Genomic DNA, 72,089 nt, shown 5'->3' on the forward strand with positions numbered 1-72,089 from the left:
CCTTTAAGTAATAAATAAATGGTCTTGTATTTCTACCTATCGGCACTCAACAATGACACATCTACCCCTACCCATTTGTTCACACAAGCCCTCACACGTTCGCACAACTTGGGGTTCAGCATGTGGTCTATGTACCTGCAACTGAAATGCAATTGAGATAAAATATAACGTAAAACAAAAAATGCTAGAGGCCGAAAAAACACTGTTGGATACAGATACAACAAACTTAGACATTTAAAAAAAAACATACGATAAAGATTATACAAATACAAACTCAATGGAACCAAATTAAATGGCACAATTAGCCAACAGTATTGAAGCTGAACGTCTATCCACGCATCATCTGCATAAATTTCAACCCCGTGCTAATGCTAAGCTATCACTTACCCATTTTTGCTGTGCCGCCTGGTGAAAATGTGTCACCGATCAAACGCCAGTGATGGCAACAGGGTGGAAACCAAATGTAAACGAAACGGTTGCCTTGGCAACACCGTTCAAAGAACAACACTGGAAACATTCCATGTCAACCAAAGCAAAAAGAGAAATAAAAAGGAACTCAGAGAGGCAACTGCAATAATTATATCGTATTTGTTCCTGATGAATTACAGTTAGAAAGGTTTTTGTGTCGCTGGGACCATTTTACAGGAACGTACATTCATTCATTCATCTTCTGTAACCGCTTGTCCTGTGAAGGGACAATTTAGAATCACCAATGAACCTAACCAGCATGTCTTTGGACAGGGGGAGGAAGCTGGAGTACCTGGAGAGAACCCACGCAGACACAGGGAGAACATGAAAACTCCACACAGAAAGAAAGGCCCCAGTCGGCCGATGGATTCAGACCCAGAACCTTCTTGCTGTGAGGCATCAGTGCTAACCACCGCGCCACTGTGCCGCCCCAGGAATATAAAAACCAAATGAAATTAGAAGCGGCTACAAAATGGTTACAACCAATGGTTTAAACAAAATCTCTATTAATTATAAAAATACAATAAATAAAACGTTATTACATTTAACCTCATCATATCATCATGTGAAAGCATTCAAGCCATGTGTGTCTGGCAAATAAAGTAATCTTCAAGTAGCAACACAATAATGTTTTAATATACTTTTTTCCAAAACTAGCCGAATGTTCTGAATGTTTAACTACTAAAGCCAGGTTATGACATGTGATCTTAGAGAATATCACCACACAAAACTCATCATATCACCACAGAGAATCACCATCTACACCTCCACGGGCTTTAGTGTTCCTACATGACTCATTATTTATCAGTTAAAATGCTGAGCTAAGCATCGGCTGCCCAAGATCCCCTGGCGTTAACTCTTGAAGGGACACACATTGTTAACTTTACTCAGTAAGAAATGAACCTTCTATGTTCATGCAAGAGGCAAAACTAACATATAGAGGTTGGCTGTATGTTATAATTCAGTAGCCTTCGTTTAATTGATTTGTTCACTCAGTGGTTTGTTATCGGAGACATGAAAAAGTGCTGCCGTCCAGGAGACTGGATTTATAAATAGAAAATTCACTCAGTTCACCACTTTGGTCCATAAATATATTCCTGGACATCCATCAACGTCCACCGCAGAGCCACACTAATGACTTCTGTGGTCTTCTGACTTTTGTGGATTCACATAAAATTTGGTGGAGCCATTTATGGAACCCCAACAATGCAGCCTGTAACAACTTTTCCAGTAGTGTTGCCATAAAGTTCACATTCATGGTCTTTATTTTCTTTGAGATTCAAGGTTTGATCTGTTGACTTTTCATCTAATTCAGTTATCTTCAACAAAATACCTGCCTAATGTAGTGCTAATCACCAAACATTTGCACGCTAACACGCCAAACTCTCCCGTGAGCGCGGCAAACATTATACCTGCTAGACATTGATATATTTCCAGAACCTGTAAATGTCACAGACATGACTGTTGAGTCTCGAGTATTGTGTTTCATCAACGGTTCAAGACGACTCTGCATCTTGGTTGACAGACTCTAAAAAAGTTAACGTAATCACTGACACGGTGAATATATATCAAGCATTATAATATATAAAACAAAATGCAATAAAAATGGCATTTAGATAATAAAATGACAGAGCTATACTTCAGCCCTGTTTGTCGCACGTCTCGTTACTGTTACTGGCACTGCTCCTCTCTTTCTCCATTTGCTCCGGACATATGGTCTTCTATATTTAAAAGCCGCGGACTAGAAGACTGTAGGGTATGACTTCCCTGGCAAACCGCCAGCTACAACAGCCATCTATCCTGTGTGTCAGTCAGGGTGTGCTCTTACTCAATTTGCACAACCTTGGCCAGGGTTTTCATCTAAGCTGCCGGCCCCGCACAACGCTGCCTCTCCCCAGAGCAATGATAACAACTCCAAATTCCACCTAAAGTTATATTTCATGCTAATGAATTAATGTACCCATTCCCATTTTCAGCCTGAAAATGTGCTCCTCTCCCACGCCAGAATGAAAAATCAAATCAGTCTTGTCATTTGCAGCTGATTTGTTAGGGTCCCAGCTCGCTTTCCTTCTTCTCCCCCGGCATGGCTGATGAGACAGCACAGCTGTGTTCCTGTTATTGACTCTGATAACGCCAAATTAAATGTCGTCTGAGAGAGTTGTGCCATTAACATGGAATCACAAACATCAAGCTGACTCAGATCAATGAATTAAACACTGTATAAATTTACCGTCCACCTACATCTCACTGCCACGTTACAAATGAAGAGCCTTGATCGCCTTTTATAAAGGAATTCACTCACAGAAATGTGTCTCTTTGGCCTCTCTTTGTTGCAGAGATGTTCAAAAAACTATATAAAGTTATTGCATTCAACCCCTTATCAACAGTGTCAGCACTTGTGGCTGTGGCACAAAGCTCACGGGGGCAATTAAGATGGTTTTAAAGCTCTTAGTCACCCGCTGCCAACTTTTGCTTCACATTTCCTTGCATCACATCTGAACTGTCACAGCCCACCTCAAGGCTGAACGAAGGAGGGCAGACCACACATGAGTAGTTAAGGGAGAGAGCGACTGGCTGACTGCCACTACTTTGTATAGTGTACTGGAGCAAGACAAGGTGAGGCGCATTAGCCGATAACCCTCCCATGGTCCCAGCCAATTGCCCCTGTCGGAGCTCCTTAGCAGCTGCCACAACCAATCGGTTTTATTGGGGAGGCTGGAAGCTTAACTAGTTTGATTCATGCTTGTGCCTCAGATCTGCGTTGTACACTGCAGCGCACGTCCCCAAAAATATAATCGGACATTGCAGCAAAAGCAGACCGCAGCAACTGTGATTGGTGAAATGCATTTCCTTGCTAACGTCTCTCAGTGGCCACACAAGCACAGACAATTCCTCAGGGGCCGCACACACCATCTACTGTGATGGGACTTTTGTTTAAGATGTATTAGCTCCAACATGATCCGCCCATTCTTGGCCACAGTTTGAAGCACACAAAAGAACCGTGGCGCAGAAATCACAACTAGAAACTTAATTAGAGAACGACACAGAGACAACAGTGCAGAGGTTATGCTCACAAAGGACTGCACTGACTGAAGGAGAGTTGTTTCAGGTATTGATGAAATAATCAACTGACTTTTTAAGGCTTGTTGAAACACTGCAAAGTGGTTTAAAATGCTATGAAGAGGTAATTTCAAATCATTAAAAACGAAGGAGGACTAAATGTGCTTTAATTCATCTTACAAGTGCTACAACCACTGAGTCAGGCAGGAGAAATACACCACTTACACTTTTATGGAGTATTAATATAAATCATCACGGCTGAATAATAAACGTTTCTTCAGCTTTTCATTCTTTTGCATGACAACAGGTTTGCAGATGATTTTTTTATTTTTTAACCTGAGCTACAAATACCAGTGCAGCTGTTTCGTTGCCTCGGTTTCGGTGTCTGCAATCACGTATCCCAGCTGCATTCTTGCAAGCGTGTCTGTATTTCTGACAATGTGCCATAGCAACGCAAATGTGTTCCTGTCTGTATGTGGAGTTGCCTTTTGCAAATCCGTCAGCATGATCTTCTTTTTTTCCTCCCCAGCCAGAGCCAATCGATTCTCCACCGGCTGGTGGGCCGGGAACCGCTGCTTTCTGTCAGAGCCTTGAATGAGCTGGTGGGCGGATGGATTACTCCATTGTGGCGAGGGGCACGCAGCTAGAGATTTTCTATTATATTAAATTAAAACCTGTAATTACGAAAACAATGGCCTGAAAATTGTGCAACCCTGTTTTATTTTAATGATTTGATTTTCGTTCGTAAGTCAGAAAACGGAGCCATGAAATTCTGGCACGGCACCTGTTTGTCGTGTTGCCACGGTGAACCTCAGACAGGGATTTTTGGTGCTGAGTGTATCCCACATTAGCTTTCTTATGATAATAATTTAAGGTCTGATGTCAATTGATGACTCCCAGCAGTTATTTTTCCAAGGATGGAAACATCACAACGCCACTGTCCTCCAGACAGTTGCAGCTACAATTGACTAGTTTTGTCTGCATGGAGGTGGAAACCATAGACTGTATATAAATATGGACAATGCGTCTCCACTTCCTTGCATTGGCCCAACTGACGGCAGTTTCCCGGGGATACGGGCGGCGCCATTTTGCGACTTTGGAGCTAGAGTCTGATCAGCCACACGGAGCCACATTATCGATGACCCAACCACACTTCCTCTAGACTCTATAGCGTCAAATAACTAAAATGAAACTTATCCAAAGAACTGAAACTTGAACATGCATCAAAATTATACTAACTACCTAAAATGGCAGAAACCATCCTTAAAAAATGACCTATACTGCAGCCAGCCACCAGGGGGAGCTCTACTTGCTTTGGCTTCACTTTTGAGTAGCTGTACCACCATCCATCTTTTTAATACAGTCTATGGAAACTGATTGAGCTCACTTAAAAGAGGTCCTAGAAGACACAGGCGATTGAAAATAAAATTGAGACGAGCACTAACTCGTGAGGAACCCCACACAGCAGCTCTGAATTACTGGACCAGTCAGACCGGTTGGCTTTTTGGAGAGGGGAGGGACGCCCAATCTAGCTGTGTTTTTACAAGAAACATGTAAGTATGCAAAAGCAACACTCCCCAAGTTGTTATAAAATATACAAATCAAGACAAGTGTTTTGGATGCCTGGACAGAAGCAGGGTTTGGTGATGGTGATGAGAACTTGTCTGTCTGATATGATCCTTATGGTTCCTACAACTTGAAACTTGGGTCATCTCTACAAACGTCCATCCTTCTGAACACTAGTCTATCCTGTCACTCACGTGTGACTGACAGTCTGCTGCCACAAAAGTGAGACTGAGTCACTTGTAGCCCAGCTGTGTGTTTGCTAAGTGTGAACATCGTGCAGAGAGAGATGGGGGCTTTAAGACACGGGTGTGTGGGAACGCCAGATGGAGAAGTGAGCATGGAGCCGTCCCATTATCCGATTAGACATCAGAAGAGAGAGAGAGAGAGAGAGGGGGGGGGGGAGGGAGGGAAGGAGAGGCAAACATCAGCAGATGACTCATCCATTTCCTTTTTTTTGTGACGCTGCATTCACATCCCGCCGTGCAAAAGCAACGTACACTTGTTCGGATGCCAGATGTAACGGCTACCCCCCTCCAACACCAACACTACATACTTACTGCTATTGTTAAGAATTTTAGCAGAGGGTGAATGCAGCAAGATTCTTTGTAGATAAAGACTCAAGTTCAAATGAGAGAGAATACGTTAAGCTAAAGCCTGGAGTTTGCCTCCCATCCACTTCCTTTTTGGCAGGACAGCCTGGCAGGGCACTGAGAGAAAGTGGCAAATTTATGAGCAGGGCAGCTGATTAAGTGATTGGGAGCAGGTGTGCAGGTGGGAGTCAAGCGATGGTTGATGGCAGGAAACACATTCTGCTTTTCAGCGTGTTACCTTGAGAACCAGCATGCATTTCCACCAATTTCCAAGAGCGGAACGAAGGCTTTTGTAAAACACTTTAGTTTTAAATGTAAATGTTGGCCCGAGAAAATCAAGCTTTGCATTGTTTAGCCATAAGATACAATTCTGTATAATACCCTGATTTAAACAATGAAATCTGTGCATAGAAATTCATACAGAGACCTTTTCCAATAACACACACTAAGAACTAGCTTTCTGAGTGCATTTAGTTTTGCGTTTACTTACTTATTCGGGAACAATCATGGTTCCTTCACACAGACCCAGACTGTCAAGGGGTCAAAGGGTAGAAATGACCCCAGGCTAAGGCCCAAGGGCGTCCATTAAAAGGTCTATACCCATAATTTGTGGACTTATATCACTGCCAATACAGTTTACAGGTCTTGACATTTCAGAGCTGTCTGATGATGCACCACGGGAAACAGATGCAGTGCAGGTACACAGCGACTAACATGACGTTGTGGTTAGGTTTAACTTTTCACACCAATTTAGTGACCACTGTTCCTGATCGATTTCCTTCATCTCTTCCGCTTCCCACGCCGTGCAACTAATGTAAATCTCAGCATCACCACTCTCCTCTCACACCAATCATCTATTTGCCAGCATCCCCTGAGCCTTCATCTGCGCCTATTCCCCGCGCTTTAAATTCATTGTGAATCTGTCAAGCCGTCTCTTCCTGGTTGTCCTGGGTGTCTTCATCAGAGGTCTCCATGCACCACCACCACCACCTGTCTCTATCTTGCTTCAAAGTCTTGAAATCAGCTCCATGGTACAGTCGCTCTTCGGATTTCTCCTTAAACGGTTAAAAAAAAATACAACACATCTTGTGCCGTCCCATCCCCTCCTTCCCCTCGACCCCTTTTCATCCCTCAGCTTCCCTTCCCTTGAATAACTTCCATCACTAAACTTCATTGCACCTACCAAGGAATGGACCTGTCAGAATCTGACAAATGAGGAGCACATTCATTTGGTTTAAATCCTTGAAGTCACGCTTTCAAGAGCTCCACTCTACAAAGCTTATTTACAGACTTATCCTCAGAACCAAAGGATAAAACCGAGAACTACAGGAGAAATACATGTGCTTTATTCCAGTCATGGATCTCATATCCGACTCCAATATCCCCTTGATCTTTAGGTCATTTAGTGCCAATCCACTTGTTTACGTGTCTATTAGTGAATTCTAGAAGAAAGAAGTGTATTCTCACAGCATGTCAAAGCCTCCAGTCGGATAAAATATAAGGGTTTGAATTTGGCTCTCTGTTTGCAGAAGGGGATTTCTGAAAAATGCTTTTGGAAGAGCTCTCCTGGGTACTTTCATACTCGGACATTTATTCAGAAACTAGTGGCAGCAAGAAAAACAGGTGAAGGGAGAAACTGTCAAAATCTGGAGTAAAACGGCTGCACCTGCAGATCTGTGTGCTGGATACGCTTTCAGCTGCTGTCACTTCTAGACACCTTTGTCATGTGGAGGTGGACAGACAAACCGTTCAAAAGGTGAACAAACTAAGAGAGCTGTCTGTGAATGAACACCAATCTTAAAAAAAAAAACAGTCAATTTCACTGACGCAGACGCGGTGGAAATTCGTTGAAAGATCAAGGAGGCCCTTCACATCTGATGCCTGGTGGATTGAGATGTATAGTAATCTGCCATCAATCTACAAGACAGTCTCAACATCCGTCCCCAAGAAGTTTTCCCCTTTCACACGGAGGCTCTGACTGACAGCGGGTCATTAAGAGTATGATTCATTAGAGAACGAGGTAAGGGTCAAACGGTCTCCTCCAACGGTCGTTAACAGACTCTAGCCATGTCGGTTTCTGGTGGGTAACACCCACAGATGATCTATTTAAACCCCAACCCACCTGTCTTTTAGAAGTGAAGACGCTCCTTGGATGAATGGCGAAATATCTACAAGAAAGGTCATATTCTGTTTTTATAGCGTTTGTTGTCATTTCTTTCAGCACAACCTCACACGTGTGACTATACAGTTATTTTTTTTTCATTTTGACATACTGTATTAACACACTGGACCTAAAACCATGCTAAAAACATAAAATCTGAGCAGGAAAAACTTTTTTCACTGTGAAAACCACAAACGTGAACAATGAACCATTTTCATAGCTTAGAATGCAAATTTAAGCAGTAAACTTCAAACGCTTATGTAAAAAATTAGCAAACAACAAAGCTGATCAAGCATTTTTTCGTAAAACTATTTACAACCATTTACAAAACTATCAGGCGTCACAATAAGTAATGTCTAAAGGTCACAAATCTCTCAAATCTCAAAACTCACCTTTCTCTTTCGCTGTCATCACTGCATAGATTGTATATAGGGTCACTCCCACAACTTTTCCCATCTTCCTTGGCAACCATTGCCATATAATTTTCTGATTGGATGATGTGATGCATTTTCCACCAATAGGAAAGAGGATGTCATGTTTTTTTTTGTTGTTGTTGTTGTTGTTTTTGTTTGCTTTCGAGCACTTGAAGCTGGCTAGAGCTCTCCACTTGCTAGCGTTTTCCTTTTCACCGTTTCTTCTTGTACTAAATGCGCAAGTAAAACTAGACTAATAAGTCTAGCTTTTTTGGTTTATCAACAAAATTTAAAAACTGGTACACAGTTTGAAGTTAGCACTTTCTACACAAGTTGAAACAGAGACTACATCTTGCTGCTACATCACCTTAAACTGGCCATGTGATTTGGACGTGCCGGTACGTTCATCGACTCCATAGGGTTAACTACCTAATATGACAGAAACCATCCTTGGAAACATGGCGTCCACTTTAGCATTTTACTTTGGCTTGAATCCCATCCACTAGCATAGCAGAGGTGGAGCTTATACTGCAGCCAGCCACCAGGGGGAGCTAGCTGCAATATAGAATTCACTTCACTCTTGAGGAGCTGCCATGGCGTCCAGTTCTTCCACAGATTGTCTGGAGGTTGTCAAACCACAGATGACAATTGCTGTGTACAAGACCTTTTCAGTTTTTTTAAACCCACATTCTACATCTTTTGCTTCAGGCTATTTTCACGTCAATATCTTGTAGTCTGAACCGGGCATTAGAGCATCTAATCTATATGCTTCCAAGCTTGCAGGACTGCAGTTCATCCATCATATGATGCAGCAGTTCAATCCTCCTACCATCGGCACAGACCCTAAGTTCAAGTAATTGTCTAAGGAATTCAAAAATAACCCTGCACTATCAGCAGTGACATGCGATTTAATTACAGGACATCGCAAACCCTGTTTTTAGATGAACGCGACATGATTGCGTGGTCACCGCAGAGATATGAATTCATAACAACCGTTGTCCCCTCTCGCCAGTTGCTCTCGCTCCTCTTTATCTGCTCTCCCTTTGTCCTTCATCCTTCATATTTCTTCACCTGTTCTCCATCTCTCTCTCTCTGTAACCTTGCGAGTTTCCTTTAATATTCATGGTGATTGAACCTGCGGGGAATTCAGCATGTCTCTCTAATTTATGTGAGACGGGCTTCATTATTCAGCCGTCGATTTAATATGCATCAGATTGGCGAGTGAACATATGAGAGAGGAAATCTGAGGAAGCTCAGGATCGCTGGGCTGGATGATGTTAAACTTCTGAAGGGCTGACTGATGGTCTTAGCCCGAGGCAGATAATTCTCTTCTGTCAGTTCTTCGTCTTTTGTCGCTCTAGCCTCCATTTCTTACGGTATGACTCCATAAATGGCAATGACGCTGGTACAGATTGGTGCATTCGTTTATGCTCCCCGCAGGATATACTACAAATTTGAATTGTCCTGTACTTAATTTATTGTGAAATGTACAGATCAGACTATTTATTTGCTTGTAGGAGCTGCTAGGCACACCTATGCGCCCAAGAGAATAAATAGATAGGTACCCACTTTAAAGACTCTAAATACAATTTCTACGCTTCAGTTTTAATTACAGTATTTAAATTACAACATTTTAATTTGTCACCTTTAACGGCGGTTTTAGCTGCTGCACAGAGAAAGATTAGAGGTTTTCCTGAATTTTTATGCTAAGCTAACAAAGTATGCGGCTTTTTTTCCAGTTTTTGGTTTTCACAATTTGAATTGTCCTGTACTTAATCTGTACAGAAACCAATAGGTCACAATATTGCTTAGCTTTAAGGAGTTGTTTCCAAATTTTGAATTGTAATTGGAAGTTGGAAGTTTGTTTTAGGAGCTTTTAGTAGTTGCCTGGCACGCCTACATTACCAAGAGGAGAAATAATCAAGCACAAAACCTTTTGTAAAGCGTCTAAATATCCAGTTTTGAGATGCAACGTGTTCTTTAGCGAGCATTAACAGTGATCGTAGCTGCCGTGCAGAGTCACATAAGCTGTTTCCCGCAGTTTTTATGCTATTATTTTATGAAAATGTGAATTTTAAAGGTTGTTTTAGTTGCGCCTATAATTTGAATCTTCCTTTACTTAATTTATACAGGAACTTATGGGTCACACAATACCTTAGATGTAAGAAGTGGGAAGCAGTTATAGATGTGTTAACTGGTGAACTTTGAAGGTGTTTTTTTGTTGCAGCCAGTTCACACTTGGGGTCCGGCCGGGCCCAGCCTGAACGGGAGACACGGGCTCGCCTCCCTGTGGGCCCACCACCCACAGGAGGAGCATGAAGGAGATGTCTGGACTTGTTTTTTCAAACCCGGCGTGCAGAATTTGCAGAAAAATGTGAGATTATTTTCTGCCAGAATCTGTACTGCTTTTTTCAAATAACTCCCTCAAATGTTCGTGTGGATCAGCTGCTTCTGCCGTGTCACAGGCGGCTTCTCTTTCAGCTGCACCGGCCGTATGCTGCGTGCCATAAATTACACGTCGAATGACAGCTGTCGTAAATCTTTTTATTCTATATTTTCCTGAACGTGGGTGAACGTCGTTATTTCCCTCCAGATTGAGCGAAACTCACGTCTACGCTCACAGTTGGAGAAATGATGCGTTCAGTTCACAGCTCACAAAAATATAAACAATCACTGTGCGTGTAGGAGCCATTTTCCCCTGTCAGGTGTTAGCAACGTTGCTCCTTTGAGCTTCGCTGTTTTGTTTTCTGTAGGGTTGAGGTACAAGCGGTTAGAGCTTTTTCTCGGGAGCGTGGCCGTGGTTATGGGTTTGTTGCCAGTGAATGGTCGCTTTCCTATGTTTCATTGAACGCGTTCATGCACAACACTGGTTGCAGTGTATAGCCAGACTTGCTCTTTCCCCCCCAGTTTCTCTGCTAAGCTAAGCCGACGAGCTTCTGGCTCCATCTTCAATTTATCCACAATCAATTTGACATAAACAAATCTTACTATTTAACCCAAAGACTAATATATGTATTTATGATGTTTTACTGAAACACAGACGCTGATAAATTATCAAAGGGTTTGCTTGGAGATGAACAATCTAAGCTGTTATCATGAAAGACACTTTTTTACATTTATATCTTGCAGATAACACTGCCTGAAATATTCCATTTAACAAGTTGCCATAAATCAATTTCACATTTCTGCAAATTCACTTATCACTGCAGCCCTCCTTTTTCTTTACCACATCTGTGCATACATATAGTTGCTATCTCTGGCCTCCCCCTCCTTCCCTACCTTGCCTTGCCTTGCCATATTCATGCAAACTCTCCTCTCTGACATATTTCCTCTGTGTTATCTTCCTCCTTTCACCTCCCTATGCTAAAAAGGGCATTTGTATTCCAGAGTCAGGCTGGCAGGGCACACTTATCTCTTCAGAGGGCCTTTGAAAAAAAGTCTCAGTTCAGCAAAGGCAAACTCTGTGACATTTCATGACACGTTAACAGGCGGAGTTCGGAGCGGGGGCTAACTAGACAGCTATTGGTGGCAAATCCATCAAGGTTATGTTGGGGATGTGAGGTATTTTGTGCAGAATCAAACAAAGCACACCAATCCCCGGTGTAGGCAGGACGAACGGGGAGTTCCTCCACCGGGTTTTTGCTTCCAGACGTGTTGAAACAGACTGCGACTGCTTCCACTCGCTATACTGTGACACTGACAGACACAAACATGACCCGTGTGAAGTCGCTGAAGAAGCGCTCGGATCGCAGAGTGAGTTTTAGTGATTTCCAAGTTGTCATGAGAACAGAGGCAAGACAAAAGAGCTTTTGGAAAGAAAGGAAGATGGCAGCGTTAGAGCCCTGGTGTGGGACACAAACACACAAATGAACATGTTTGCACCACATCAATTAGACGACTGAGCGCCACGTTAATGTCTGTGTTTCACTATGAACCTGACTTTGAGGTCAGGTGCACTGGAAGCTATGCGCTTTACGTCAATCAGCAACGACTGCTTGCCAGAGCTGAGGAGGGGAGTAACCATAGCGATGGAGATGGACTAGTGTACAGTAACTGAGAGGAATGAGAGGTCCCACACTCCTCCTTTAGCTTTGATTACAGCTCACATTCTCTGTATCATTGTTTCAATAATCTTCTCCAATGTCACCAGATTTATTTCCATCCAGTGTTGCATTAATTTTTCACCAAGATCTTGTATTGATGATGGGAGAGTCTGACCACTGCACAAAGCCTTCTCCAGCACATCCCAAAGATTCTCAATGGGGTTAAGGTCTGGACTCTGTGGTGGCCAATCCATGTGTGAAAATGATGTCTCATGCTCCCTGAACCACTCTTTCACAATCTGAGCCCCATGAATCCTGGCATTGTCATCTTGGAATATGATCCATTGATGGAATAACCTGGTCATTCAGTATATTCAGGTAGTCAGCTGACCTCATTCTTTGGACAACATAATGTTGCTGAACCTAGACCTGAGCAACTGCAGCAACCCCAGATCATAGCACTGCCCCCACAGGCTTGTACAGTAGACACTAGGCATGATGGGTGCATCACTTCATCTGCCTCTCTTCTTACCCTGATGGTTCTCCACTATCCTTCCAGTTTTTAATAATGCGTTGGACAGTTCTTAACCCAGTTTTAGTAGTTTCTACAATCTCCTTAGATGTTTTCTCTGCTTGATGCATGCCAATGATTTGACCCTTCTCAAACAGACTAACATCTTCTGAGAAGCTACTCATTGCATCAGTTGGGGTTAAATAACCCATCCAGTAACTATCCAATAGGAGGCTCGTACCTATTTGCTATTTACCCAAATGCAGACACCAAGCACTTCAATAAAACTTCCCAAACAAGAACAAAAGACGCATAACCCTCAGGTCACAGGCTAAACAAAAGAAAACGGAGTAAATCCAGAGCAACAAGGGGAGCTGGATAACAGGAAAGGGATCACACCAAAGCACACCATCCAGCGTCAAACTCCGGTACTTGAAGTGGTCTTGATGAGTAGATTGAGATCAGGTGACTCTGCAGTCAGGCCACGTCCAGCCACTCTGAGAGACATGCCTCCTGATTAGAGAGGCCAGCGCAAGAGCAACACTTTTACCAAAGTAATATTTTGAATTTTAATATTTTTTACACGGTGTCGTCAGTCATTTCCTCCACCGCTGATCTTAGCAGAATAAAAACAACACTGAAGGTTTGAAAGAGCTCCAGGAACACGTGGGAACCGAGAAACACATTGTTAAATTTAATTGATCCAGTGGTGCATAGCGCAGCACGTCGTGTTCATACTAATCTGGAAAGTGCATTGGTTGCTTGTGTACAATGTGAGAGTGTGAGCTTACATTTCTTGTGTCCCGGTCCTCTGCTGACAGCGCCTGTAGTGGGTGGACGGTTTTCAGGTCCCGGCACATCTCTCCTTGCATGCCCTCTTGGATAATGTTTTCTCTGAGATGTGAAAGCTGTCAGGGCTTCACTGCTTACTGGGGCGTACATCATCTACGAGCAGCCTTTTTCTTTTCTATCATCCCCGTCCTCCTTCCCGCGTCTACTGACGTGCCTGCGCTCCTTTTCACTCTCTGCATTAGTCAAAATGATCGCTAGAGGGGGAATTTAGCTCATTCAGAGCCACCGATCTGCTGAAAAACATCAGGCCGATATTTGACATTGAGCACGATCCAGTACCAGATCCTTGAATTTTCAGCAATACGTCAAAAAAAATATCAGCGATTCAAATTGATCTCGTGTTGTAGGGTGAGTTGAGCTGAGAAAAAAATAAAAAACACAAGAGCCCCAGGTGAAGCCCCAGGCTACGTGGCAATCTCGGCGTAGAGGCCAAACTGAGTTACTAAAACGTCGGCATTAATCGCAGCGACAAACGTGGGTGAGCTGCTGTACAGGCTGTTCTGAGTCAATCTAAAGAAATAATACGTGGTGTATTTGTCACTGAAGCCTGGGCCTGTTCTTACAAGAATAACTGTGCAAAGACATTACACAGCTACAAATTTTACAAGAGGAGTTTGGGTTAAATACTACTTCCTTTTAATCGTGACGACGACGACTAATTAATTTATGTGGCAGTAACCATGACTAACCTTAACTGATTTATTTCTCAACAATAAAACAGTTTTGGAAGGGAAACGAGCAAAGCATGTCCCAGGCTACACGTCCAACCAGGATATTTCGTCATTTTATTTTGAGGGCTTGAGCGTCTTGCCACGGCTCACAGATGGGGGCATTGACTTATTTATATTTTTTGCAGACGTGGCGTTTCACAGAAGACGGCGGTTGACATGACATGAATAGCAGCACGTGGGAATTCTTTCTTATATCATACGCACATCACATACTGTACATCATCACGTCAGGATATTGTGTTTTTGTGATTGGTTCAGTTTTACTCCAGGTCTTTGTCTTGCCTTCAGTCTTATAGTTCCATCTTTCCCTCTTTGTTTCATGTTAGTTTGTCCGTTCAACTATCTTAGCTGCACATGTTCTCCTTACCAGCTCAGCTAAAAATCACTCTTCAAGAGGTCAAATATCAGCAAATTAGTGACTAAAAACACAAAATCTCTCTCTGCAGTTTCCCCATTGTGGGACAAATAAAGGTTTTCTTATTCTTATTCTTCTTTGAGGAAAAACATAGTCCAAGGAAAAAATAACCAAGCATTCAATAGACAAAGAAAAAAAACACTAACTGAAAGAAAACTAAGACCTGGTCAGAACAAGGCTTGAGACAGAGCTGGTTCCACTGCATAAGACAGGACGAACCAGCAAAGGATTAAGGGAGACACAGGTAATATATACACACCGGGGAAATGAGACAAAGGTGGAAACAATCAGGACGGGGAAGACAGTCACAGGAAGGACAAGGTAACTATAACACAAAAGGAAACGGTTAACAAAATAAAAGCAGAAATAACAGAGAAAATAAAACACAAGGCAAAACATGAGAAGCTTTACTTCCTCAGTATGACTTCTGGTGGACTACCTTTTTGCTTGGACCTTGTCTTGGACTGTTTAACATGAATTAAAATTTATTTCAGTTCAATTTTATTTATATAGCGTCAATAACAATACAAATTGTCTCAAGACGCTTTACAACATCCAGCTTGAAACCCTAAGAGCATGTCTGAAGGCGACAGTGGCAGGAAAAACTCCCTTTTAACAGGAAGAAACCTTGAGCAGAACCTTAAGCTCATATGGAGGGACCCATCTGCCTAAGGTCAGCCAGGTAGAGACAGAAAAAAGAGAGAAGAGAGAGGACAGGAGGAACGAGATAAACAAATCTGTCACATCAGTCCAGTCAACATGCTATACCGTAATAGCACAGAATTGAGAGCTCCATGCCAGAGAAAAGAAAGTAGAGGAAAGGAGGAGGAGAGGAGAGAGTAGAGGACGTGTGCTCAGTGCATTGTTCCCCTGCAAAGACCGGATGTCAGAGTTACAAAAATAAAGGGTTTATTTTTTATGAATGAAATAAAATGGTGTCTTTTAGGCACACCTTCTCAGACGAGACTGACATTTGTAATTACCTTTCCAGAACTAAACACTGAAGCCTTTTCTGGTGAGTATATATAAACAAATACCAACAATCCCATTCCTCTGTGAGTTTTAAGAATTTTTTGCCAGAGTTGACAAAAGTCTAGCTTCTGTTGAAAGATATAGTAAAATATTGAACCCCACTGCTTTAAAGGCAGGCGTTTGATAGACACGTCCAGCTGCCCAAGCCTCCGCTTTGAACCCAAGTAATACATCAAGTTGGTTGATCCGTGTGTGCTGTATGCAAACTGAGTAATGTAATGTGCACAATAGTGGGATTATTATCATCATAAAGTGGACATATTGAAGGAAAAGAGAATTTCCCGCTTATCTGGGTTCGGGTCGCGGGGGCAGCAGCCTCAGCAGGGAAGTCCAGACAGCCCTCTCCCCAGCCACTTCCACCAGCTCCTCCGGAGGAATCCCCAGGCGTTCCCAGGTCAGACGAGAGCGATATATAGGAGCAACAGTTCAAGGAGGATCCGACAAAAATGAAGTCTGTCAACTCGTTCTCAGATATTTGTCCACTGCCATCTCCGGTCCACAAAATACCAACACTGCTGGTGCTTCTCTGCGTTGGACCGCCACAACGGAGCTCGTCAACAAGACAGCCAAGATACCAGGGGCACGAGCCGAGCGCTTATTCACATGAAAGTTGTGAAAACGGTGCCAGTAAAGTGTCATAACTGGAGGAGAGATACCATACACACCTGTCTCTTCTGCAACATGTTTATCGCTGACAGCTTCTTGGTTAAAATGTAGGATTATGGCACGGTACCAAGGTATGCGCAGCGATTTTTTGCCATTATGTAAAGTGAATTAATGCCTTTTTTTTTTCTGTGAAGATGTAAAAATCCTTTCCCCTGAGGAGCAGAAGCTGCATTTCTGCTGAAACATGGAAAAATAGCAACAAGTAATATGTTTCATCATTTCTCTTGCTTCGCTTTTGCATAAGAAATCACTTCTCACAAAACGGCTATTCATTATTTCTTTTAAGATTCTTTTAAGTTGTAGGTAAAGAAAAAAAATGATTTTCAAAGAAAACCCTTATTGGCTGTGACTGCACATTATTTTCCATAATGAAATCAAAGAAAACTTATCTTAAAGGTGGCAGCCGTTCACTTCATAGGTGTTTCTTTGCAACAGAAGAGTGCAGGAGGGATGTAAAAGAAAACACCTGTGTGGCCCTCTGTGATGGCAAAACATCGTCCCAGAGAAACCAGTGTGGAAAGGTTAAGAGAAAATTAAACAACATGTGCACCTCCAGACCAGCTGGCACTTTTCATCTCTCCCGCTGTAAAGCCCCACAGTACAGGACTCGGGTAGATCCTGACAGCGAGCGGTATTTACAAGAAAAGGGCAGCTCTGGCAGCGTTTTGTTGAAGACCTCTGGCTGGATGATTCATCAGGGTACGTTCACAGAAAGCATGTTTAAATTGGTTTTCTATTCACACGAGAAAATGTCCTTCTCCATTGCAGAGAACAATGCCTTTATAGTTAACACGGCGCCAGATATTTAAAGTGGAAATATCACTGTTTTTTTTTCCCACTCTGTAAATTAAATTCAGTCAGTTATGCAGCTTGCATTTGAAAATTTTGAGGTAACAACAACATCAAGGCTCGTAAAACGAGTTTTCAAGACGCTTGCAACGTAAAGACTTTCCTTTGACTCACATCTGCTGTGAGCTGCTTTCATTTCTCTGGCTTCTGTTACCTTTAACTGCTCTGTTCTTCATCCCGAGCTCCTTCTCTGTCTCCTGAATGTCAATGTGTCCCAATCAGCCAGCTGCGCCCTGTTTTATTTAAAGCCCTTTTGTCAAAGTCCAAATTAAAATCTAGCGCATCAATTACATTTGCCAATGTGGAAAAGTGTCTGCGTGAGCTGCCTCGGGACGGTCTGAAAAGATTTTGATTCAGAAATTTTATAGTTAGCGTCAGAACTCATCATCCCTCAGCCCCATATCTCATTATTGTGATGTCCCACCGTTTCAGGCTTTATATTCTACGAGCCTTTAGACCCAGATGCCTTATAAGTATTGCTCTCGAAGTTAAAAATAGATGTCTTTAGTTTTTTATAAAGAAAAATTAAAAAGTGTATATTTAACTTGCAGCCAGATAGCTAACTTATTATTGGCCACATTTAGGTGTTTTTCTTCCAATAAAATAATCTGTGCTAATCTGTGGATCCCATAATATCCAGATTTTGTCCAGATATGAGAGCAACACTTGGCAGTCGTGCTGTACGTAGGCCACGTTTAAACCACTAAGTAAATTAGATTAAACGGAAGACGTTTACAGCCATGCTAGCTAAGATGCTTACTTTCATAATGCTAACACACTGATATTAAAGGGGAATTGCCGTTTTTTGGTGTCATTTGGAGTCATTCGGACCATATTTAGACCCGAGTATATCCACATAGTGGGAGTGAATGGGGCACCGAAACGCAGCCTCTAAATAATGCATTATCTGCCGCAAAACTCGTTCATTTCACCAATATTTTGTTATGATACGCTAACTCCGGACTCAACAGGGTATAGCACTAGTGTATCATAACAAAATATTTGTGAAAAGAACTAGTTTCGTGGCAGATAATACGTTATTTAGAGGCTGCGTTTCGGTGCCCCAGTCACTCCCACTATATGGTTATACTCGGATCTAAATATCGTCCGAATGACTCCAAATGACACCAAAGTTATATGGGTGAGTAAACGATCGTATTTTATGCTAGAAATAAGGTCCAGGTTGTAAGAATTGGTAATTCCCCTTTAAGTGGGTATAATGTTAGATTAATCACAATCAGAATACTTTATTAATCCTTTAAGGAAATTGTTTAAATGGAAGCCACACATGGCCAGTATGGGGCTTGAACCCATGACCTTGGCGTTATTAGCACCACGCTCTGACCATCTGAGCTAACCGGCCTTAGTCTGTTAGCTACCACTTGCTATCACTAAACAACGTGCAACTGAGGAATTATGATCACCAGGCTGTTGCAGTTAATCCTGAGGAGAAAGAATACATGACCCAACCAGTGGTTCGATATATGACTGATATTTGAACCACAAATATTAACCCTGTTTTGATATAGATAGTAGTGACTTTTAGTGATTTTGAGTGAAAAAATATTTCAACCCCCTTACAGCCAAGCCCTTACAGTACCACAGGAAATGAAAAGTGTTACGACCGGCCGAGGGGAAAAGATGACTGTGCCAGAGTGAACTTGCAGTCCATAAGCAACAACCTCCTCCTGGCAGCAGACTCTGGACTCTTATCTATTCTCATCCTCCTTGACCTGACCGCAGCTTTTGATACCATCTCCCACTCCATTCTTCTCCATAGACTGGCATCCATTGGATTACCTGGCACACCTCTGGACTGGCTCCACTGATATCTCACTGGCCGAACTCATTTCATCTAGTTAAAAACTTTTGCATCTCCCATTTCCTCTGGTGTTCCACAAGGTTCTGTCCTCGGCCCAGTCCTCTTTATCATCTACCTCCTCCCGCTTGGTCACAAATTCCGTAAATACAATATTAACTTTTATTGCTATGCGGACGACACCCAGCTCTACCTTTCCTCCAATCCCATCTCAAAACCCACCTGTTCCTACAAACCTACCCACCCTGACTGTCACTCTCTCCAGATTTTCCTTTTCAGATATTTTCTTTTCAGTGTCTTTTTTTAATGCTTTTGATGTCTATTACGTATTTAAAACCCTGTCTGACTTTGTACGGTGTCCTTGGGTGTTCTGAAAGGTGCCTATAAATAATCTGCATTATTATTATTATTATTAATGTTTATTTTCCACAAGGTAAACCTTCAAGGTGAGCATGGCCAACAAACACAGCAACTTTTTAAAACTATTTCAAACTTACTCATTATACAAAAATAAAATAAAATACAGCATACCTTCTCCCTCCCTCATCAAAAACAGGAGAAAACACAATGTAAATAAAACGACTTCTTGGCCGTATCTGGCTGGACTGCTTCAAAGTCAGTTACAATTATGGATAAACCACATGGCCACACAAACACCAAGATGGTGGACCCAACCTCATGATGATTAGCTGTCTTGTTGGGGCACAGCGGAGGGAAAAGAAAAAAGTAAAGAGCTGCTGGCTTCTCCACAAAAGCCCTTTTACACTGGATTCATATCAGCTCTCCTCCAAGCTCAAATAAAAAGAAAGCAGGAACAACTGCAGACAGGGAGGAAAAACATATACAGTCATTCATGACTACAAGGCACCAGAGTTATTAGGATACAGCATCTGGGATCATGTCTGTCCTTTAGTTGACATTGTCTTGCCTCGAGCATCTCCTCCACAGACTGTCACCCAACCACTCGCTGGCCTCTGCCATCACATCCTCCCATAAGAGCCGCCACAACCACCGGTATTGATGGTTCAGACGTCACCATAATATCTGGTCAAGCTGTGGTCACTGCTGTGGAATCAACAAACATTTACCTGCCAGACATCAGATGACTCAGCTGCAGCTTTGATGACGGCAGCTCTTGCCGGACGGCGGGATTAGAGTTTTCTCGGCCTCAGCACTAAAGCCTCCTGCACCTGACTGTGGCTTCACTGATAGCGCCTTCCTCCTGCAGCCTTCAGTCGGTAGCTCTCTTCTAAAAGGGCACATAGGTTACTGCTCCAAGTCTCAGAAGACGGAACATCAGATTTGACCGTTAACGTCCTATCAACTCAAACAGCTTATCACATCTGACTACCAAGACCTGAAAACCATGTGTAAGTTTGCAAAGTGAATCAGACAAATTAATTCTGCGTCTCAGTTAATTATACTGACCAAATCTTAAGGAATATATGTGTTTATGGTTGAGATGTAAGAGTCCTGCATATGGCTGAATACTGTGTGAATGAGTATACCTTTAAGATAATACATGTTCGTCTCACGGGCCTTTCCATAGCTGTACTGAATGTGCAAATGTTCAATACATTTGACTCCAGGATGTGTCAAACTGTGGCCTGAAGAATACTAAAAACTTGTTAAAAATTGCTTTCATTTATTTCAAAAGTTTGTCTCCAAAACTTTATTATTTCTGCTGCTTCTGCAAGTTTGCACAGAAAGTAAGAACACATCTTGATCAGCTTTGCCTCCGAGCAATGAGTGTTTGAAACTGCTAAAACCGATGGTATCCTCGCCAAGGGCTGTAGGATGTGGTGCATCCCCTAACTTATAATGTCAAAACTAAACAGAAATAAAACTTTAAAAGGAAAGTACAGTTTAGGTCAAAAGCACGGGATGCTGATTCATTCTTGTGTTTCGTACCACAGAAGGCACTCTTCTCCACATATGACCTTGTGGGTTATAGGAAATCGCATCAAGTCTCCAGCTAACGCCAGTGTTGTGATCATATGCGGCTTGATAAACTAACAGGACACGCTCGCTGTCCCTTGATTACCGTCACGGGCTCTAAGCATAGGATGCTGACTCATGCATTACAGCGAGGCAATCCCTTTTTGTCGAAACTTCAGCGTTGCCGTTTCTTGCCGTTGCATCTTTCTACTTACAGGGAAGTTTCCTAAGATGATTATTCATACATACGTTTACAGCGGCTTTGTTTTCGCACATCATCTCCGCTGTGTTGTTTGCAAGTACACTCGGATCACTGCAGCACCTCGCCACAGACGTGGGAATTACCAGTGCAGCGCTGCTAGGGCAGATAATGCAACACAAATACAACCGGCTGCTGCCAGTGAGCAAAAAATAGCATCTGCAAATGCTAATTGCTGATTAGGATAACAAAATGAACGGAGAGTGACGAGGAAGTGGGTCGTAGCAATGATGACATCCTGATGGCGATAACCACAGCAATCCATTGATCCCTGATGGTACCACACAAAAAAAAGAAGCGATGCTGCGAGAGACCACTGGATTATTCTAATGCCGATATGCAGCTCCATCCAGCATATTAGCTCATCCTCCACTCTGATGAGCATGTTCGAGTGCAGTGGTGGGATTATGCAAATGGCAAATTGAAGGAGCTGGCGGTTTCCCTGGCAGTCGACTTCAAAGCGGCCAGGACTGGAGATGGAATTAGTGCTCTGCCTAATCCCACTGGAGGAGGGCGGGAGGGGGAGCTGCACTTTATTAATGCACCAGCTTAATCAGAGACAGAGGGGGAGAGGAAGGGTGTAAAAAAAAAAAGTATAAAATGGTGACAGAATTGAAAAAAAATAATGAAACAGAGGGAGTAAAGTAGGTGAGGAACAGTGGCACAGTGAGGACAATGAGAACAAGAGATGCAGAGTGGAGGAGAGAGTGCACGATGTGATTGTTGAGCAGGGCGGGGGAGAGGAGCTGCAACACAACGAGGAGACGATCAAAGAGAATTTTTATGGCAGACCTGGAAATCTGTGATTTCCCACGGTTGCCCAAACACGGATCTTTTTTTTTCTTTTTTTTTTTGCCAACCCACCACACCTCGTGTTCGCTCCAGCAGCAGCAAGAGCGCACCAGGATGTAAACAGAACCTTGAGGGCACATCAATATACGCACTGCACACTCTTGTTTACATGTTTCCAGACCCAAGATGCTGAACTGGTTCCTCACTCAATCAAACAGAAAAAAACAAAAAAACTTTGGTGGTATCTTTAGAGATTATTCATCCCTGCTGTACAGTGATGTCTGAAATGTTTTGTGGCCGTAACCTTTACAGAGCAAATGATGAACTGCGAAATTACTGCTGCTGATGACGACACTGCAGCCGCACTAGAGGAGTTTTTCGATTTCATATCGCTCCACGCTCTAAAAGGCAGAGCGGAGAAGACTGCAAAGTCAGAGGAGCTCTCTCCGGCTGCAGGGGTGGATTACGATGTAATTTGGTGCAGATATTCGTGGTCCTGAGAGGATGGGTCATAATGATTTTTATGACCTTCTAAATTTCCCTGGGGCCGGAACACAAAGACACATCTGCGGCCCTAGTTTTGGCGGTGGATCCTGCGCCAATTCAAATGTTCACAACAACATGATCATCAAGAAAAAATGTAGACGAACTGATCAGCATGAATCAGTAGAGGCCAGCTCTGTACGACAGTTTGCAGCTCTTCCTAGTTAATAGAAGCTCTTCCTGTTTCCTCTTTTGAATGATTAATACAGACTACTGCCACCTACTGGTAGGAAGAGTTATTTCCATTCACACAAACTCTATGCAATATGTTTTCACTAAGAAAACCACACCTCAAAGTAGTTTATTTGACCAGGTTAGGAGATCGAACGGAGGGGTCGAGGGGGAAAGGGATGGAGGGGTCGAGGGGAAGGGAAAGAGAATGGAATAGCGACCGATGGCGATCCTTGGAAGTCTGGATGTAGGAACTCGGGTGGAGAGATTCAGGGTGGGGGCATATCTCTGGAGGCGTCAACTCCTTGACCCCCCGGTTCCTGCAAAGAGATTGTAAAGAAGAAGAGAGAACGGAGAGGGTTGGGGTGAAGGGGTTTGAGATGCGCCTATATAGGCAGGTGCGGGTAATTGGGTGTTTGAGGCGTGGTCCTGCTCCTGAACCTCAGTTATTTAAACTTTATTAAATGCAAATTTTTGGCTCGGACACAGATGACGTTAGACGACGTCCTTTGATTTGGCCTAAAGCAACATACATATGACATCTTTCATTCATCTTCTGTAGCGGCTTGTCCTGTGAAGGGTCACACGTGGGGGCTGGAGCCTATCCCAGCCGTCATCAGGCGAGAGTACCTGTCCTATACCCTGGTCTCCAGTCTATCACAGGGTTAACACAGAGAGACAGACAACTATTCACACTCACACCTACAGACAATTTAGAATCACCAGTGAACCTAACCAGCATGTCTTTGGACGGTGGGAGGAAGCTGGAGTACCTGGAGAGAATCCAAATATGACATTTTTTATTTAAAATGCAGCTGTAAGACTCCCAGGAACAGATCTCTGTTGACTCAGGCCACATTTTCGCTTGTACTCCAGAAACACAGTTCAGAGATTTTTCTGTAAAATGCACACATTTCTGTTTTTTGTCTCACAGCCAAAGGTGATATTTTTATTTAACCTGAACCCCCATCACTGATCAGTTCTCTAAAACAAATGACAGAGGAAAGCGTCAAATCCTCACGCTGCAGAAGCTGGAACCGATGCTGCCGGCGCTGCAAACGTTAAGCATCGTCTAATCAGTTAACTGATTGACTGTTGTGGACGTGCCATGAAAGTGTCCGTTCTTTTGTCAGTCTCGACATCGGCGACTGTTCCTGACAGGCAACCGTTCAGCGGTAAAGGCAAGAGCAGAAGGAGGACGATCTGCCAGAGAGGTAATTGGCAGCCAAAATATACACCAGAGCTAATGGGTTAATGAGGGGCAGCTGTGAAGGCAGGTGGAGAGCTGGGGAGAGCTGGTGTCGGTCTTATCGTCAAGTGGATTTGAAGCAAACTTCTGAAAAAAGAAAGACAAAATAAAACGCCACTTGTTTCCAGTAAGTAAAGTAAATCCTCCAGCCTGAATCACCATCTTGTTTGCTAGTCTCTGTCCATGCAATATAATTTAGTAAAACCCAAAGCAGCTTGAAAGATCATTCTGGTTTATTTCAGTCCGGTGCTGAACGAAGAAGAGAACCTCTGAGATCAAAACCACTAAACAACGAACATCCCTGAACGTAACGGCATGGAAACAACCATCCAGTGATGCATTTTTATATTTCTTTAGTGATTTATCAGTTATCAAAATTGATCGTTGCTGCTGTCCTTGATTTAAATGTCCCTGATGGATTTATGAAGAAAATGATTCAAGAATTGAGGATTTAATCAGCGAATGTCAGCAACGCAATAAATTCAGTTTACTGTCGAGCCCTATACCACACTCATTCATTTTTCAGTCAACACGTCAGAACCACCTCTAAAGGAGAAGCAAACTACGAGAGGGTGCCCATGCCTCAGAGAATGAAGAGCTCACATTATACTCTATACTACCAAAAGTATTCACATATGAACTTAAGTGACATCCCATTCTTAACCCATTGGGTTTAATATGACGTCAACCCACCCTTTGCAGCTATAACAGCTTCAACTCTTCTGGGAAGGCTTTCCACAGGGTTTAGGAGTGTGTTTTGGGGAATTTTTGACCATTCTTCCAGAAGCACATTTGTGAGGTCAGACACTGATGTTGGATGAGAAGGTCTGGCTCACAGTCTTTGCTCTAATTCATCTCAAAGGTGTTCTATCGGGTTGAGGTCAGGACTCTGTGCAGGCCAGTCAAGTTCTTCCACACCAAACTCTCTCATCCATGTCTTTATGGACCTTGTCATGTTGGAACAGGAAGGGGCCATCCCCCAAACTGTTCCCACAAAATTGGGAACATGGAATTGTCCAGAATCTCTTGTTATGCTGAAGCATTCAGAGTTCCTTCCACTGGAACTAAGGGGCCAAGCCCAGCTCCTGAAGAACAACCCCACACCATAACCCCCCCTCCACCAAACTTCAGACAAGTACCGTTCTCCTGGCAACTACCAAACCCAGATTCATCCATCAGATTGTCAGATGGAGAAGCGTGATTCATCGCTCCAGAGAACACGTCTGCACCACTGCATCCGACGCTGGATCTGATGGCTTGGATGCAGCTGCTCGGCCATGGAAACCCATTCCATGAAGCTCTCTACACACTTGTTCTTGAGCTAATCTGAAGGCCACATGAAGTTTGGAGGTCTGTAGCGATTGACTCTGCAGACAGTTGGCGACCTCTGCTATACACCTCAGCATCATTTTACGTGGCCTGACATATTGTGGCTGAGTTGCTGTTGTTCCCAATCAGTTCTACTTTGTTATAATACCACTGTGACAGTTGACTCTGGAATATGTAGTAGCTACTGGACTTGTTGCACAGGTGGCATCCTATCACAGTACTACGCTGGAATTCACTGAGCTCCTGAGAGCGACCCATTCTTTCACAAATGTTTGTAGGAGCAGTCTGCATGCCTAGGTGCTTGATTTTATACACCTGTGGCCATGGAAGTGATTGGAGCACCTGAATTCAATCATTTGGATGATTAAGTGAATACTTTTGGCCATATAGTGTATCTCAAATAATTACGACCCTGACTCTGCCCAGATCTGCATGTATTTGACTCATATATTGATTCATAAATCAACCCGCCGTGCTGGTGACTCCCGTATAAAAACACTTTGATTCCTGAATTTGCTGCTTGGTATGACGGTATGACATTATATCTGCATGAAGGCCCTGCAGCGCCTGGAACGGCTTCAGCCGCCCGGGCTTAATCAATAAGACAGCGTTGATGAATTTAACATAATTAGAGCAGCAGATATGAAATCTGTGGCAGCTTTTTCCAGCTTCTTGGCATTAATTGATTGTCTTGGAAAAAGGAGAAAACCGATTTCCTTGGAAAACGAGGCACTTTTCTGCATTCTGATGAGACTGTTAAAAACAAGCAGATCGCCATTTTAACACACGTGCATGTGGGCATGTGTCCGTTTAAATCGACAGAAAACAGACAAACAAGATGGAGAGTGTGCAAAACTATCAGACTGCATGCTCATTTCCATAGTTCTGGCTTAACATGCTGCATTATGTGGATGTGCTGCAGGTAGAGCAGGCTGCTGCAGTCGACTGAAGGTGAAAGAATGGATTTATGTTGCCCACCAGCACCTTCACATGGACGTTTGAAGCTACTGTGAAATGACTGCAGTAACAGTCTGATAATCCCCCCATCTATGGATTTATGAGGCAGTAAGACAAAGCTGACATTCAGTACAAAATCCTCAAGGTCCAATAAAGCCGTTACTGTGAATGTGTAAGTTAATATTTGCCTACAAGCACATCCGGTAGACGTGGAGTAACATTAGTCATCAATTCTTGGGAGGAATAAGAAGCTGCTAAATAAGGAGAGGGTATATTGGAGGTAGGGCACCATGGAGTTACATCCTAGACGATGAAAGGAAGGAGACTGGAAACCAGCAGAGATAAGCAAACAGAACAGTGCAAATATTCCATATTCACGGCAGAGGAAAGCAAACAGAACGTGAGGGAACAGATCTGCCTTATTCTACTTTCACAGAAGCTTTATTGTGCGGTGTGTTTCTAGAGCTCATTTGACAGAAGAAAGCCCAAAATTTTACCCTTCATGCACTTGTCTCATCAGAGAAAGGTCACGAAAAGAGATGCAGAATGTGCTCTGTGAACTGAAATGTCATTACTTACAGCGCTGGAGCCCCTTCACCTTTATTACAAATACGTAAAGAAGGAGGAGCAGAGAGGAGCAATGGATGCTACTCAAATCAAACGTGAACAAAGAAAGAACTTATAGGTAAAACAAAACAAAGTTGCCCATGTAAGCTCTTAACCAGAACTGAAACTATATCCCAAAACCTAGCATTTCTAGATACAATTCTTACCCCTGCTCCAGCACAAAACGGCCAATAAACATAAACTTTATAACAAAACAAAGTAGTTCAAAAGCTCTATTCGAAACATGACGCTTTTAAACGGTCCGCATGATGGGGGCAGTGTTTGGATCGGTGGAATGGGTGGAGATGGAGGGCAGATCGGGCAAGAACCAGGAAGAACAATCATCCATACTGTGTCAACACACCTTACTAGCGCCTATCATGTTTTAATCCAACAACTTCAATGACATAAATAAATACAGTTTTAGTCTAAGAATGCCAAAGTCACTAACCTGGTGATGCTGGAGACTAGCCGAGGTACACGTGTCGCTAGCCTAGGAACACTGTTGACTCGTCTAAAACGACTAGTCACTGACTCGTGTATGCAAGTTACGAGCATTTGTTGCTTTTGTCTGGGGGGGGATGTTGGTGATTAGTTAGAAGAAGAAGAAGAACTCTGTAGCAAATCAACGTGACACAGGGCTACAGAGGGATGCTAGTTGCTAGTTGCTAGCATCTAGCTAGTTGCTAGATGCTAGCAACTAGCTAGATGCTAGCAACTAGCTAGATGCTAGCAACTAGCTAGATGCTAGCATCTAGCATCTAGCTAGTTGCTAGATGCTAGTTCAGATTCAGATTCAGAAAACTTTATTTGTCCACGGGGGGCAATTTAAGGCACAAGTGAGCAGCTTAACATGCAAGTACGGACATTTTAAGGTGCAAAAAAAACAGAGGCAGAACAAAATACAAAATACAAAGTATACAAGTTACCATGCCATAAATGTTATGACGAGTAGTGTAGTGACGAGCAAAGATAACACTCGTGGCTAGTCTAGGGTTACTTGTCTAAAAATTTTAGTCACTAACCCAGGTATGCGAGTGACGAGCATTTCTTGCTTGTGTCTGGGGGGTGTTGGTGATTAGTTAGAAGAAGAAGAAGAAGAAGAAGAAGAAGAAGAATTCTATAGCATGTTTCAAATCAACATGACACAGGGCTACACAAGAATGCTAGTCACTAAGCTAGGAAGCATTTGTTGCTCGTGTCTGGGGGGTGTTGGTGATTTGTTGGAAGAAGAAGAAGAGGTAGAAGAAGAAGAAGAAGAGGAGGAATTCTATAGCTATTTTCAAATCAGCATGACACAGTGCTACACAAGAATGCTGGTCACTAAGCTAGGGATGCTAATGACGAGCAGTTGTTGCTTGTGTCTGGAGGGTGTTGGTGATTAGATAGAAGAAGAAGAAGAATTTTATAGCACTTTTCAAACCAACATGACACAGTGCTACACAAGAATGCTAGTCACTAAGCTAGGGATGCTAATGACGAGCCAAGCCGACACTCGTGGCAAGTCTACGGTTACCGGCGACCTGTCTAAGAACTTTAGCCACTAACCTTGCGATGCTAGTGACTAGCCGAGGAATTCACATCGGTAGTACAAAACCATTTGTGCCTGGTCTAAGAATGCTAATCACTAACCCTGCTATTGATTAGCAAAGCAACCCCAGTAATGCTAGTGACTTGCCTAAGACTACTATTCACTAATCTGGGGATACTGGGGACTGGAAGATGAACCGTCATGGCTACCTTAGGAACGCTAGCGACTAACCAAGAGCTACAAGTGACTAAGAAAGCCAGTTACATATCCAGTGGCTTGCAGAGGTGGACATGTGAATTCTTGCTAAATGATTAGCCACAGTCACTAAGCTAGCTTCGGTCGTCTCCTGACCATCATCTTGCAGGTTGTGGACGTGGTTAAAGGTGGATGGCACATACTAATGATTAATGAGATGTCACTCAAATGTTTTTTTTTTTTGCAAAAGCAGCACTTTGCCATTGTTCTATAATTTGTCTCCATATTTCCTCTGCAAAGTGTTCTCTTTATTGCCTAAATCAGTGAAGTGTAGCTCGAGCGGGCAGAAAGCTTAAGAAGTGCTGACTAACGTGAGGACTTGCAAACACTTCTGTTAATGTGTCGAGCTCTAACACTGCCCCACAGTTCTGACTTAGCTCTCATTACACTAGAGTTTGTCTGGAGCTGATCCGCTCAAATCCAACACTTTGATGTGACGTACATGTATCTCCACTTGCATTATCGTTGCACACTGTGGCCTCGCTCTGTCTCTCTCTCTCTCTCTGATGTTTGGAAACAAACTAGAAACGCTCCTAAAATTGCCAACATATCCCTCTGACAAGCTGTCAGAGAAGGGTGTTTGTGCAAGTGTCTATTCTTGTGAGCTTTTCAGAAATAAGAGTCAAAGTCTCAGCTTTGTTGACGAGGCTGAAAATGTTCAGTAAAAGACAAGACGCTGCTGATTCTGCTCTAGTAGGAGCCTTACCAAGTTTGCCATGAGGTACAACCTGTTTAACTTGTATAATAATCAATGAGTGTAATAAAACCAGCGCAGGATGTTGATAAAATACTCTGTGACTGATATATTTCATGGCCGGCTGCAGAGGAAACGAAGCAACGAAAACGAGCTGTGCAGCATATAATCACGACTCCCATCCATCTGATAACTAAGTGCGTTTGGAACATTTGGCATTTAGTGGCATACATGGAAACTGTTTGTAGACTTTTGCAGAATGAGATAAACGGCTCAAATTCGGGTTTACAAAGCTTATAGAGACTTAACCAAGACTGGAAACTGTCAACGCTGCCGCAAAGCTGCTTTCTACAAAAGATTGAATTAAATCTTTTGTAAATGGCAGATTTCAGTTTTTAATTTCTAATAAATCTGAAAACAAAACATGTTCTCACTTTGTCTTTTTGAGTGTGGATTAATGGGAAAAATTAATATTTAATTGATCAAAATTGAAAGTGTGCAAAATGCTGGTTCTAGCGATGCCAACCCCATATTCTGCATTTTGTAGCGTACAGTTTTACCTTCTTTAGTACTACCAGCAGCAACCAGAAGCACTTTTCACACAGAAAGCGGCGACAGTCTAAAAGAAAACCTTAAGCATGTGGAGAAACAACCTACTTAGAGGCTTCCACACAAGGGCACAAAGGTGTTTTGAAAGAAAGAAAACTGGAAATCCATGGTACGGCCTTCGCAGTCAAAAGAGATATTCAGTACGTCTACAAAATGAACAACTTTACCACAAAGAAGCTTTATTCTTATCTTAATACAGCCTCCAACTTACTATTTCTTAGCTATTGATTTGCTTCTGCTCAATAGGATTCGGCACACCTGGAGCTCATTGTACTAGATCATCCCAACAGATCACTTCCATCTCAAAGTGCAGGCCTACATGTGGTTCCTAGAATTTTAAAAAGTAGAACAAGAGGTAGAGTCTTCAGCTATCAGACTCCTCTCCTGTGGAACAAGCTCTTAGTTTGACCCTCTCTACGTTTAAGTTCAGGCTTCAGACTTTCCTTTTTGATTAAGCTTATAGTGTGAGCTGGACTGAACCATCTCTCAGTGATGCTGCTATAGGCCTAGGCTGCTGGGGGACAATGCTCTGAGCACACGTCCTCTACTCTTTTCTCTCTCTTGCACTAAGCTCCTGTCCTCCAATTTCTATTACTCCTCATGCAATTCTGTGTACGTTAACTGCTGTGTGTCCCTCTCTCCCCCCTCCCCTCCTCTACCTCTTATATTCATAGCAGCTAACTCACCTGTGATAGAACAACTGCTGTCACTAACAGCTTTATTTATATCCACTATCACACTGTCATATAACATCAGCAGCTATTTGTTGTGTTTGTATCATCAGATTCTACACGTACGCTTGTAGTCTGATGTATTTATCTGTGACAGATGTATGTTTATCTGGTTCCTCCTCTCCTCTTTCTTCTCTCTCTCTTTTTCTGTCTCTACCTGGCCGGCCTTAGGCAGATGGGCCCCCCCGCATATGAGCTTAAGGTTCTGCTCAAGGTTTCCCCTTGCTCTGGGGGTTTGAGGCCAGGTTTCAAACTTGATTCTCTGAAGCGTCTTGAGGCATAAAACTGCACTGAACTGAATATTTGAAAAGACAAAACCTCTGTTTAGACCCATGTTACACGTCACTTTAATGTATTTTTCAGTTTAGTAGTTTAAGCTACCTAAATTAAAGGTCCAACGGGGATCAGATCACAGAGAGGGAGCTTCATTTACTGCACTCCACGTCCCTCTGTCAGGTCTTATATTTTGAATTACATGACCTAATGAATCTTGTCACGATCACACGTACTAAACGTTTCCTCTTGACCCACCGGTCTCTGACAGAGTCAGCCTCCTTCCGGTCCGAACCAAGCGCTGACTTTCACTGACTTAAATCGGCCTATTTGGAAGCATTCCTCTTTTCAAGTATCACTATGTCACACCTGTTATGACTGAGGTTGTCTGCTGCTGACACTCTCTACTTTTAGGCCCTTTTGTCACTTCACAGCGAGCTCAGTCTCTTTCTTATTAGGTGTGTGTTTACTGCCCTCTGCTGTTCATGATTAGGACTTTACTGCACACTAGAAATCCAAACGTTTTAGTGAACACAACCAGAGAGCTCTTAAGTTGAGATCTGTTCAGAGCAGAGAGGAGGACTTTTAAGAGGCTTAGGAGTTTCTTGAGCAGAAAGGAGGCATTTATCTGTTGTGCTATATTTTCCCATGTCTGCTTCTTGGCTTGTAGTGTGACACTAGAGCCAAATCTACCAAATCTCAAAACACTTTTATTCTCATTGACCAGTTGATCCAGAAGCAAACACTGCTCCTCCATCCAGTTGGGTTTCCTACTTCTTTTCTTCTCCGTCTCCGTCTTTCGTTAATACCAAATGGATGAAAAATGACCAGCGTGGTAAATGAATGGAAGCAAATAGATAGAACTATCAGCATGTGGATACTGTGCAAGTGGGCCTGAGTTTAATCACACATTTTGTAGGATAATTTTAAAGTATAGATTATTTTTATGTAAAATATTATTTATAATTCCACAGTCTTCATAGAGATTAGATTCTGTGATTAAGTCTATTGATTTGACGCTCCATTCTAGGCCCATTATCACCAAAAGTGTATTTTTATGTAGCTTTTAGGATCAACCAAACACACCTCCTCACTAAGATCAGAGTTTCTGTCCATTCCTTGATCAGAGTTCTCTGAGAACGTCCTGAAATCACTCCTAAGCTAAGACTCCTTGCTGTGGAAGATAAAGTACGTGGCATATTAACACTTTTGGACTCGAAATCCTTCACATGTCAGATGTGCACCTGGATATGTGGCTGGTGGTGGTTACAAGAACCACGTCTCCTCAGCTCAAGCTTCATTATACGTCCTTGTGCCGGCGCTATCGTGCAGATGAATATATCTTATCGAGGGGATCTTAATTGGTTCCTGGACTCCTGAATAGCAATAGTCTGGTGCTAATCATCATCTCTCTTGTTGAGCCAGACGGCCCAGTACACTGTTAGCTTCTTCTTATCAGAAGTGCTGCACTCGCTCAACTCTCACCTTCATTAATCTCTATCTTCTTACTCGTCATTGTGCCGACCACTAACACGGGCGCCGAAGAAGCTCCTGCTGCAAACATGTCAGTCATATTTGCACATTTGACGTAACTGATAGGATCCCAGAAGAGTACGCCATTAAGTTTTTCTGTTCAACTCCAATAGTCATGACAAGTTTTGGATATTGAACTCAGTTTAATAAGTTTGCAAAACCTGTGGTGCGTGAATTTTCATTTAACTCGTGTCTTTAAGTTTTGAGTTGAAAAAAGAAACGCAGGACGAGGAGGAACATAACTGTTATTATAAAATGGCAAGACCTTTGAAACAAAAGAGTATTCATTAATTAAAAAACGGTATTACAGTGTCAGCAAAAGTATCGGCACCACAAGCGTAATGGATGGGTGGAGGCGCTAAAATAAAATAACTAGGATCAAAAGGTCGAGGGCTGTGACTGCCAGATCTTAAAGGATCAGGGAGACTGCTCAGGTGCTCCTGGTTACCCAAATTGAGTCCCGCCCACTAAGGTACCTGCAGAAAGGAGACAAGCAACAAAACAAGAGGGGAAATCACAGAACAGGCTCTACAGCAGCAGGCGGCCGTCACATTAGGTAAACTTTAAAACTCGCCATTAGTCGTCAAGATGAGAAATCTAAAGACAAACACAAATTAGTGCTCTCAACTTAAAATTTATATGAATTTAGTTAACTTAACTTGGAAATGTGAGTTGAACTAGTGAGGAATTGTGAGTTCATTTGACAAGATGAAAGTTTTAACTCGTAGTATCCAGCTGAAACAAGAACTTACCATTAGTTATAATTTTTGAGTTGAAGCAGAGGTTTCCTTCACGTTCATATTTTTAAGGCAGCAGGTGAACTTTTTTTTACCAGTTTTACTGACTTGAAATGATTTAAACAGAGGTTCGTCTCAGTTCTCAGCCCCCGCGGCACCATATCTCCCTTTTTTATTTTCCTTCTACTTCCATCTTTCATTACAGGAACCAGGGGGACAAGGAGCTAAGGCTTCCCATCGAACTTTTTCATTCCCCTTCTCATCCCTCCCTGAATTTCCCTCACGTCCTGTCTGCTAATAAACTTCGTTGCATCAATTAAGGACGTGCTCTTCATTTGAGGAACTTCATTTATAGTTCTGACTCATCCATTTTCTCACTCTGGCTGATTCACACAGACATGCCCATTCATAAAGGTACTGAACCCTGTGAAAATATCACCAGTTGATCCAAAATAATTTAAAATTAACTGCAAAACACTGCGTTTGATGTCCGTTCTAACTCGTGCTAAAACAAAACCAAAAAACAAACATTTTAACCGACATTTAGTTTTTATTGTGGTCTCAAAAAGTACAGCACAGACAAATGAAGCACACCGTTACAATATCTAGAAGTACTTTACTTAAGAACACAGAATGCCGGAGCAGTGACAGTGAAAACATCATGCAGATCGAGGTCTCATAGGCGGCTTTGAAGCAGAATGTACAGCGGCATGTACCTAACTTCATCTACAGTATCCTGGGACACGTTGTCCCTAACACCACAAATTACTGATTATTAATTATTGTAAAATGAAACGGCATTTATCTTTTTTTATTTTTTTATACAATAGTGCAAAGCTGACCATAGTAAAGCAAAGCAAAATGCAAGCGGTAAATGAAACCAGCACTGACATTCACTGAAGTAAACGGCTGCGTAATACTGACAAAAAAGCTTCGACATTCACCTCAAAAGGAACGAAGGTGTTAAATACTGTTCAAACACAATCAACGGTGCAGGCATGGCAGTAAAAGAATGTTTTTTTGTTTTTTTATTATTGTACATTTTCAGTTTTGTGGTTCCGTCAGAGCGTGTGAATGTGGGTGAGTGTCAAATGCAGCGAGAGAGAAGCAACGCCGACGTGTGAGAAAGAACACGTGTGTCACATGTGGGCTTTTTATCATTCAATGAAAACTAAAAAACGTGTGACTCAGAGCTGAGATAACAACCAGACTGCCGCTCCAGAGACAATGGACTGCAGGTTACACAACTCTGCATCTTTAAGGGTGACATTTATGTGACTCCTCAGAGGCAAGACTCCTCCGTGCACCCATCCATCCATTTTTATCCACTTATCTGAAGTCAGGTTGCAGTGGCAGCAGACTAATGACGCTGCTCCCTCTCCCTAGCAACGTATTCAAGCTCCTCAAGAGGGAACCCAAAGGCGTTCACAGGCCAGACAGGATATGTAATCTCTCCAACTATTTCTAGCTCTGCTCCGGGTTCTCCTTCCAGCTTGCAGCGATTGGTAAACCTTCAAGGGAAGGCTCCCAAGTGGCGTCTTTACCAGATTCCTGAAGCACTTCAACTGGCTCCCCTTTGACGAGACGGAGCAGCAGCTCTGCTCGGAGTTCCTAACCTCATCTGCAAGACCAGCGACCCAACAGAGAAAACTCATGATGGCATTCTTTCAGTCACCATCCAAAGACAAGACTCTTTATTACACCATGTCGCTGCAGAGCCAACATTAACTGCTGCTGCACCAAACAACCTGACTCCACTCTTAATGAAAGTCTGGCTGTCGACTGAAGAAGTTCACAACTCCTTCTATTTTAACTTCACACCAGAAAGAGCTGTGACCAAAAGGCACACCGTCTCCATGTGTCTGCACGTCCATCCCTTTCTTTGGATATCTCGAGAAAGCCTCGAGATAATTCCCTAAAATTTGACACCAACGTCACAACATTAACTCAAGCATTTGCGGATCCAAGGTCACTTGATCTGCTCCGTCCATGAGACCTCCTGTTCCTCTGATGGTAGTTCACTCCAAGCTCATAGTGAGCTTCAGGTTCTCTGTACTAAGTGTCTGAAAGGTTTATGTAAACCAAAGCTAAAACAAAGACACCAGGGGCCTCATGTACGAAGGGTGCGTACGCACAAAAACGCTCCGTACGTCCTTGTTCACGATCTATCAAAGATGAAATGACTGCAAACATGTATGTGCCTCCCGCCAACCTCATGGCTGGCGTACGCTGGCTCCTACAGCTGTTGATCCTTTGGCGACACTTAGAGGTGATGCTGGGAAACTGTCATAATAAATAAATGTGAAAACGATTAGTCCGACTGATCGGGACTGTGCCGGTCGACCCTGAGCAGAGCCATGACAGCAGCGTGGGACGGAATTATGTGCTTCTGGATCTGAGCGTGCGCCACGTTTCAGTAGGAAATCCACGCAAGTCTTTGCACATGAGGCCCCAGGACTTGTTTGAGGTTTCTTGAGGATGATTGTGCTGGAGCCTATCCCAGCTGTCATCAGGCGAGAGGCGGGGTACACCCTGGACAGGTCTCCAGTCTATCACAGGACTAACACAGAGAGACACTCACACCTACGGCCAGTTTAGAATCACCAGTTAACCTAACCAGCATGTCTTTGGACGGTGGGAGGAAGCTGGAGAACCTGGAGAGAACCCACGCAGACACAGGGAGAACATGCAAACTCCACACAGAAAGGAACCAGTCGGCCCATGGATTCGAACCCAGAATCTTCTTGCTGTGGAGCATCAGTGCTAACCACCATTCCACTGTGCCACCCTATATTAATCACATGTCCCTGGTAAAATCCTCACAGTAAATCAAAGTTTCTGTTTTGCTTAGTGTGACAGTGAGAGCTCTGCATCAGCAGGTGCATTGAGTGGCCGGTCAACGCCTCCATCTTCTCTCACCGTCAGCTCTCCTCTGCTTATCGGGCAGTCACAGATCCTCTCTCCGCGGAGCAAGTCTTCATTTAACGTCTCTCCGAAATTCCAGCATCGTAAAACGCGGCGGCACACGGAGACAGGGGGGACGTTTGTTTACGGCAATTACACTAATGCCTCAAAGTTAATGTGGTGATATTTTACCGCTATTAATGCAGCGGCTACGGCCTGATTAGCATTCCAGCTCCGAGTCAGAAAGGAAAACAAACACTTAGGCACGCATGGCGCGAAGATAAACTCATTTAAAGAAACGTGCGGTGGAGTGAATGTAAATTATTGCTTTGGCTGATACAACAGCGGACGCAGTGTCACATTCGGTGAATTTAAACGAAACAGTCAGAAACGTGAGCGTGTGAGGAACATTCGTAACAGAATCTCTGCACGGGGGATAAATCAAAGGCAAACCGTGATTGTTTGTTCACGAAGAAAGACAAGGATGTTTTTTTCCGAATTGGGAGCAGTGCTGCCTAATGCCATACATTCTTTAGTTTTAAATATGTATGAACATCATTTAGTAGGATTTACGAAACGTAAAGAAAGTTCAGCTCACGAGAAACAAGCTGCTGCTGTGATTGATGTTCTCCACATTCGAAATTTTGGCAAGGAGAAGTCTTAGGTGCTAATATCATTTTGATATAATAACAAAAAGTACATTACAATCTGTGGCAGTTTGTGTATACAGACAAAGTTAGAAGGTGAAGTGGCCCAATAAGGTTCATCATAATTTATATATCTATATGCATATAACTTGAAAAGAAAATTGAGCTCAAGTCTGATAGACGCTCTGAACGGTCGATCGCCGCGTTAGAGTGTGATTTTTGGCTGAGAAAGCAAATTTGGTTTTTAATTAACGCAAGGGGAAAAAAATGCGATTCCCAACTGAGGCGTAAACGGCTGTGATACAATCGTGAATCATTAAAGCAACGAGTAACGATGTGTGATGGTTTCTTGCAGCCTCCTCATGCACAGCTACAATCGCTATGGTCATCTCTGATGCTGGTGGTCTGACGCTGCAGTGAGGGCGTAGAGGCAGTGCAAAATGTGTGTGTGTGTGTGTGTGTTTTCTCTTAAATTCTGGGGACATTGAGCTGTTTCACATTGCGGGGACTCGATTAAAAAAAAAAAAAAAAAAAGCAAAACAAGTCCCTGTGAAGTTACATTTTCTGGTTTAGAGGTGAGGTCAGATTCAGTGGTCTGTGTGTGTGCAGTGAGCTGTTGGCAGTGACGCGACATGACGTCAGCTGGGACGAGTTAGGTTTGAGCAGAGAGGGGAGAGGAGTCTCCCCAGATGTGTCCGGCAGCTTGAGGAAACATCTGTGTGAGTGTGACTGGCCTACCAGACATCCAGGGGGGAGACCTCTGTGGTGGTATGAAGGGGGTCGGTTGAGGTGGAGGTGGTGAGGGAGAAGGAGAGGGGTCACGGGGACAGGGGGATGTGTTTAGAGGTTGACCAGGTGGAGGTCGGAGGCGGAGAAGTGGGGGCACAGAGCCATGTCTGGGTTCTTCAGCTGTCGCAGGATCCTCCGGTGGAACTTGTTGCGGACCCGGTTGAACTCCATGATGTCGCTGGGATCCTCCTCGATCCAGAAGCGGTGAAACTCCTGCATCAGGTAACCTGCCAGGGAGAGAAGTAAAAGGGTCATGTACTGTATATGACAAATACACAAAGAAAAAATAGGGGTGATAAACCCACATATACGACCTAGAAAGAACCAAAAAGACCAGAAATTATCAACTAGCGGATAAAAAACAAAAAAATGGAGCATAGAGCAGCAAGTTGTGAGAATAATCAGCTATTTAGAGATTCTCAGGAAGTCTTTTCGAGGGTTCTGGCTGACAAACAAAAGGGGAAAGGGCGATTGCCGTTAGGGTCCTACACCTGTGGAATGATCTGCCTTTGACTCTGTCTCTGCTAGAGGTGGGCTACACCCTGGACAGGTCTCCAGTCTATCTCAGGGCTAACACAGATCTCCAGTCAACCATTCACACTCACACCTACGGCCAATTTAGAATCACCAATGAACCTAACCAGCATGTCTTTGGACGGTGGGAGGAAGCTGGAGTACAAAGAAAGTTACCAAACCAAATTTAAGTTGGAGTATGTGTCAGTGTTTTGCTTCCAGCTTGTTGCTAATATTAATATTTTGGCCACTTGGTGGCGCCAAAACTGCATCTAATTCTGCCAACTACTGATTAGCATTCATTCATTCATTTGTAGCTCAGTTTTTGGTTTCAGCACCAGAAAGGGGTCTTTAGCAGCTACGCCTCCATGTGTTCATGTTTGTGTTGTTAATTTCATGGACAAGTGGTGAAGACAGAGTAGATATCTTATCAGGTATTCACCAGTTAGCTGCCTGATGGCTAAAGAACCAAAACAAGGATCCAAAAAGGCAAAAAAAAATTCACAATCAAGCAGATTTACCCCAATTACACAAAGCCACATTTTAATCCATGATTAATATAAAAATATTGATTGAGTTACGCCCCCTCGGCACAATCACTGGCCTTGTACCGGCTGTGCAAGTGTCTCCACCTTGTGCTTAATCACTTTAACCAGCCACACCTGAGAAGATGTGACTAAAGAGCCTCGTTGAAGAGGCCTCACCACAGCTGCAGAGGTTCAACCATGTCTCACCTGTCGCCCTTTGGTTTTTCTTTTTAATAAAATAAAATTCTTATTTTTCTAACTCTGGCATGTGTCTCCACTTTGTGTTGTGGCCCTCGAGCCGGGTCGTCAGACTCTATTCAAATTATAAAACTACACGTAAGCACTTTGAAAAAGGGGTTACACTCATCACACATCATCCTTAGAGAAAATAAGGTTACTACATTTAAAAAAGGGGCTGCAATCTCAAATTTAGACCTAATCATGGAGATTATAAGGAAACAGTCTGCCATGAACAAACTTTTCACCCACGACCCGCTTTGTTTTAATGTTAAAATGTGATCACATGGGTTTGCTTTATACTAGTTTTATCTCTCAAACAGAACATGATCCTGCATGCAGAGTATTTAGCATAAATGCACATATATATATATCTCAGATCAAAATAAAAAGATATAATGTCTACGTCAAGTGAACTCACAGAAGGTCTGCTGGAAGTGCAGCAGGCTGGGCATCTCTGGGGCCACGTTATACAGGTGGGTCTTCAGCGCTCCGCTCACCAGCAGAGAGAAGGCCAGGTCTGTGATGTTGATGCCCACGATGGCAAAAGAATAACTGGAGGAAGGTGATAATAAAAAATATATATATATATTTAAATAGCAGGTTGTATATACACACACAAGGTGATGGGTTAATGAGACACAAGTGAAACCAATGAGGGGAGGAACCCGCAGACAAAAGACACAAGACAGGAGGTAAAACCAACTTAAGTGTAAAGAGAAAACTGATTAAATGATAAAACAGGAAATAATGCTGAAGACAGAAGGACACACAGCAGTGCAACACTTGCCTGCCCATTAACACATACACGATCTTTTCCACCTACAGATACACACACCCATTTCTACACACTCGCATCAGCACGCGATGAAACTGCTCGTATCAAGGCCAAATCTCACACAGCTACAGCAGCAGCGGTGGCGGCGGCCCAGTTTCACCCTCCTCCACACACGTGCATGTCTACATACGGGACGTGTGCAGAGACTTACCCGATAGCTTTGTCAAGGTTCTTCTGTTCCCATTCAGGCTTGTTTACCTCGCTGTGAAGGACACACACTCCAGTCATGAACATGTACAAAGTGGGTAATAAGACAGAAACACTACAGTTAGGCTCATATTTCACTATCTCACTAAATCTAACGAGTAAGGAATAAATGGTCTGTTATTGAGCTTCTGCTGGCTTCCAGTTAGATGATAATACTGAGATAAACATATATTTATCTCACTGTTTAAGTTGATCTTGCAATATTTTCTAAAAATTTCTAAAGGTTGTGACACCCCAAAGCTGGCCTCTGTTGAATCAATCTGATCAGTTGGTCTATAGCTTATTTATTCCATGTCAGGGGTGTCAAACATACAGTATTTGTAAACATGACACAGAGGACATTAACGGCAATAAAAGTAACTGCTATTCCTAATTTGTCCACTAGGGGTCACACTATTTTTATTTAGAGTCATTGATTTTATATAAATATGGACAATGTTTCTACACTTCCTTGCATTTGCCAAACTGATGCTATTTTCCCAGGGATATTCTTGAGTTTGGATGCAGAGTCTGATCAGTACGGTCCGAAAGTGGATCCATGACCCGCCCACACTTCCTCCAGACTCGCGTTTTCTAACTAAAACGAAACTCATCCAAATAATTCACACTTGAACACGCGTCAGCATTATATTAACTACCTAAAATGACAGAAACCATGCTTGAAAGACATTTATTTGACGTGTAATTTAGTGTTTTAGTTTGGACCTAGTCCCGCCCACTAAAATGGAGGAGGCGGAGCTTATGACCTATACTGCAGCCAGACACCAGGGGGAGCTCTACTTGATTTGGTTTTAGAGGAGAGATTTCATTTTGTTCATAAAATGTTTTTTAAAAGAACAGTTTGTTAAATATAAAAATTTTCATAATGTGCATATTTGTACTAAAACAAATGCAAACATCTGGAGTTGTTGTCACTTCTAGGTTATTATGTGTGTTACTTGAGATCAAATTGGACTGTATGTGGCCCCTGAACTAAAAAGAGCTTGACACCCCTGAAATATCTGAATCTTGTAATGAAGATGCAAAACGAAATGAGCCTTCAGTGCGTCCGTTGAAATTATTATTATCATTATTGTTATCATTATTATTTTGTCTTTTAACTTGCACCACTTCAGTTTCTCTTCTCATGCTCTGGCTCTCTAAGCTGACCAGACAATCAGATCGATCTCTCTGACCAATGCAGCAGATTCAACATGCCTCCAACCAGTCCGACTAAAAATTGTCACGAACATTTAAAACACGAACGTCTAATTTGTGTGATTGAGGGTCTTTTTGTTTAAGCCATATACCTTGTTTTAAGCTGATGATACGGCCGCTCAGTGCAGCTTTAAATGCATGACACCACATCGACATCAAAAGCTACGAATGCAGCAAAAACAGCGAAGTGAATGAAAGTGAGTACCTTGGCGTTCTGTGTGTGCTCCTACAGTGCACGTGACAGACAGACACAGAGAGGAAGGCATGGGCAGAGATGGAGGTGAAGGAGAAAGAAACAAAACAAAACAAAAAAAACAGGAGAATTTCAGAAATGAGACGGCCTGCCAGGATGCCGATGACAAAAAATAGACAAGCAGCAGCAGCAGCAGTCAATAAAAGATGAGGCAGTGCACGAAATCAAGCTGTAAGAGTGAATGTAATCAAGCAGAGTGAGATGGGTGCAGAGATATGGATGACTTTGTGCAGATTAAATAGAGATTTTTAAAGCTGTCTTTATTTATTTAGTTGTTCTGAACGGTCATCAGTAATATTTGAGACCTTATAAAGCTGGTGTTTTACTATTTCTTTTGTTTTTAAAGTGCTTTATGAATAAAGATTGATTGATTGATTGAACGAGAAGATAAAAGGCAACATTACCATTTGTTTGGAGTCATGTTTCTGAACAACTGAGGAATTTAAATGCAGTATTTATTCACTTTTATCCCCGTTTTGGTCTCCACCAACTTCTGACTAATATGTCTGACTCTCTAAGATGCTAGAGGCTACACTTTAAATTCACAGTCTAGCTGTTTGGTAACATATCATCAGTTTATTAGAGCCTTTTTTTAAAAGGGTTAGGGTGTAGCCCAAAAATAAGATAAGACAGGAACAACCCAAAACAATTAGCTAAAAGAGGCTAAAAGGCTCTTTAAATCTGTTTTTATTTATTTTGTTGTCCTGAAGGGTCATCAGTAATACCTGACACCTTATAAAGATGATATGTTTCCTGTTTAGGCAACCAGAAGATAAAGAGCAATATTAAGATTTATTTGAAGTCATGTTTATGGCCATTGGAGGAATTTAAATGCAGTATCCACTCACTGCTGTACCTGTTTTGGTCTCCACCAACTCCTAAATTAATATAACTCGTTCTTCAAGCCGCTAGATGGCGTTTTTTTTTTTTTACAAAATCTGTCTTTTTAGTGCAGGAAAAGTAGCACACCGTCGGTTTATTAGAGCCTAGTTGTAAAAGGAAAAGGGTTTGTAGTCCAAAAACAATTAAATCTAATACCTGGAACCTCAGTGATAATTTGGACATTTTTAACATAGAGGACTAAGGGGATTGACTCGTTCTTGGAGCCAGACATCTAGTGGTCATTTGAGGAACTGCAGCTTTACGCTTTACTTTTGTGCTAGCTTCATTTCCATTCCAGATTAATTCTTAGCTTTTAATTTGTTGTTTGAATAGATCTTCTTGGCATTTATTTTGCCAATATATTGGTTTGTACTTTACTGTGTATTTCCATGCTTTTATGAATGAATAAATTAAACCTTTAAACTGAAATTCGCTGTGCACCCTACACTTTTACTCCAGAGTTAGTTTTATTGCTTCCATGAACCATCTACCATCTTGTGGTCTACCAGTTACCTTTACAACTATAATCAAATCTCCTGACACCCAAAACACTTTGGTGTATTCCTTCATTAGGACCTAGAAAGTTGACATTAACGTACTTGTGCTTTGGTTGCAGAGAGTCGTGGAGCATCTGCAGAGCAGTAGCCTTGTCGTGTTCGGCAAAATACCTGTTGAAAGGTGAGATATAGAAGTACAATTTTCAACGTGTTTTCATCACGTTGAAGTAATATGTATCACTGCTCGACTGTTTTTTGAGCGATGATCTGTTTTTTTTTCCAGAACTCACAGCAGGTTGTGCAGGCCCAGCAGGCCCATGCCCCTGAAATCAGTCTTGGGGTCACTGCCCTGGAAACCAATCTCACACCACTGTTTAGAGATGCGGCCGGTGAGAGGTGTGTCAGGACGCAGCTCCTTCCACAGCTACAAGACACATATAAAAACACAGAGAACTTATCTGCACCTTTTTGATGACAGAAAACAACAGTATCGTTCAACAAAGCATAGCTCCACACAGAATTCAGCGGTCCACCTACACCTGAAGGACAAAGGACACGCATTTAAGGACAACCACGTCCACATTTTAGCCAGAAAAGACAGATGGTTTAGATCAGAGGTGTCAAACACACGGCCCACGAGCCAAAACCAGCACACCAGAGGGTCCGATCTGGCCTACTGGATGAATTTGCAAAGTGTGAAAATGACATAGGCGACATTAACTGCAATATTTAATTTCTGCTGCTATTCCTAATTTCTCTACTGTTTTAGTCAGAGTTGTAGACATAACGTGACACTGAGACCAAGAACAAAACAGCAGATGACAGCAATGCGATGAAATTACACTGTTTTTCTTAAGAGATTTCAGGTTGCTCATAAAATGTTTTGTAAAAGGTTAGAGAAACCTCTGGAGTTGTCGTTATTTATAGGTTAACATGCTATTATGTTACTGGTCCGGCCCCCTTGAGATCAAATTGGGTCGAATGTGGCCCCTGAACTAAAATGAGTTTGGTTAAGATGAAGAGTAAAGGAAACCATCTATGTCAAATTAGAAAACCTCGTCTCTGTACAGGGGAGGTAGACTCAGATACACTGCCTGGCCAAAAAAAAAAAAGTCGCCACACTCAAATATTTTGGATCTCCTTTAGCTTTGATTACAGCACACATTCTCTGTGGCAGTGTTTCAGTAATCTTCTCCAGTGTCTCCAGATTTATTTCCATCCAGTGTTGCATTAATTTTTCACCAAGATCTTGTATTGATGATGGGAGAGTCTGACCACTGCACAAAGCCTTCTCCAGCACATCCCAAAGATTCTCAATGGGGTTAAGGTCTGGACTCTGTGGTGGCCAATCCATGTGTGAAAATGATGTCTCATGCTCCCTGAACCACTCTTTCACAATCTGAGCCCCATGAATCCTGACATTGTCATCTTGGAATATGATCCATTGATGGAATAACCTGGTCATTCAGTATATTCAGGTAGTCAGCTGACCTCATTCTTTGGACAACATAATGTTGCTGAACCTAGACCTGAGCAACTGCAGCAACCCCAGATCATAGCACTGCCCCCACAGGCTTGTACAGTAGACACTAGGCATGATGGGTGCATCACTTCATCTGCCTCTCTTCTTACCCTGATGGTTCTCCACTATCCTTCCAGTTTTTAATAATGCGTTGGACAGTTCTTAACCCAGTTTTAGTAGTTTCTTCAATCTCCTTAGATGTTTTCTCTGCTTGATGCATGCCAATGATTTGACCCTTCTCAAACAGACTAACATCTTTTCCACGACCACAGGATGTGTCTTTAGACATGGTTGTTTAAGAAATGAGAAGCTACTCATTGCATCAGTTACCTATTTGCTTAGTTAAATCCAGGTGGCGATTTATTTTTTTGGCCATGCACTGTAGTATCTGTTATGAATTTACAACAGAGTCTGAACATTTGTCCCCAAAAAGTTTCACCTCGAGGCCGGAGGACTGGAGTCTCTGGATATTATTGGGTCGTTAGAGGAAAACAGGATCTACTAGTCTTGTGAGATTCCGATGGGTAACAACCACAGATGTTCCTATTTAGTAAAAGCAGCTTGGATGAAACATCTTTAAGAAACTCAAAAGTCCAGTTTTTTGGATATCAATCACAGCTCTCTTGCCTCACTACTCCTCTACCATCTGTCAATTTTAGACCCATTAAACTTTCAGCTTATACATCAGTGTATTGGTTTGGGCCCAGGTCACTGCACACCACAGAATCTTAAACCTTAAAGTGAGCCGAAAAGAAGTCTGCTAAAGACACAAAGAGGTGGCACCTCTTGCTTTAAATCCGCTAGAAAAAGAGTGTCACTATCTCAAAGATTTTACTGTCAAACAAATAAAAGACGACTCTCCTGTGTTGTCCGTCCAGTCACCAAACTCTTTAAGGTCAGAATTATCCACTGAGACTAAAACGGTTTGCTAAAACCAGAGAAATAGTTGGAAGCGGAAAGAGTTGAAATCATTAACTAAAACGCTCCATAATCCCAAAACCCATTTAAGCTGATCAGTAAAGTGAGGGGGAAATGATTCAAATGAATGTCGGTGTTGATGAGGTTTTGATCTGACAGGACTGCGTTGGCACGTCTGATAGAAAAGCAATTATCAGACAGTTATTGTCTTGTCCAGTCGACGTTTTCTGGCAACTGGAAGCTGTCTCAGCTGACACCCAGGATAGATCCTTCCTCTCAGATTCACCACAGACAGAAATGATTGCTCCTGTTGAGTACCTTCATTCTTTAGACAGCCACAGTGAAACATGTACCTTCATCAGCATCTCCTCGTGATCAGGGTTTTCGCAGTCGTAAGACTCTCTGCGTAGCTTCTCCACCTCGGCCACCAGGCTCCTGTAGCCCACAATCTGCAGCAGGCTGGCCTGCAGAGAGATGCCCAGCCTGGGGACACACGGGGACGGGAAGCATGGTTTGTTTCAGAGAATACAGATCTGCTAATGAAGTGAACTGTGGAAGCGTGGCTGTTAATGCGGAAGAGGAATGGGGTTGTTTTTCCACAGCCACATCTTCACAGCTAATCTTAGGACCTGAAGGATCCCTGAGTAACCTCTAATTTACCACAACGCCCTACGAGCAAGAAATAGATGTGATCTGCAGTGCAGTGTCTCACTGTGGGTTGGTGTCAGGGTTAATCTTCTTCAAGGCCATGATGTCGTCGATGGTCTTCTCCACTTTGTCAGGATGGACGCTGAGGGCGGACTGCAGCAGCTAGAGAGGACGGACGAGAGCAGGAAGGGAAGGAGGCAGAAAGAAGAAGGCCGAGTTGGAACGTGTGGTGAGAGACACAGCTGCATTATCTTCCAACAATATGACAGGTTCAGTACCTCGTTCTTGGAGTACCGCAGGGACGACTCTGAAACGAAATGGTGGCAAAGAATAAGACAGCTGCAAATCAGTAGCTTCAAGGAAAAACATTTACAGTGTGCAAGATATTCAAATGCAAATAGATCCAAACAACACCAGATTTAAATTCTGAAGGCGTCTACCACTGCAAAGCAAAAGAATAATAGCTCCTTAATACATGAATGACCTAAATAAGGATTCGTTTCTGCGGCGCGCGCTGGCGTACCTATCTTGAGGGTCCTGCGTGCTCCATGCTTGTTGTTGTAGCAGATCCGCTGCAGCTCACAGCGCCCCGTGAACTTCCTGGCGACGAACTTGAGGCCCCGCCACAGACATTTGCAGTAGAGGAACACGAAGAACTGGGTCAGCACTCTGGAGGGGGGGGAGAAGACGAGGGGATTGAGCGGACGATCGGATTATTAACAGGCAGATGTTACTGCAAGTGTAAAAGAACACGACGAGGTTGAGTCTAAATTTGGTGATTTCGTTCATTCGTTCATTCTTTCATCTTCTGTAACCGCTTGTCCTGTGAGGGGTCGGGGAGGGCTGGAGCCTATCCCAGCTGTCATCAGATGGGGTACACCCTGGACAGGTCTCCAGTCTATCACAGGGCTAACACAGAGAGACAGACAACCATTCTTCTTCAGAGTTTTGTGCCTCAGCATGTTGGAGGTCTCTCTGATTTTCCGTCTTTACAATCACAAGAGAAGAAAGCACCCAGACACAGAAACTTGAGAAAGGAAATACACGGGAGCAGGGATGAAGATATAAAGAGAGGGAAGTCAGGAGATTATGCTTCACTCACAGCAGATCAAGCTGTGCTATTTTTGCAGGTGGCACTGGGGAAGAAAACGTCTTGGGAAATTCACAATGACCCATTAAGAAACTGCGCAGGCTAAAATCGGTGCTCCCCTCTCCAGTGAACGCTTTTCCCATCCATCATCACAGCTAATCTTCACAGAAGACGCACCTGCATTTTGAATAACCTGGACAAACGTTTCTGCTTGAGCCACAGATCCACTTTCTTTGTTTGCGTGCAGGAATAGAGTTTACAGCCTTTACCCGGGGGGAAATAAATCCTTCTGACGCTGACGGATCAGAGCACTACATCATCTTCTGTGTAAACATGAAGAAGCTGAGCGCAGTACGGGACGGATTAATTCGTTCTTTGCGGGCCTGTGCATGAGGTCGGCATGTTAAACAGCTCAAACAGACACTCTGTCATTCTCTCAACCTTCAGAGGGGGAGACGATTCAGAGGTGACACTGCGACCAAACTGTTACAGGTTCAATAAAACATAAAAGAGCACCAAACCTGCTGCTATCTGCTCTGTGCTAATTCATTTTCTAAAGGCTCATTCTGCTGATTCTTATGCATGGAGCTTAGTTTGCTAGTAAAAGGAACAGCTGCTTCAAAAACACCAAGAAACGTAAGCCTGAGTCAGAGTGTTAATGGAAATAAAGAAATAGGATTTTCAAAAAATACTATTTTAGTTCACCCTTCTTTATAATATTTAGATTCATTACTCTGCTGAAATCCAGATGTGAGACAAGAAGAGAAGATGATCATAATGACTCAAATCCTTGGTTTTGCCTCTGCAGCTAAGAACAGGCTCTCGACAACCTCTCTGTCTCTTTGAACTATTTACTTATTTGTGTCAGAACCAGGTAGTGTCTAGTGTTTGTTATTTTTAAGTTCAGTTTTCTGTCCTCTTTTCGTCACTTCCTGTTTTATTTTGAAGTCCGTCTTCCTGTCTAATTCTCCCTGTGTGATTGCTTTCCCCGCCCTCCTGTGTTTCACCTGTGTCTCATCGTCTCCCTCGTGTATATAAGCTGTGTTCGCCTTTCCTCCTGTGCTAGATCGTCTTAAAGGGTTCCCCTAAGCGTTCAAGCCTGTTTTTTCCCCTAGCGTGATTCCTTGTTGTGACTATAGCTAATCTTTGTTACCTGAATTTTTTGCCTGAATCCTGATTTCCTGGTTTTGACCGTGCTTCTAATTAAACTACCTTTGAGCCTGCCTGATCCCTGACTCCTCCATTTGTGTCCACCTGATCCGTACTTGATCATTTAGAGTTAAGTCACTAAAGGACAGTGTCATTTAAAAAACAGTTTTATCTTACATTCATATATTTTTTTATTTTGGCAGATCTCTGACTTCATCGTGTCCCTATAGTAATTGATAACCGTGATCATCCAGCCTGTAAATCTTTAAAGTTGTTTTAATTTGCACACACGAGATCGGCTGCCATGTCTGTCCAGGAAGAAGATTCTGAACCCTGAGGTTTCTCTTAAAATGCTTCAAATTAAAATGTTTTATAAGAAATCGTTCCTCATCTGATCTGAAAGTCTTGCCGCAGGGGTGCAGAGGGTGTCACAGGTAAAGCCTATGCCTGTCTGACGAATCTCACCTTCCAAACTCAATTTCTAATAATAAGCAGTCATTTTGATCTGAGAAACAGAAATCATACAAATTAACGTCATGAACCAACTTCTCTGCCCACAGTTTTTTTGTGTGTGTTGGAAAGCTGGTCTGGAGTCACAATATTGGAAACTGACTGTGCTTCGACGAAGAGCGAATTCCCTTTTGGGACAATGTATTGGTCATTTTTCCCCTTTTTTTCTGATGTTTCATGAGCTTCATAATCGATCAGTTCAGTTAGAAAATAATCATTCATGAAAATAGAAATTTAGAAACAAGCGTTGCAGGAAAAGATGAGAGCAAGGAAGGAGATATAAAGATAAGGACTTCAGGAGATTGTGCAGATCAAACTCTGCTATTTTTCACTCTGCCAGGCCAGTCTAATTGTTTGGGCGGGGTTTTATGTGATGATGGACGAAAGAATAATAGCAACATAGTCATAAATGTCACCTTTTTCCTCTGCATTGGTTCCCGTAATGAAATCACATGTGTTACAAGAACTGAGTCTGGTTACGGGACGCTGCTTAAATGGAGCAGGTCACGCTTTATTGAATGTGAATAGCTACTCAGTTATGTACATCTCTGCTCTTGTAGTGCAGGACGTCACCTTGATTTGTTTGTAGGTAACAAAGCAACCATGTATTATTAATGACAGCTCTGTTAAAAGTATGGCCGCCGACTTGAAATCAAACATGCAAACTATAAAGAGGAGGGGTGCTGTTGCATCAGGACTCTGTTTTTGACTGTTTTTTTTTTTTTGGAGCTACACAGCAAGAACAGGAGGTTTCTCCTCCTCTGCTGCTCCGTTATTGACCCCACTTTGTTTCCCTCAACTGTAACTGCGCCACTAAATCACCGGTAAGCGCTCGGATCCGGCAGAGCCATTAAAGGAGCTACATGAATCATTTTTACATCACTAAACCATTACCGCGTTCTTTTAGTATAATTGCTGTAAACGAACACAGTCTTCGCCGGAGAAGCTTTGGCAGCGTCTCCCGGGCCTCTACTGTCCATTAAAAGTTGATGAAGCTAAATATCTTTTAAAGCGTTAACAAAGAAAAAAGAAAGAAAGGGAGTAAAACATCAAATAAAAAAAGAAACAGGGTGGAGGAGGAGCTGGGATTTATGGGAAATGTAGTCTGAAGTGGGAGAACCTGAAGAACGTCTGTCGTTCACGTTGAGGATATGCATGTGTTTCATGTTAAATCACTGCTGTTAGTTTACACCCATCAGCCATAACATTATGACCGAGTGGCCATAACCATTAGTCAAGTGATTGTATGGTTATAAAGTAAACATTTTGACCTTAAAGACGATGTCAGAGGCAGGAAAAATCAATCTGAAGTGACGACTACACGACCGGGGGTCAGAGCATTGACACAACTGCAGCTTTCGTTGGGGTGTTCTTGATCTGCAGCACTGTTCAGGTGGAGATACGTGTCCCAGGACGTTATTTGTGGCTAAAACACGTCTGATCTTCTGGTACGTCACAAATATCCAAGATTACCACAGTCTGTTTTTATAGTTTTTATGCGGCACATGTCTGAAACTAAATCCCAGAAAATCAGAGATTGCTTCCAGCCGTCAGTTGGCAGATTTGGTGCCAAGACGCCAAGTACGAGCACGTCTCATTCTCAGTTTCTAGGCCGATGAATTAAGTTAAAATCTCCTCCAATAGTCTCTAAAAACATTTTCCTCATTCAACTTTCAGCTGATTCTTTGAGCTGCTGGAGCTCCCACAGCAACAAAGCATCTAAGATCCATCTCCAAATCAGAGCAGGGATCTTCATCATGACAACTGAGGGATGGGGAGGGGGTAGCTGGGGCCTAGCGGTTTAAGAATTGGAGCATCACAATGCACCCTAACCCCCTGTGCTCCCTAGCCACTGCACATAGCTGCTCCAGTTGCGCTCGTAGCGGTATAGAAAATGCAAATTTCCATGAGTGTTAAAAAGCGTAGGACACTAAAGTATGATGCTCTGTTTCTTCTTCTTCTTCTCCCCAATCTCTGAAACAGCTTGTCTCTGCATTTCAGGCTGGACCGAGACACTGCCTGTTTTTAAATCCCTTCTTCAGACTCATTTTAATTCTTTGGCCTTTACTTCAGTCTGAGAGCTGCTCTTTTTATTGTGTTTTCCAGGTCAACATTTGTTGTTCTTAAACGTTCTTTATAAATAAACTGATGCTGACATTGATATTCGTCTACTATAACTCTATGTGTTGTACGTCCTTAAGTTTTCCTGGAAGCTGTGGCTGAAAGTGTCTTTGTCGTTCTGCTTGGATATGTTTTGATTTCGCTTTCCCCCGTGACTCAGAACTGAATCTTTTCTCTTTTTATAAGCACTTAATATTTATACTTTGCACTACAATCCACTGTTTAATTCTTTTAAATCCTATATTGTTGTTGCATGAGTCAGTATCCAGTAAAGTCAGAGCTAAGAAACTCATGAACTATTTATATATAGACACTCGTTTAAATCAAATGGAAACTCAACCTTGACTTAAACAATTTAAACTTTTGTGTGTTTCAACCTTTTTGAGCTATTTCAGTTAATATGATTTAAAAGGGGAGTTATACGGTTGTGTGATAAATAAATAGCTTCAACTGACCTCAGTCTTAATAATAATAATAATAATAATAATAATAATAATAGAAAGGAAATAACTGCTGATTATGCCTGAGTATGTAAACCTATAAACAAAACTGGATATTTTCTCTGTTTTTAACACTAAACATTTATACTCTGCATCATAATATTGGTTTCTTTTTCTTTGCTTTCACCGTGACCCAGTGTCCAGTAAAGTGAAAGCTAAGAAACATATCCAGACACTAGACTTATCAATTTAAACCTTCGTGTGTGTGTTTTGAGCTATTTCTCTCATTATTATGATACAAAAATCTTCATCTTCATCTGATCACAGTCCTAAAGTCTTTCTTTTTTGTTTTGTTCTTTGCACGATTAATCATATTTTCAAAGAAAAAGTCTGACATTTCACAAGTTATACCAGAGCATAACTGAACAGAACAGAACTGGATCCTTTCTCTGTTTTTAGCGCTAAATATTTACATTTTGAACTATAATCCACCGTCTAATTGTGTTTAAATCTTATTTTTCCAACGCATGTCATGCCTTAAGTCTTTTTATTTCCTTAGTTTCCTTTTTATGATGACGTTATGAGCTTACTTTTGCTTTCACCGTGACTCAGGATCCAGTAGCTCTATCACCTACTCTGTGACAAATAAATGGCTTGATTTGACCACGATCACTAAATAAAAGAACATTTTTACCCGATCGATCATATTTTCACAGTAAATGATGCCAGGGTATGTAAACACATGAGCAGAGCTGCACCGTTTTCACGCCTCAGTCTCCAGTAAAGTCAGAATGAAGAAACTGTTTAAATATAGACTCTAGTTTAAGTCAAAAAAACATGCTTTTAAATCCTCTTGAGCTATTTTGTTAACAATAAGTAGCTTCATCTGACTGTGATCATGTCACATTTTTTATCATAAATACTTAACAGTTTATACCAGGGCATGTAAACGTATATTCAAACCTGTATCTTCTGCCTTTTTTAAGCGCTGCACATTCATGCTTTGCACTATAATCCTATAATATTTAACTCTTTAAATCCTATTTTCTTGTGTTTTATGCCTCATGTGCTGTAGTTTGACTTCTGCATTTATAATATTCACCATAAGCTCTATCATGATATTAAAATACATGTGTAGCAGCAGGTATAGGAGAGGGCTATTAATAGAAACCCCCCTTCCTCCTCTAGAGAGCCCTCGGTTTACATGTGCTCCATAATTAAGAGGCCTCTTCACTAAGCGACTCATTCAAACCGATTCACAGCACAACAGCCACTTACAGGCCACACAATATCATAATCGATGGAAAAGAGCTTAAACGGGAGGACGGGGAGGAATAACAGGACAGGGGGGCTCAGTGTTTGGTAGGAAGAGAAGCAGATGGAGGACAGACAGAGAGGAAAAGGGGGAGGAGGAGGAGGAGGAGGAGGCGGAGGGGGAGAAATCTTAAAGATGGAGACTCTCCTCACCTGAGAAAATGCTTCATCTTGGCCGCTGTCACCTCTCAGGTGTCTCCGCCGCTGCTTCAGTTGAGTGGTCACCTGTAAACAGCAGAGATACGGTGGTGTTATTTCCTCGGTTGCTCGGTCGGTTGCTCGGTTGCGGCCCGTTCAGACGCGCTCAGCTCCGGAGCTGTCCGCGGTGCTGAGGAATTAACGCGCACGGGAATCTGCGTCTTTCCTCTGCACACAGTCTGATCCTTTCTGTTTCTGTTTGGGCTATGAACAAAAAAAAACTCCACAACACAGAATCACAAACACACAAACCTGGTCCAGAGCGAGCGTGGACGCGTATTTCCTTATTCTGGAAACGCACAAACCAGCAAAAACCTGGCGATCACAGCTCGACTCGTCTTCAGTCTGATTAGCAAACCAAAGCACAGACTCTGAATAACCCGAGGCTGCAAAAAAAAAACGACAATCTCCACTGTACATGCAATAAAATCGACGCAGCGCCGCCTCTTACCGGTTTTTCTTTCTTTCTTTCCTGGAGGGGGGGTGATAATAAAATGCTGCGTTTCGTTTCGTCCTCTTCACTCGGCTACAGTCGTCTGCTGCTTCTCCTCCATGATGACAGTCACTGACCGAGGCTCGTTACAGCGGCGCAGTGCAGAGCACACAGGGGGTCACACCTCCACCGGAACCGCAGTCTCACTCCATGGTTTCACTTTTTCTTCACACAAGGATCCAGAACCAGATTTAGTCTGGGTAACAGGATTAACTTTATTTATATATGTGTTTTTTAATTTGTATTTCCCAGATTCTGCACATATTAAAATTGGAAAGCAGACAGGAAAAGTGATTGGAAAGTATTGGTTAAATAACAGTAAGTGTGACCTGTAATGTTTTATTATTATTATTTTATTTTAATCCTTGTTTTTCATTTTATTATATTTTATTTAAGGCCACTTGGAGGCAGTGCAACAAACTAGAAACACAACATGATGGATGGATGGATGGATAGATGTCTCAACCTGTCCATGGAGCAGGACAGAGACAACATCCTGTCCCTGAACAAGCTCCTCTGCCTGACTATAGTGTCCTGTAGAGGATGGTGGACATTGTTCTTGATGTACCGGAGTTTCTTCAAGGTTCTTGCATCTGCCACCGATGTCAGGGACTCCAGCTCTGTCCCCCTACCACAGAGTCCTCCTTCTGTATCAGCTTGTCCACATACATGAGGTGTCCTTCTTCTTCTTAGTGCTGCCTTCCAGGACACCACAGCGTAGGACACTGGCAACGATAGTCTGATAGAACATGTCCAGCAGCTTCCTGCAGATATTAAACCACCTTAGCCTCCTGAGGAATAGAGTCTATGTTAGTCGACCAGTCCAGTTTGTGATCCAGATGTAGACTCAGGTAGTTATAGGTCTGAACCACCTCTACACACTCCCTGTTGATGGTTACAGGCTGCATGTGGGGCCTGGACCTCCAGAAATCCACTACCATCTTTTTGGTTTTAGCTGCATTGATGAGAAGGTGGTTCGCTTTTCACTATGAGACGAAGTTGTTCACTAGATTCTTGTACTCCTGCTCCTGTCCATCCCTGATACACCCCACAGTTGCAGAATCATCTGAGAACTTCACCATATGTCATGACTCTGTGTCGTACTGGAAGTCTGAGGTGTACAGGGTGAATAGGACAAGGGAAAACAGTCCCCTGTGGTGCTCCAGTGCTGCTGACGATAGTCCCAAATGTGCAGTCCCCCAACCTGAGATAGAGGTCTCCTAGTCAGATAGTTGTCCGCTATCCAGGAAGTGAGGTGTGAGTCCACTCCCATCTCTATTAGCTTGTCTCTCAGAAGCAAAGTCAAAAAAACATGATCCTCACAGCAGCATTCCCCTTGTCCAAGTGTGAGACAGTCCGATGGAGCAGGTAGAGGATGGCGTATACCTGTGTCCCTTCTTTGTATTTGTATGTATTTTTTAAAGCTTTCTGAGGACATAAGAAAAGAAAAGCAAGCTAGGGAGGAAACTAGGAAGCATGGATGGAGCGAAGCTAAGAAGAAAGCAAGCAAGCAAGCAAGGAATAAAGGGAGAAAGCAAGCTAGCTAGGAAGCAAGGAACAAAGCAAGCTATAAGCAAGCAAGTAAGGGAGGAAACTAGGAAGAAGGGAAACAAGCTAGGAAGCTAGGGAGCAAGCCGACTAGGAAGAAAGGAATCCAGCAAGCTACAAAGCAAGGAAGCTAGGAAGCAAGAAAGTGTCCTGTCCTTGCTATCTGGACTTGCAAATATTTTCCCGCTCGTCTTCACATAACGTGCCTTCCTTGTGCACAGCCCGCCTTCGGTTCAACCCACAGATTTTACATAGGAGTCAAGTCTGGGCCTTTCCAAAACATTCATCTCTTATTTCTAAAGACATTCTTCTGATTTGGATTATTCCTTTCAGGTTTCAAGTAGAAGATTCTCACATTGTTAACTAGCTAATGCAGCAGTGGGTTTTCTGAGCGAGCTCCAAAGACAACGACAAGCAGTGTGTAAAATAACCCGTTAGAAGTGTGACAAAGAAATGACTCAGAAGAATATAAAAATGAATTTATTAGTAAAAAAAAAGTAAATCTCCCGTGGCATGCTAACATTCATCACATTTGGCAAAAAAACAAGGCAAAGACAAAATGACTTGAGCATGAAATCTGTAACTATAAACCGTAACAGCACCAGAGGCCTCAAAATATAAAATACCACTTTTGTTGATTTGTCAAATAAAATCCCACCACATGATTCAGTGGATTCTAAAACAGCGTCTCTTATGTGTTTTGTAAAACATAGAATATATTATTTTTTTTTAAAAAAGGAGTCCCCGATCAGTTTGGAACAATAAATAGCTGGAGTTTAAAAGCTCAAGTGCAAAAACAGGCGACATCTGATTACTGGTCGTCCATTAATAGGAATGAAAGTACAAAATGAGTGTAACCATGTAAAAGTAACAGCTGGGGTCATAGTGCGGCGACAGCTGTGAGGGTCTCGGCCCTCGGGGGGTCTCTGTCTGCAGCCAGCAGGTAGTCTGAGGGGCTCTCGGCCGTGCCGTCGGCCAACTCTTCAACGGGGTCTTGGGGTACAGCCTGGTACGTCGGGACAGCGTTGAACATGACAAAACCCACGGTGATGACGACGAACGAGATGATGTACAGGGCTGAAAACTGAGACGCAGGGTCAGAGGTGTTAGTCACATGTCAAGCTGATCGGATCGGGACTTGGATCGGCCGATATTCAATGTTAAAAGATCGGGAACGGAATCGAGAGAACCTGTCGGATAATGGTGCACAAAGTTCTAAGGATACAGTCTGTTTAGATTTTATCAATGTGAAAACAGATCAGTTTTATCAGTCTATCAAAACTGCTTCTTCTTCTTAGCCTGCATTAGTGGTGGTTGGCAAGTACTTAATAATTAATAATCAGTAATTAATAAATAATAATAATAATTTTAACCCTTAATTGTCCAGCAAATTGCAGTTCCTGCTATTTGACCCATCAGTAGTGTGTACAGTTGGAGCAGTGGGCTGCAGCCTCTAAGGACCGCATCCAGGGAGCAGCTCCGGGGTTAGATGCTCGCTCAGGGCACCTCCTGCCATGAACATGGCAGGAGGTGAACCAGGGACCCCTCGGTCCCAAGCTGCACTTCTAACCACTACCCCACAGCTCCCCAAAAGTGTCTAAGCGTAAAAGCTGCCAAAAACTGAAGCAGAAGAGGAACTAAAACCACGTGACTAAACGTGTCTGCTGTGTGGAAGAACTTTACTCTGGAAAATGAAATCAGTCAGAAACATAACGTGATTCAGCACTGAAAAAAAAAACAAAAAAAAAAAAAACAGAATATGACGGATGCACTCAGGGAAAAGCTGCACCGGAATGTCAACAAACACCGAACGCTGCGTTTCAAAGAAGAGAAAAGTTTCCTGGAGACGGCGTCAAAGAGAGAAATATTCCAGAGAGGGATAGGAAGTTTATGGCGTTGGATGAACGGCTCATTTCTGGAGCCAAGGTACGAGCTACCCTCTCCACACTACATTAACTTTGACAGCACATTACTGGACTTAATACAGTCACATGGTGCACATGTGGTGTAGGAGGACCAAAAATCTTGATCAGGAAATCCCTAGATAAGACTGATATAATAAAACAAGGCAAGAGCGTCTTCTTAGCACTTAAAAATGTTAAATTACTGCTATTTGGTGAATGCAAATGATGAAAATGTGAGGGAAATATGCTCAAATGCTAAAATCCCTGACGAAAAGTTTCACCTTGTCTGACTTTCAACTTTCACCACACCATTGTTAACTGAGACGTGTAAAATGATTTCCGATCCTTTGTTCCTCGCAGCCACAGAGTGTAAACGTCATGGCGTGCGACGCAGAAACAGGAGAAAATGCTAAGAGCGGAATCGATAATTCCGAAGTGATCCAATCCAGATCTATTGTAAAAACTGGAACCGGTATTCAGCACCCACCCTTAGAATCCTTTACTAACGCCACTCACCTTGTAGTGGAAGAGGAAGAGGCCGCAGAAGAGGCTGAAGAGGTCAGCGGTGAGCAGAGAGAGGTTGACCGCAGTGGCGCTGGTCATCTGCACCACCACGGGCATGAAGCTGTACAGAGCGTACATGCACAGGGCGTAGACTGCAAACAGCATGCCTGCAGAACGCAACCAAAGGACGACAGTGAGGGGCCATATCATAATGAAGGCGGCTTCAGTAGCTGTGATTATCCAGTACAGGTATTACTAATGTTAATGTTGACTTACAAATGTGCAAATCCCACTTTATCGCTGCTACTGCATGAGTTTCCAGGACGGCGCTGCAATGATGAGAAACACAAAGGTTCGCCGATGAGCAAAAACTAAAAAATTAAGACGTTACAGCTATAAATGGAGCCAAATTTTTTATTGTACAGTAAGTATTTAGTTGATTTCTTATGACAAATGACTAAAAATTATGTGACTATAGAGTTAAATATGAGGTTTTGGAGCAAATCGCTAAAAATGAGACTCTAAAATGCAAACCAATTTATTACAAAATGACATGGCCTGTAGTTTGATTTTTAAACCTAAACATAAACCTTAGATAGAGGACTAACAGGAGGGTTAATCCCAAACTTGGTTCCAGTTCATTTGTTCTAAAAGTTGATAAAATAAAACCTCAACACTCCTGACTCTGGTTCAGTCCAAATCAAACTGCATGTCATTCAAAAAGTTAAAATCTCACAATTCAAGCAGCGTAAACCATTTTGAGATTAACACCTTGGCAGCAATAGCTCCTTAGCTGTGATTGGTTTCTTCCCTGCTCTGTCGTCTGTAGGAACACATACTTTATGTTTCACTGAACCTTTTGCTTTTGTTTCGGTAAAAAGTTGAGTGAAGGTTTAGGCGTCAACAAAAATGTTAACTTTGCACAGATGTAGGGTTTGACATGATTCTCTAAATTAATATTTTTGGCATCATATAAATGTCAAAAAGCAGTGTGTGTTGTACTCTGAAATAATCTTGCTGCACTTCATAAGTAGTTAGCAGCACAAATGCATAAAACAAAGAAATGTTCCCTGAGAAACGTCAAAGCCGTCATCGCAGAACGAACAGCAACGAGCTGACGGAAAGCTGGTGCACATGTTCTGCGCCAGCGTGAGAGGAAATAAATCCTCATACTGGCTGGTGGCAGTAGTCTGTGTTCAGGATTTAAAAGGAAAAAGAAGAGAAGCTGCCAACAGGGATCCGACTAGTGCCAGCAGAGCAGGACACACTGGAAAAAAATAAATAAATAAAATAGTTGGCAAAAAAACGGCCGACTGTCTGCTTTGTGTCTCCTGGCTTCTTACTGTTGTTGTCAGCCCAAATAACAGCTTTTATCATTTATTAAGTTAACATAAGAATAGATCTTTTTATGTGACATGGCTTTTTTTTCTCCCCTGTTTCCTTTGCTTTCTTATTCAGTTTAAAGCACCCGGTATCCGAACACAACTATAAAAACAGAATGTGAGCCAACTTACAGCTGTATGCCACTGATGAGAGTCCCAAAGAGGCCCATCGTTCCCAGGAACTCAACCCGGCTCAAGTTCTTCACCGTGTGCTCCTGGCACATGTTGGATACGGCGTAGAGGACGGCGCTGAGCAGAACCAGACCGTCGCCCAGCACCACGTCACTGGCTGCACGGAGACATTTTACGCGTTAATAACAAAACCTTTAATTCAGCCGAGATGCAAAAACGCTGAATCTGTCAATAACAAGAGATAAAAGAACAAGAAATCTTATTATTTTATTCACCCTGTAGTTAAACATGCCAAGAAGTGGATGAAACTTCCAAATGATACCACTACTAGAGACTAGACTATAAATGTAACACAATGCTGCTTAAAGCTCCGGTAGCTGACGTCACCCTGCACCAGCAATCACAACACCGCCATATTGGAAGGAAAGTGCATTTTCGAATTACTATTCGGTTGACAACTGCAAGCAACTAACTAACTTATCCTTCTACCAGTTACATCCAAAAAATGGCCGACACCTGTTGTGCCCCAGGATGCCAGAATAGTCAGGGACAAGCAAAGGGGAAATTGTTTTATAGGACGGCAGATGTGGATTACTGCAATAAAACGCACAAGAAGCAGGCACGAGAAAACGGAGCGGTGGGATCCCTCAAGAAACGGGTTTGTCTTGTGTAGCGATCACTTTATGTCAGGTACAGAATCCAGCGTTTTAAAAGTGTAACGTCTTGTTTATTTAACAAGTTTTTAGCACGATGTCCGGACAGATTTCTTTTCAGAAAGGCAAGTTAGGCTAATGTTTATAACGTGGATTACAAAGGGGTGTTGCTCATTCAGCACTAAAACTACTCACAGTGAGAAAGAAATTCAGGATTAAACACTTGTTATTGTAGTTGTGTTACTGTCCTGCATTGATACGAATAATGATACGGATAATCCAGATACTGCAGGTCAGGAACATTGTCCGCGCCGGCTGTTTCAACGCTTGAAAAAAAGCATACCCGTTTCATGATAAGGGTCCATGATATATAATCTGTGGAGTTTTGTCTTGTACTAGTCAATTTCTATCTGTTTGAAGTGCGCAGTAAACTCTAACGGCCTGAAATCAGAGCTGGCGCCATTAATTTTTCCTCAGAGTTTTCCTTCCAATATGGCAGCGTCAACAAAAAAAAGTCACGTGACTCCTAGAGCTCTATATTGTAGTTAAGTTTGACATTAAGTACAGGTGGTAATAAAAAGATTCAAAGTGCCCTTAACTGGATCCCTGGTTTCTTCCAGCCAGAATGTCGGCTCCTACCATGGCCCCAACCCCCAGCAGACACACCGCCACGGCCACAAAGTGGACCGGCCTGTAGCGGGTCTTCAGGAAGAACCAGGACAGCAGCATCAGCACCGGGATCACAAAGCAGTCCAGGAGCTGAAACGCAGACAGAGAGACAGATGTTAGCTGCAATAAAGAGGTCACACTTCCTACCTTCACATTTAAAGTAAAAAAAAAATAAAAAATCACTCAATAAATCCTGTTGATCCTGTTATGCAAGTGTTCTCCTACCTGTATACTCGTCAGGGTGGTGAACTGGTAGGCCTTCACGACGGCGTAGTTTGCCTCCACATCTGCCAGACCCATCACCAAATACTTCCACCACCTGCTCTTTAAAATCTGCACAATGTTCCTGTCACCTGTAAAAGCAGACGAAGCTTACTGCAGAAACTGAGAAAGCTGCATCTTATTACTACTTTTAACGTACTTGTGTCATGTCTGGTAATTACATGAGCAAAGCATGGAACAGCGCAAAATGCAGAATGAAAAACTGACCACACTAGATAGATTATTCTTCACAGAATATTATTCAGAACCTTTTTTTCTGTGTTTCTAATGCTGCATATTAATGAGCTTGGCTTCTCCTACCTGAGCTGATTTCTGAAAGAGGAAGAAAAGGTTGTGACACTACAGGGATGTGGTTTAGGCTTATGGCACACCTGAAATAAATAAACTACAATAGATCAGGCTTGGCTGAAGCCCGATAACGGATACCAACGCGATGTGATCGTTTTTAAAAATGCCTGGATCAGCCCGATACCGATCGGGACACCCCTCCTGTATATTTCCTTACAAAGACAGAGACTAGCTGGTACATACTTCTGAAGAATGTGGGGAGCAAAACAGTGTTTCGCTGTATCTGCTGATAAAAGATAATATAAGTTTAATGTTATGCTAAGTTATGCTAAAAAAAAAAAAAAAAAAACCTTATTTAATCATTCTTCTGACTCATTAGAAACATTTAGAATGACAAATATCCCCAGTTGATGTCTGACCTTTGCGTGCGATGAGGACCGTGGTGTAGGTGAGCAGCAGCAGGGCGTAGCTGAGGAAGCTCTGCAGCATGGGGGTCTCCACCTGTTCATCAGCCAGGTACTGACAGCTGACCGCCGTCCCACAGATCAGCAGGGACAGGACCTGGCCCATGACTATGGTCTTGAAGAGGCGCCTGGAGAGACAGGGACAGCTTTGTGAATCAAAACACAAAAACACAACAGTCCTCCCTGTTGACTCTATCAAGGTTAAGTTGCTGTGAAGGAAGAGGGAGCGCGGCGTCAGCTCTCAGTTCACCGGCTTTTCTGTGATAGTGTGTAAAAACTCAATGTTCACAGATACAAGCTGTAATTTTTAAATTTATTTTCTTAAATATTTATTAACTTACCACGTTTCTCAAAGACTAGTTAATGACAATCTTAAAAAGGACTAAATTTGGATAAATACAGAGAATATTTGACAAATTTCTCCGTTTACTCTCATCTGGACGAACTCAGCAGTTATGAAAACATTTTATCCATTTCATTTCACCCTCCAAAACACAATTAACAAACCATAAACAATATGCTATTTTAACATGGAAACAGTATGAGTTAGGCTTAAAAAAAAACACTAAAATCTGCCTGATTTGATTTAGACTTGAAATATACAGCTGGTCCAACACTACAGAGCAGACTATGCTGGTTCAAAGTACACACAACACATTTTAAAATAAAGTTTGGGTTGAAATACAAGCTGAAAATACACCTAAATGATCGAGGCTATCATATACAGTACAGGTATTGAAAAATAAACATATAGCAGGTTGACAAAAGCACATGTTTATGTCCTCATGCTCACCATGTAAAGACATCCCTTAAGTTGTAACTGCGCAAACCACATGCACTCCTCACTTTCCCACACACTCTGTCCTCCACCGGGTCCTCCATCTCTCTGAGAACTAATCCTAGAAAGACAAGTGGAACAGGACAGATTATAACCATGAGGGAAAATAAGAATGAGTGTCTTTAAAGGTTAGCATCGTCATCAGACTACCCAAGCAGAACATGGCACCTAATCCTTACAGGAATGTGATGTGCCTCATTGTATTACCTACTACACTGACAAAATATGAATCCCAACCCATTCTGACTTGTTTCTAGATTTCAAAGGTACATCTATAACATATGAAAGGAGATGAACTGCTCTTGGAATTTGTGTTCATTAGAGACATTGGCACTTTTAAGGCTAACAGGCAAACATTATCAGGTGTAGATGTATGCCGAATTTTAATAAAGCCTCTAATTATTACTAATATCAAAATGATTACATGTTAGCAGGTATAAATTGTTGGCACTCACAAAACAAATGTTAACCTGCCACTTTTTTTTAATGTGGTCCGGTGTGACTTATTCTACGCGCCAGTGACAGCGTCATTCAACCAGGGCTTCCTTAAAATTACAAAAGCTACGTAAAAATATATATCGAATTCTTTATTTTAAAAAATAAATAAATATGTGTACATACGGTTGGCTTTAAGTCATGTCATGACAGATGTGTAGAAATTTTCCAGCGGGGATGAACTGCCATATTTCTTGAATCAGCGTCCACGCGGCGATACCTCTCAGAGGGCGTGAATCAACCTAACTTGGTGCTACGTAGGACGACCTTCTGCGCTCTGATTGGTTGAAACAAAGTTTGAAGTGCAGTCAAACATGATGAGATTTGACTCAGTTTGATTCCATTTTTAAAGTACGTTACCTGACTATTTTCTTTAACTTTATTTTTTTTTTCAGAGATTTGTTATTATATATTTTTTATTTTTTATTTTTAGATAGCATTCATTTCTATTTCACAGTTTTATATTTTACTAATTTACTAAATGATTTACTGTTGTTGCTGTATTACTTTACTTTACTACTGGCTGCAGGTACAAAAATACATTTCACAGTGCATTGTACTATGTATAACTGTGCATATGACAAATATCTTATCGCATCTTATCTTAACAACTACGAAAAGACAAAATAAGGCAACAAAACTGTGAAAAGAGGCAAAAACAGACTCAACTACTACAAAAGTTGGCAAAACAAACACAAAAGGTCACACAAAAATATGCTAGGTGACTACCAATAGAACTAATTCACAAAAAAGTTGACGCAACATGACAACGAAAAGTATGACTATAAATAATTTTGGCCCCCTTTCAAACTGGATTTACACTTCTGCATACATGCATCCCATTTTCTCATTGAATGGCATGATGATTTGATTCTTCTGTGCAAAACTTTATGGTATTAAGTCTTTTTAGTTCATACTTAAGTCCTAACCATTATTTTCTTAATACAGAAAGAAACTTTAGCACATCTGCACCTTGTTCTTGTTTTAAGATACAGTCTTCTGTCCACACCAACATGTTAATGTTTAATTTATGTTTTTAACCACCAGTTAAAGTCAAAATTATCTGTGGTTTGACTATCTTTTACTTTAAAACGTATACATTAGCACATCAGAAACAGTAATCCAAGTAGCTTCTCATTTTTCAAAGCATATTTTCACTTCCATGTCTCACCGTTCAGAGTTGTCTCATCTGAAACCAGCACAGATGATGAAAAGTGCACTTGTTATTCTTAAACGGAGGTTGAAACCGCTCTGCTTGCGTGAGAAACCATTTCACCAAGGCTGTCAGGCAGAGGAAGAACGATAACAAACACAGAAACTTAATAACTGGCCTTGAGGCTGTATAAATATTGATTTTTTTTTTTAACTCTAGTCCTTCCCTCAGTGAGCTGTATTTGGTTCTGGTGTCTAGTTTACCAGACAGTGCTGGGAGTGGACTAAAGGTCATTCAAAGATAGACTATGAATTCATGCATTGGATCGGCTACAGTTCTGGATCTGGTAAAGGCCAAGCAGTGTTTACAATCATTAGGGTATTTTCTACTTTGACTCAAACTACTCCACTATATACACTATACTTTTTAACTACGCTACAGTTATCCAGTCATAGTTGCAGGTTACTTTAGTCCATATTAGGACATTTAGAAGCTATCGTGTCATTAAGAATGATATTAAATACTGCAAATTGTTATACACGGATCAGCCACAAAATTCGTCGAAGTGAATAACATTTATGATCTCATTACGATGTAATGTTCTTCTGGGGAACCTTGGTCTTGACATTTATGTGGCTGTTACTCTGATACATACCAGCACCTGAGCACTGTTGCAGACCAAGAACACCATGGCAACGGTAATGGGATGTTCCTTGCATCCTGGTGCCTTGTGTTCCTCAGATAAGCAATAAAATAAGATTAGATAATAATTTTCACAAGATTCATCAGAGCAGGAACCTTCCTCCACTGCTCCGTAGTCCAGGTCTGATGCTCACGCCCACTTGAATCTGATTGACCACCTCAGGTACCGTCCATCATTGCTGGACTGTTCTTTGTTGTTTTGCATACTGCCATATTCTAGTAGTACACTTGTTTTCTTGTACAAAATTAACATTTTACTATGTTTAATTATTTGCCAATATATTTAGCAGTATTTTTGTATACTTACCCACCCACTGACAGAAGAAAAAGAAAACAATTGGTTATAAAGTTAGGATTTATGATATTTTGGGTAATAATAACTCTTGGACAAAAATGGAAGCTTCATTACTGATGTCAAAATTTACAGGGATTAGGTCAGCAAAATACATAGTTATACTACAACAGACCCAGAGTTTTGTCTTTAATATGAGTGGAAGCATCATTATTAGTGTAATTATTACTGCATCATATGGAAAAGTTCCACTTGTAGATTCTGCATGTCTTCTGTTTAGATAATCCTTTTGTATTCTGAAGTCATAGCAGTTATTGCGTGTGTCTTGTTGGCATGTATGTAACACACAATATTTCCCCTTATATCTCTGCATGTATATATTAATAGAATGCGAAAGCGAAAATAAACATGACTTGAATCTTGAATGTTGAAAATGACTGTACTTTTGTACAGTTTCAATCAAATAAGTATGAACTACAAAAAAATATTTACTGTATCCCCTCTAAAGTAGATGTAGGAGTAGATGTATTAAGGTAGTAAAGAGGAAACATATATAAGTATAGCTTCTTAAATTTGCATTGTAAACCACTAAACCCTGTGTGTGAATAATATACGAGATACATTTCTAATAAAGTTGTAAATATTTAAAAAAAAAAAAAAAAAAAAAGCTGTACGCTACATGATATTGATATATGATATTAAAATGCACAAATGTGAAGAATAGGTAAAAATTATTATAATATAATAATAATAAGTATAATAATAATATAATATTTTTTTTATAAACTACTATTTTTTTAATGAATGAACTCTAACGGAGCACGTTCTCTCGCCAGAGCGTCAGCGATAAGGTTAATCTCCAGCCGTCTTATGAGTTATCGCGAGATTTCACGAGAGGATAAGTTGAGGGAACATGGCGACGTCTAATTTGCTAAAGGTAAGACCCCACTCCAATTCAATTATTTCTATTTAACGGCCGCCGGAGCTCTTGTCACTTGTGCGGTGTAACGCTGGCGTTTAGCTCCAGCCTTGAAGGAAAGTGCGGCGCACCTGTACTCGGCCGCGGCGCCGGCGTTGACTTTAGCTGGGAGCAGTTAACTTACATCTGGCTAACATTAGCTACTTATCAGTGATTTAGCTGGCTAAATAGAATAGCTGCAACACCGCTAAATATGAAGGGAAAAGGCAAGCGCGGAGGAGCCGGAGAGTCGGGAGGGGAGGCTAGTTAACGGATATGAGGTGCATCGTTAGCTTAACCCGCAGTAAAACATAATAATAACAGTAGTCTGTGTATACGCTAGCTAGAAAAATCACATTATCTGTCACTCAGTGGCTCAGGAGTTTGCAGCTGACCAGCCCCTTGGAAGACAATGCTAAATGCTAAAGAGCTTAGCTTGTCATCGCACTATGTCCAATTTTAATTAGGCTTTATATCGTGTGGCAGAGGCAGAGAGGAGGAGGAGGAGGAGGTGGCATGTCAGTTACTGACAGGCTAGAGATGTGCACCGGTGATAGTGAAAGTGACACTGGTGTCAAAACTTCTCATATCTTCCTCTTTCTGCAAAGGGAAACAATAACTGTGTAATATGGACGTAGCCTGATTAACATCCTGTCTAATAACACCCTCCATGTCCTGATATAGAACTTATTATTACTTTTGTTTCATTGATGTAATTATACACAACTTGGCCAGATAATCTGCAAGACCAAACATGCTTTTTGTTTTATCCAAACATCCACAGCATCCTGTAAAAAAAAATAGTGCACTGTAATATAATAATCCTGCACTAAATCATATCTTCATGAAGGTTATGGTGTTTAAAATAACCGAGAGCTGTCGATTCAGACTGTGTTTTCATTTTTGGAGGCCGCGGTTTGTAGTCGTGTTGATTTCTGTTGTCTTGTGCCGACACTTGTTCCTATTATTTTTGACATTTCAGCTAGTGCATTACTCTAAATAAGAAACATCTGGGTGTTTAATCCACAAACTACATCCTCCGGTTGAATTACCACCTTTCTCACTGAAGAGTCACAAGGGCGAATTTAGTGTACCTAATGTTTTGTCAAGGCAGAACTGCAAATTACTCGATGGGTTTAGTTTTTCCACAGTTTGGAAAAATTAGACCGAGTCCACCTCGTACCAAATATCACCAATCTGATGTTTGATGTGAACAAAATAAAAGCTATTCCCCATAAGTGAACTAGGTGAACAGATGTTCTATTAATGCGCTTCTCGGTGAGCGAATGTGCAGACTGGCAAAATATATAACAGTCATGAAGATACGATTTAGTGCGGTAAGTAATTAACACCTTATCACAGCTCTGTTTGACACACATGTCCCTATTTTATACTACATGGTGTCTGTCGTTACATGTACCATATAATCAGGATATAACGCAGGACAATAATCAATCTATTACCCTTATTATTAAGTGTTCACTTTCATATCTGATAGGGCTGCTGGCATTGTGCAAGGGGAACTCCTCCAGGTTATGGAGGTACCGCTCCACGCCTGTATTCTTCTTTCCTCTAATCTCAAATAAACTAAATGTCCTCCCCTGGAGATTCCTAAAGGCATTTCTTGTATTCTCCCAGATCCTGGAAATGCACCCTGCAAATGCATTAATGTAAACAGGGCTGTCAGTGTGATTGTAGCTCGCACCGTGGCTCCAGATAGCCTGCGTTCTCTGTTCCATCCAGCGCCGTAAACCTCGTAACCCTCTCTGGAATATTTGTCTCCTTGACGGTGCGTCGAGGAAACTTGTATTTTCTTCTAAACGCGGCGTCCAGTTTTTGTGTTTCAGTGTGACGTTTGCCTTGAATCAAGCTGTTAGTATTTAATGATGATCTCCTGCTACCACCCGATGAAACACAATATAACAATTTCTGTTTGACTGACTTTATTTTCCAGAAGAAGTGCTTCTACACCGGAAATATGTTTAGTCACGTGATTTTGGTTCTTCTTCTTCTTCCTCGATTGTTGGCAGCTTTGAATCTAGTCAACCACAGTGAAAACAAAAGAAGAAGAAGAAGACAGGGTTTGGTTTATGGAAGACCGATTAAATATGACTACAAAAGATCAGGCTTGGCTGAAGCCTGATACCTATCCGATAGTTTTAAAAATGCCTGGATCATTTTTAAACATTTCTTCCTGGAAGACGATGGTTCTCCACTATCCTTCCAGTTTTTAATAATGCCTTGGACAGTTCTTAACCCAGTTTTAGTAGTTTCTACAATCTCCTTAGATGTTTTCTCTGCTTGATGCATGCCAATGATTTGACCCTTCTCAAACAGACTAACATCTTTCCCACGACCACGGGATGTGTCTTTAGACATGGTTGTTTAAGAAATGAGAAGCTACTCATTGCATCAGTTGGGGTTAAATAACTTGTTGTCAGCTAAAAGATAATCACCCATGCAGTAATTATCCAATAGGAGGCTCCTACATATTTGCTTAGTTAAATCCAGGTGGCAAATCTTTTTGGGGCCAGGCAGTGTATATGCAAATGATTAGTTTGTACATGTATTTTTTTTGGCATGTTTGCTTTAAAACTGATTTATTAACAGTTGTGCTTCAATGCCGCTGTTGCTAGTTGGTAGAAGAAGACTCCACGTCAGCTTCAGGACTCTTTACGTCAGACTCTTTGGCTCGTCTTCCTAAATAAATATCCCCACTTGACGTGTAGAAGATCGATGGAGTGAACAGACAAGTGTAGCATGTCTTTCCAAAATCTTCCCCAGGCGTTGAAATAGTTTGAGATACATGTCTGTGGCAGTCTGTAGCATGGGAAGATCATTCTTAAATAAAAAGTTAAATCCACAGTACAGAGAATTTCACTGGTGTAACTTTGTAAGGAGAAAATAATCTGCTTGAGTGTCAGTGTGAAGAATATTTTGAATAATATCTCTTATGTCTTGTGTCTTTCTCCCAGAACAAAGGCTCCCTTCAGTTTGAGGATAAATGGGACCTGATGCGTCCCATCGTACTGAAGCTCCTGCGGCAGGAATCAGTCACCAAACAACAGTGGTTTGACCTGTTCTCGTAAGTTTCCTGCTTCTGTACGCCCGTGCTTGATTCTCATCTGTTGCAAGCAAATTGCGGAATAGGAAACACTCTTTGTCTCCTCTTTGTCTCTGTAGAGACGTCCACGCTGTTTGCCTGTGGGACGACAAAGGTCCGGCAAAGATCCACCAGGCGCTGAAAGAGGACATCTTAGATTTCATCAAACAAGCACAAGCAGTGAGTTCTTTTTTGTCAGTGGGACAATCAGTTAACCCGATCAGCCATAACATTATAACCAACTGGGAAAAAAACACTGATTATCTTGTTATCATGGGTTCTGTCAGTGAGTGGGATATATAAGGCAGTAAGCTGAACATTTTGTCCTCATCGATGATTATTAGAAGCTGGAGAAGTGGAAGGATTTGAGGGAAGAGGTGAACCAGAAACTGCTGTAGCTCATATTCCTGCTGATTTTGATAGGAAGGTGTCAGAACGCAGAGTGGATCACAGTTTGTTTTTACATTTGGGCTTTGTATGGACCACGTAGACAAAGAAGAACGTGGTCTGCTCTGAAGAATCCCTTTTTTCTTTTACGTGACACCATGATGCAAAGAACAGCCCCTTGTTGTTTTCATGGTGGGGTGTTTGGTCTGCAGCAACATTCAGGTGGCGGTACGAATCAAAGTAACTAGCACAATTAAACCTTTATTTGTCCCGCAGTGGGGGAAATTGCAGCAGCAAAAGGGCAGAAATATCAAGAGTAAAAAGTGTAGGGAATAAAAGAGAAATAATAAAATAAAATAGAATAAAAATGTAATGATATGGCACAGGTGGATGAGGTGTAACTGGGTTATGAAGTTGTACTCAGTACATAGTAAATAGTAAATAGTTTTAAACCTTGAGGGTGTTCATTGTGGAGCCTAACAGCAGCAGGAAGGAAAGATCTTCTGAATCTTTCCTTCACATAGCGAGAGTGAAGCTGCTCCTCAGTGCTGTCAGGTCACCATGCAGGGGGTGGGACTCATTGTCCAGCATGGATGAGTCCAGAGAGCAGCCCAGGACAGAGCTGGACTTCCTGCTGGCCTTGTCCAGCTTCTTCCTCTCCCTCTCTGTGATGCTACTGTCAGTACAGAATGACTGATGCCACTGCAGAGTCATAGAAGGTCCCTCTCACTCCACAAGACCTCAGTCTCCTCAGACTGCTCTGTCCCTTCCTGTAGAGTGCATCAGTTGTTAAGGTGAACACCCAGGTACTTACAAGAGTCCACTTGCTCGGTGTCCATTTCTTGGTGAGGGGACGGCAGAACGGCGTCTGCGAAAATCCACGACAGCCAAAAGGAAATCACATCTTAACGAGATCATCGACGTTATTCAATTTAAGATTATGATCATTTTAATGTTGTGGCTGATCAGTGTAAATCTGTGTTATTGTTTTTTTTTTTATGAAGCATAAATCCACTTCTGCATGCTCTCACACAATCCAGTCTTATCACTTAATAATTAGCAGCAACACCCAGAAAAGTGTGTGAAGTTGGTTATAATATTTGTCTTCTTTATTCACATTATAATTATAAAATCACCTGGAGACTTTGGACTGTTGATAAATTAGACACTGTGCAACTTTTTAGAGTAATGTATGGTTTATATAAGGGATAAAGTACAGGCTTTAGAGTATATGTTTGGAGATACTCTTGCATTCTTGTCTAAGGCTTAACATGGTTCGTTTTAATTACATATTGCACATATTAGCTGATTTAATTTGACATTACACCAAAGATCTATAATTATCTGCACAAAGTATATTAATATTTTATGTCTCCACACTGTCTCTCGTTAAAAATAAAAGTGCGCAACTGCAGCTACACGGAGATCTTGTGACTTTTTAAAAGCAGCGATCGCACCATTTAGATTCTCTCTCTCTGTTGTCGGCTACCGGCGACATCCTGCAGGTGCTAATCAGCTCTGTCTTGTGTTTCTCACCCTTTCGAAGCGGGTGCTAAGTCACCAGGATGACACGGCGCTGCTGAAGGCCTACATCGTGGAGTGGAGGAAGTTCTTCACGCAGTGTGACATCTTACCCAAACCGTTCTGCCAGCTAGAGATCACGCTGATGGGCAAGCAGGGAAGCAACAAGAAGTCCAACGTGGAGGACAGCATTGTCCGCAAGGTGAGGAGGAGCTGGAGCTGGAGCTTGAGCTGGAGCTGGAGCTGCTTCTCTCTGTGTATGTGTGTGTACATGTTGTGAATAATACGTTCTCGCTGTTGCAGCTCATGTTGGACACATGGAACGAGTCCATCTTCTCCAACATTAAAAACAGACTACAAGACAGTGCAATGAAGCTCGTCCACGCTGAGAGGCTGGGGGAGGCCTTTGACTCCCAGCTGGTCATCGGAGTGCGAGAGTCCTACGGTGAGTCATCAGTCTGTGCCAATATCTCTACTCTTAAGGATGTATATGGTAGGTTAAACACAAGTGATCTGTGTTTGTCTGGATGTAAATGTTTCATGAGTAAAAAATGAATAAAGAGTTTTCTGGGATCTTTTAGGAATCTTATCGTTTAACGTTGCATCACGTGCTGCAGGTCTCTACTTGTTCTTCTGGCCATTATTTACTGTTCTATGCTCTTGGATGTTATATCTTCTACCAGTCTACATACACTCACGAAGTACTTTAATAGAACATTTGTCCACCTGCTTTAGTTATGTGAAGAAAATTGGTGATAGTTGGTACAAAATGGACTCTGGAAAAAGAAAAACAATCAAGTTCTGCCTCATCTATGAGCCAGACATGCTGTACAGCCACTTGACAAAACATTACGTACACTAAATCCTCCTTCATGACTGTTCTAATGTTCAATTTATGTTGAGACGGCGTCAGAAAGGAGGTAAATTAACTGTGTGATCATTTTGCAGGGTGGCGTTTATGTTATTTAACCTTTTTTTGTTTATTTGCACTCAGTGAATCTTTGCTCCAACCCTGACGACAAGCTGCAGATCTACAGGGACAACTTTGAGAAGGCCTACATGGATTCTACTGAGAGGTTCTACAGAACGCAGGCGCCGGCCTACCTCCAGCAGAACGGCGTCCAAAACTACATGAAATACGTGAGTATGAGTCATGAAGCGTCTCGGTGACCTTAGAAATCGCTGACTTGTAATTTAATTTTACGACACCAAATAGAAACTTGAGACCTCGAGAGGCCTCTGTTGTTGATGTTGGCGATAATTCATTTGAGCGCCGTGGCCTCTTCCCACCACCTACGTGACGCTGACTGAAACAGCATCGCGTCTGCCAGACGTGTTCAGACCGTCTCAATCATAACTCGCAGAGACGTTTGTTTGTTTTGTAAGTCGGTATAGATCCCTCTCTGTAACTCTGACGTTCTCTGCTCATCTTTCATCTTTAGCAAATCCTTCAGAAACTTTTTTTCTTCTTCTTCTCTCTTCTCTCCTTTTGTACAATTTAAAAAAACGCAAAACAAGGAATAGTTTTCAGATAACT

The 72,089-nt window shown here is 42.1% G+C and overlaps 3 protein-coding genes across 7 annotated transcripts in view; 1 reads left to right on the plus strand and 2 right to left on the minus strand.

The window, feature by feature from the left end:
- Nucleotides 1–37,774: 37,774 nt before the first annotated feature.
- Nucleotides 37,775–52,810, minus strand: elmod1 (ELMO/CED-12 domain containing 1; the record flags this gene model as incomplete). The annotated part of the gene is made up of 10 exons (XM_084564160.1): nt 52,740–52,810; nt 46,486–46,631; nt 46,241–46,269; nt 46,027–46,124; nt 45,668–45,797; nt 43,165–43,298; nt 42,977–43,045; nt 39,990–40,040; nt 39,422–39,555; nt 37,775–37,950 (listed from the first exon to the last, which is right to left on the minus strand). Exons 1-10 carry the CDS (start codon nt 52,754–52,756, stop codon nt 37,775–37,777), a joined length of 984 nt encoding a protein of 327 aa, XP_084420286.1. The 5' UTR covers nt 52,757–52,810.
- Nucleotides 52,811–55,321: 2,511 nt separating this feature from the next.
- On the minus strand, nt 55,322–62,694 carry slc35f2 (solute carrier family 35 member F2). 2 transcript variants are annotated; one of them, XM_084564560.1, is made up of 9 exons: nt 62,563–62,689; nt 61,897–62,002; nt 61,059–61,231; nt 60,295–60,422; nt 60,000–60,159; nt 58,748–58,904; nt 57,510–57,562; nt 57,246–57,400; nt 55,322–55,909 (listed from the first exon to the last, which is right to left on the minus strand). In XM_084564560.1, exons 2-9 carry the CDS (start codon nt 61,983–61,985, stop codon nt 55,706–55,708), a joined length of 1,119 nt encoding a protein of 372 aa, XP_084420686.1. In that variant the 5' UTR covers nt 61,986–62,002; nt 62,563–62,689; the 3' UTR covers nt 55,322–55,705. The 2 variants fall into 2 exon arrangements, with proteins under 2 accessions (XP_084420686.1, XP_084420685.1); XM_084564559.1 differs by having other exon boundaries at nt 61,897–62,694.
- A 2,797-nt stretch (nt 62,695–65,491) lies between these two features.
- The window catches only part of cul5b (cullin 5b), an 18,591-nt gene continuing 11,993 nt past the window's right edge, over nt 65,492–72,089 (plus strand). For all 4 annotated transcript variants that reach the window (XM_084565548.1, XM_084565549.1, XM_084565550.1 and 1 more), the window contains exons 1-6: nt 65,492–65,520; nt 68,517–68,626; nt 68,725–68,824; nt 70,578–70,754; nt 70,856–70,997; nt 71,547–71,692. In XM_084565548.1, the coding sequence (XP_084421674.1) occupies nt 65,497–65,520; nt 68,517–68,626; nt 68,725–68,824; nt 70,578–70,754; nt 70,856–70,997; nt 71,547–71,692 (699 nt within the window). In that variant the 5' untranslated portion in view covers nt 65,492–65,496. The remainder of the gene's footprint in view (nt 65,521–68,516; nt 68,627–68,724; nt 68,825–70,577; nt 70,755–70,855; nt 70,998–71,546; nt 71,693–72,089) is intronic.

The sequence above is a fragment of the Chelon labrosus genome, assembly GCF_963514085.1.
Source record: "Chelon labrosus genome assembly, chromosome: 17".
NCBI classification, from domain to species: domain Eukaryota; kingdom Metazoa; phylum Chordata; class Actinopteri; order Mugiliformes; family Mugilidae; genus Chelon; species Chelon labrosus.

Excerpts from the sequence above, each read along its gene's own strand:
- slc35f2 (XM_084564559.1), bottom strand. The coding sequence starts at position 62,039 with ATGGTTATAATCTGTCCTGTTCCACTTGTCTTTCTAGGATTAGTTCTC. Across the intron at positions 61,232-61,896 it reads TTAAGGGATGTCTTTACATG|GCGCCTCTTCAAGACCATAG; the intron begins GTGAGCATGAGG and ends CTGTCTCTCCAG. Across the intron at positions 57,563-58,747 it reads CTCATCAGTGGCATACAGCT|CGCCGTCCTGGAAACTCATG; the intron begins GTAAGTTGGCTC and ends TCATCATTGCAG.